The sequence below is a fragment of the Bufo gargarizans genome, chromosome 4 (genome assembly GCF_014858855.1).
Source record: "Bufo gargarizans isolate SCDJY-AF-19 chromosome 4, ASM1485885v1, whole genome shotgun sequence".
Classification (NCBI taxonomy): Eukaryota; Metazoa; Chordata; class Amphibia; order Anura; family Bufonidae; genus Bufo; species Bufo gargarizans.
In genome coordinates, this window is record NC_058083.1 from 15825397 (window position 1) to 15897485 (window position 72089).

Here is a 72089-nt window from a genome sequence, read left to right on the forward strand (position 1 = left end):
AATATTCCAAACATAAGGTAAATTACATCATTCCATCATAAAACAAAAACAAGTGTCTGCCAGAGTAGTATTCCTATGTGCGCTTGAACTCCATACTCAGTACTGTGTAATACTATACCCCCTATCCCAACCTCCCAAATAGGAAAACCTCCCTAGCCTCCCCTACCCAACCCTCCCTCCTCCCTTCCCAGCCCTTGCCATCCCTCGCCTCCCGTCCGTCCCCACCTCTCCTAGGTTGCACCCCCACGTAGCACTCTTTATATTAAATCCTCATATTCTCGAGACTCCTGAAACTGTATCCACCTCTCCCATGTGATTAAGTAGGCTGCCCTATCTATTCCCTGAGATCGGGCACCCTTTGATTGGTGCCTTACACCTACACTTGCTAGCTAACTAAAATGCAGGTGTATGGCTGGATCTGCCCCAGAAGCTTTTCCTTAGCACAGCTTTCTTTCTACCTGCCTACTACCAACTTCAAGTCTGCAGACCATTGCTATTGTTTTTTTTTTTTATCTCACAAGCATGTGCTCTCACTATATCTTGAGGACCTGGATAATTATATCATGAGATTAAAAAGGTCCTGTGCCCCGACAGAATATTATCCAACAGCACTAACACAATAGGCCAATAAGTGGCAGTATAATCTTTGTTTCTCATGGTGAGAAACACATTGTCCTGTTCAGATAAATGGGCAATAGCAGGAATGTCTGCAGAAAAAAAAAAACAGGTCAACAAGTCCTTGCTTTTGTGAGCAAGATCTGATTAGGACAGTATTTCAACCTTTGAATGTAAACACCAATGTTTACATTCATTGACAGCAAGCTAACTACATTAATGCACTACAAACTCAAACTACATTAGGAAGTTGCAGAACTTGTTTTCACCAAGTTATGAAGCTTAATTCACATAGAGATGGAAAATTCTACAAAATAGATCAAAACCATAAACTTTTTGCATTGTCTCCAGCTGGCAGTGCCCCCTGAAATTAAACAGCGACAAGATTCATTAAAGAATATGAAAAATCTACTAAAAGATAATATTCCAGAGGGAAACTGCAGAAATCTCACGAGCATCTGGCGAAAGTTTGGATTTTCTTCCCTTAACCTTTCGTAATTTGACTCATCTTGATGACAGGTATTGTGTATTTGTGAATCAGCCTGTAGTCATCATGCTACACGCCCTCGCTCATCTCCTTCATATCCTGGAAACGCTTCTTCTTCTTATACTTTCCTTTAAACTTCCTTTTCACTTTTTTTTTTTTATTGTTTTAAAATGCCATACATATTTTGCTGGATTACTGCATTTTTATGCAGCTTTTTAACATTTTTTTTACATAGTGTTTTCTCTTCTATAAAGAAGAATATGGAAAAACAGCAGAAAAAAATGCCATATCTAAAGCTGAAAAAACATTCAGATTTACTGTAAAAAATAAACGAAATTTCAGGGACAAAATGCTAGACTTTAAAGTAACATCAGGCCACATGCTAAAATTTTTTTTTGAAAAACGCCGTAAAAATGTGAAAAATGTCCCCCAAAAAACAACGGGGCAGATTTTCGTTTTTTCTTTCAGATGCTGATCACAGACATTTTAACCCTCAGATTTCAAATGTGACCGCAGTATTTGAGAGCACTGAAACTTGAAGCCGTGCGCATTCCCCTGGCTGAGATCGGGGAAGGCGTTCCATAGTAGTAATAGGCCTGTGCCTGTATAAGGCTTCAAGGCCTTCAAATGGCCGCATTGGCAAAAATCCATTACATAATAATCTAATGGTTGCATGTTATAGTTACCGAGGGTAACTTAAATAAAAGTGAAACGTTTTTAAAAATACAAATAAAATAGCACTGAAACTCAAAAAAATAAAAAATAAACAATATAAAAATTAAACATCATAGGCATCACCGTGTCTGTACTGTTAAAATATAAAAGTATTTATCACATAAAAAAAATGAAATGGTTGATTCCAAGTTTTTTCGTTGCTTTACCTCCCCATAAAAATTTAATAAAAAGTGATTCAAAAAGTCATACAACACATTACAGAACGAATCAGAACGTGGATTTGTTGATTGCGCCACAATCCATAACAAATCGGGGTTCGGATTCATACTGTAATACAGTTCAGTATGCATAGCTATTTAAAGTAACAGTGCATGCACGAGACTCCCATAGCCTCCCGTTACTAGCGGCCATGTTCATTTGGCTGCAGCGGGAAAAATACGGTATAACTCATGTCGCTCGGGAACTTATAATATTTACTGTAAACAGAAAAAGAAATCTGAGTCGTCGAGAGCAGGAAGAATCAAAATCTACCATCACTAGTTAACACAATACGTTTTTTGCAGAACACTGTTCGTCTGGCCTGAACTCACAGCATCAGAAATATTTATAATCTGTGTTCCTCTGGGAGTACAGAACTGTTCTCACATAATGCAGTGATTACAGTGCAGAGCTGCCATGGCCGGAGCACACAGCATAAAAAAAGAATTCTGATGCTGTGAGTTCACATCAAAAGAGCAGTCTTCATTCCGCAAGAAACCGCTGTAAAACGAAACGTTTCCCAGACTAAAAACATGAGAAAACAGTGCGAGACTGGCCCACCTTTTTAACCCCTTCTACCACAGAGCTTTTTTTTACTTTGCGTTTTCTTTTTGCGTTCCCTGCCTTCCCAGAGCCATAACCTTTTGGCCTCTTTCACACGAGCGTCATGTTTTTGGCCCGGATAAGATGCAGGTGCGTAGCGGGAAAATGCGCGATTTTTCCGTACCAGTGCAAAACATTGTAATGTGTTTTGCACGCGCGTGAGAAAAATCGGCATGTTTGGTACCCAAAAACGAACTTCTTCACAGAAGTTTGGGTTTGGGTTAGGTGTTGTGTAGACTGTATTATTTTCCCTTATAACATGGTTATAAGGGAAAATAATTAGCATTCTTAATACAGAATGCATAGTACAATAGGGCTGAAGGGGTTAAAAAATAATAATTTAACTCACCTTAATCCACTTCTTTGCACACACCGGCTTCTCTTCTGTCTTCTTCTTTGAGGAATAGGACCTTTGATGACGTCACTGTGCTTATCACATGGTCCATCACATGATCTTTTACCATGGTGATGGATCATGTGACGGACCATGTGATGAGTGTAGTGACGTCACCACAGGTCCTTTTCCTGTGCACAGCAAAGAAGAAGAAAGAAGAGAAGCCGGGCTGCGCGAACAAGTGGATTAAGGTGAGTTATATATATATTTTTTTAACCCCTCCAGCCCTATTGTACAAACCGGATTCCAAAAAAGTTGGGACACTATACAAATCGTGAATAAAAACTGAATGCAATGATGTGGAGGTGCCAACTTCTAATATTTTATTCAGAATAGAACATAAATCACGGAACAAAAGTTTAAACTGAGAAAATGTACCATTTTAAGGGAAAAATATGTTGAATCAGAATTTCATGGTGTCAACAAATCCCCAAAAAGTTGGGACAAGGCCATTTTCACCACTGTGTGGCATCTCCCCTTCTTCTTACAACACTCAACAGACGTCTGGGGACCGAGGAGACCAGTTTCTCAAGTTTAGAAATAGGAATTCTCTCCCATTATTGTCTAATACAGGCCTCTAACTGTTCAATCGTCTTGGGCCTTCTTTGTTGCACCTTCCTCTTCCACCTTATGATGCGCCAAATGTTCTCTGTAGGTGAAAGATCTGGACTGCAGACTGGCCATTTCAGTACCTGGATCCTTCTCCTACGCAGCCATGATGTTGTGATTGATGCAGAATGTGGTCTGGCATTATCTTGTTGAAAAATGCAGGGTCTTCCCTGAAAGAGATGACGTCTGGATGGGAGCATATGTTGTTCTAGAACCTGAATATATTTTTCTGCATTGATGGTGCCTTTCCAGACATGCAAGCTGCCCATGCCACACGCACTCATGCAACCCCATACCATCAGAGATGCAGGCTTCTGAACTGAGCGTTGATAACAACTTGGGTTGTCCTTGTCCTCTTTGGTCCGGATGACATGGCGTCCCAGATTTCCAAAAAGAACTTCGAATCGTGACTCGTCTGACCACAGAACAGTCTTCCATTTTGCCACACTCCATTTTAAATGATCCCTGGCCCAGTGAAAACACCTGAGCTTGTGGATCTTGCTTAGAAATGGCTTCTTCTTTGCACTGTAGAGTTTCAGCTGGCAACGGCGGATGGCACGGTGGATTGTGTTCACTGGCAATGGTTTCTGGAAGTATTCCTGAGCCCATTCTGTGATTTCCTTTACAGTAGCATTCCTGTTTGTGGTGCAGTGTCGTTTAAGGGCCCGGAGATCACGGGCTTCCAGTATGGTTTTACGGCCTTGACCCTTACGCACAGAGATTGTTCCAGATTCTCTGAATCTTCGGATGATGTTATGCACAGTTGATGATGATAGATGCAAAGTCTTTGCATTTTCTCGCTGGGTAACACCTTTCTGATATTGCTCCACTATCTTTCTGCGCAACATTGTGGGAATTGGTGATCCTCTACCCATCTTGGCTTCTGAGAGACATTGCCACTCTGAGAAGCTCTTTTTATACCCAATCATGTTGCCAATTGACCTAATTAGTGTTAATTGGTCTTCCAGCTCTTCGTTATGCTCAAATTTACTTTTTCCAGCCTCTTATTGCTACTTGTCCCAACTTTTTTGGGATTTGTTGACACCGTGAAAATTTAAATCAACGTATTTTTCCTTTAAAATGATACATTTACTCGGATTAAACATTTGATCTGTCATCTACGTTCTATCACAAATAAAATATTGACATTTGCCATCTCCACATCATTGCATTCAGTTTTTATTCACAATTTGTTTAGTGTCCCATCTTTGTTGGAATCCGGTTTGTACTATGCATTTTGTATTCAGAATGCTATTATTTTCCCGTATAACCATGTTATAAGGGAAAATAATAATGATCGGGTCTCCATCCCGATCGTCTCCTAGCAACCATGCGTGAAAATTGCACCGCATCCGCACCTGCTTGCGATTTTCACACAGCCCCATTCACTTCTATGGGGCCTGCGTTGCGTGATAAACGCACAATATAGAGCATGCTGTGATTTTTACGCAACGCACAAGTGATGCGTGAAAATCACCGCTCATGTGCACAGCCCCATAGAAGTGAATGGGTCCGGATTCAGTGCGGGGGCGATGCGTTCACCTCACGCATTGCACCCGGGCGGAAATCTCGCCTGTGTGAACCCAGCCTTTTAGTTTTCCGTTCACATAGCCGTATAAGGGCCTATTTTTTGCGAGACGAGTTGCACTTTCCAACACCACTATTTAATATTGCATAGAATGTAGTGGGAAGTGTTAAAAAAAAATCCATATGTGGTGGAATTGGAAAGAGAAAAGCAATTTTGCCACCGATTTATGGGGTTTTTGTTTTTACGGTGTTCATTATGCGATAAAACTGACTTGTGATCTTAATTCTCCAGAAAAGTACAAACACAGCGATACCACATATGTATAGTTTTCCTTGTATTTTGATATCGGAAAAATAAACTTTTTTGCTGTCATTTTCTGACCCCTATTATTTTTTGGGCCTTCCCAGAGCCATAACTTTTTTATTTTTACATTCACATAGCCGTATGAGGGCTGATTTTTTGCAGGGCGATCTGTACCTTTCATTGATACCATTCTGGGGTGTGTACAACTGTTTGATCAGGTTTTATTGAAAGGGAGTCTGTCACCAGATTTTGACCTTATAGACCGCTTAGGCTACTTTCACATTTGCGTTCGGGGCTCTGCTTGTAAGTTCCGTTTGAAGGCTCTCACAAGTGGCCCTGAACGGATCCGTCCAGCCCTAATGCATTCTCAGTGGATGCGGATCCTCTCAGAATGCATCAGTCTGGCACCGTCTGTCCTCCGCTCCTCTCGCGGACACCCGAACGCTGCTTGCAGCGTTCGGGTATCCGCCTGGCCGTGCGGAGGCAAACTGATCCGTCCAGACTTACAATGGAAGTCAATGGGGACGGGTCAGTTCGAAGGTGACACAATATGGTGCATCTGAATACAAATTGTACTTAGACTTTTTTAGTGAAATATAATGCAGTTCCGTCTGAACTAATACCATCGTTTGCATTATAGGAGCGGATCCGTCTGTACAAATACCAGACGGATCCGCTCCGAACGCAAGTGTAAAAGTAGCCTTACATAGCGCTCTAGCATAGCAGTCTATGATTATAATAGTACCTTTGATGTTTTCTTGTGAAGTTCCCCCAAGGCAAAAACAGACTTTTATTCATATGTAAATTAGGGCTCGCAAGTGCCCAGGGGCAGCGTTTACCTCGTTGGTGCCCAGGCTGTTCTGCCTCTTTTCGTCATATTCCCGCCCCAGCCTCTTCCTCTGCCCGCCCCGCTCTTCCTTTGCGTCCATCCTGTTTTCGCGCCAAACAGGTAGAAAGCCTTCATCCAGACACAAGGCTCCCAGCTTCTGAGCCCAGCTGCCTATTTAAGGACAGCCAGCTGCTGCCAAAACCCAGACCGGCATTTAAAATCTGGTCCGGTATTTGACCTCACCCGGCTGTAAATCAGTCCAGCAGCACATGCTGGGAGGAAAATACCTGTTTTACCAGACCAAACCTCTCACATACCCCCTTCCCCCTTGTTCAATCCTGAGGGGGTGAACACACACCAGACAGGGCATCCGCGTTTCCCTGTAACTGGCCTGCCCTGTGTTTCACCGAAAACGTAAAGTTTTGTAGGCAGAGAAATCATCGGGTGACCCGGGCATTTCTGTTCTTGGCCTGGCTCATCCACTTCAGAGGGGAGTGGTCAGTCACCAGGCAGAATTTTCTCCCCAATAAATGATAGCAGAGAGATTCTAGTGCCCACTTGATAGCCAGGCACTCTCTCTCCACTATACTATACCGGGTCTCGGGTGGGGTGAGCTTACAGCTGAGGAAGACAACTGGATGCTCCTACCCGTTGACTTCCTGAGACAGTACAGTACTACTTCGGAGGCATCGGTCTGTACTATAAACTCCCTTTTGAAGTCGGGTGACCCGTACAGGGCCGACTTCAAAGCGGAGAAAGCCTCTTCCGCCAGATCATCCCAGCGAACCATCATTGACTTGTGTCCCTTCAAGAGTCTTGTCAAAAGGCGCGGATAGAGTAGCAAAGTGGGGAACAAACCTCATGTAATAGCCCACCATTCCCAGGAATGACTTTATTTGCCTAGTGGTGACAGGTCGGGCTAATTCCGTATCACCTCTATTTTGTTCACTTGGGGTTTGATGACTCTGCGCCCAATTACATACCCTAGGTACATAGTCTCTTCTAACCCTATTGCACGTTTTTTGGGGTTAGCGGTTAGGCCAGCTTTCCAAAGGGAGTCCACTACAGCCTGCACTTTGGGTAGGTGACTTTCCCAGTCGGTACGGTGTATGTCGATATCATCCAGGTAAACCGAAGCGTACCGACGATGTGGACGAATCACAATGTCCATTAGTCGCTGAAAAGTGGCGGGGGCGCCATGCAGACCAAAGGGTAAGACCTTATATTGATACAGCCCCTCAGGTGTGACAAAGGCAGTTTTCTCTTTGGCAGCCTACATTAAGGGCACCTGCCAGTACCCTTTCGTGAGGTCCAAAACAGAAAAATACTGGGCTTGTCCTAACCTCTCGATGAGTTCATCTGCCTGGGGCATGGGTATCAGACACTCTCATAGCAGGCCACAGTGCCGGGAAGCCCGGGAAGTCTCTCCCTATTATGAGTTCATAGTGTAGATTTGTGGCGACAGCCACCTCGTGGATCCATCTACCGACCACCGTGGTTAGAGACACCAGCATGGTGGGGTAGTCTTTTAAGTCTCCTTGGATGCACATCACCCCGACTTTCCGGCCAGTATACTCAGTGGACCGCACCAGGGTAGCCCTTACTAGGGTCACAAGACTCCCTGAGTCCAGCAGAGCTTCTGCCGGAGTGTCTCCCACTTCCACCTGGCACAAGTGATCTAGAGACTCTGGGGTACCTGTTGCACACAGCCTCCTGGCATATAGCGACTAACGGTAGCCATAGTTAGTGTCCATAGGCTCAACCCGATGGAGACAGTCAGCCCTTAAATGGCCAGGCTCCTGACACCGCCAGCAGACTATCGGAGCCAGGTCCGCCGTGGGTACATCCCGGGCGGGTTTTATCGGCTCAAATCTCCAGGCCTGGGGTGGAGATTTCCAGGGTTTGGCGACCCCCCTCCAGACAGAACACTCCTTTCGATTCCTGGTGGCGTCATAGCGTTCCACCAGGTCCACCATCTCAAGGGCATTACCAGGAGACACTTGTCCGATCCAGTGCTGGAAAGGTTATGGCAAAGCCCTCCAGAACATATCGGCTAATAGTCTATCCAGCATAGCCGTGGCACTCAGTACATCAGGCTGTAGCTACTTTTGCAAAAGGTGGAGTAAGTCATAATGCTGGGTCCTTGCAGGCTCAGCCAGCTTAAACCCCCCACTAATGTGCCCGCTGGGCCTGGAACAACACATTCCCCCCCAGTCTTGCCAAAATCTCACCCTTTACTTTTTGGTAGTCGGCCGCTTGATCGTCTAGCAAGTCGAAATATACTCGCTGGAAATCGGATGCCAGGAATGGTGCGATGACCTCAGCCCACTGGTCTCGGGGTAGCTTTTCCCTGATGGTCACTTTCTCGTACATCGCAGGTAGGTTTCGATGTCGTCTGTGGGGGTCATCTTAGGAATCGCGGCACGGACTGCTTTCCGGGCATTCTGGACACTCTGGGTTCCTCCTGCTGTCTGCAAAGCCATCACGTGTTGTAGCAGCAACTGGTTAGTCTCCTGCAGCTGCTTATTAGCCTTACGTTGATGCAGGTTTGTCTCTCGCTGCTGCTGATTAGCCTCCATGAGGGCCTTCACAATAGCCACCATTTTGTTGTGGGGGCACTGGTTGTTATACAGTTGGTTTAATGTACAACATACAACCGTGCCTGAAAAATGCAGAAACAAAAAATATTGGCGTTCACACCAGCTTTACTGTTCTTGCCCGCATTCTCTACCAATTCTGGGGACACGCTCTGGTAGACAGGATTAGCGGACGCAGTATAGAGGCAACAACAAGTTCTTTGGATCAAACAGTTCAGTGTTTTATTCACACTTTAGGCAAGTGACAAAACATATTCAAACAAAAAGTGACCTTGCGGTGTTGGTTGTAATTCACACCATGTGGCAATTCTGCCTCAAAGAGTCCTTGCTCATAGCAGCACCAACCTGTTTTTGCGCCAAACAGGTTGCAAGCCTTCATCCAAACACAAGGCTCCCAGATCCCAACACAGAGACATGGCTTCTGAGCCCAGCTGCCTATTTAAGGACAGCCAGGTGCTGCCAAAAACCCAGACCGGCATTTAAAATCCGGTACAGTATTTGACCTCACCTGGCTGTAAATCAGCCCAGCATCACATGCTGCAAGGAAAATACCTGTTTTCCCAGACCAAACCTCTCACTGTGTCACACTAGATAAAGTATAAACTCAAACAAGAAAAGTCAACAATCCAAACGGAGGTCCTGCTGCCATGGAACAGAACCTTTTGGGGTCATGAAGAAGTCCGCGTAAAAATCCTGAAGCTCTAGGCCCGAAGAATGGGGTCTTCCAAGCGGCGTAGTGTCCAAAGGAACAGCTGGGGAAGGGAAACTGTGGCCAAGATCCCCATCTGACTTGGTATCATGGATCAGGGTGAAATTGTGGAGAAGGACTCAAGCCTTGATGACCCAATCCACATTATCCAGGTCCATCTTAATGGCTGAATGGAACACTCTCCACCTAGAGACAAGTATTGAAAGTGTGCTCAATGTATTTGCGAGCTCTGGTGAGCCGGCAATTAAATACGCACCTCCAGGTGTCCAGTCCTCGTCTGGGGAAAGAATGCATAGATGCTGGGACAGTTCAAACCCTTTATCTACCATAATGATGAAGGGGGCCGGTGGTCGAGAAGAGCCAGGCAGGGGTTGGGCTTAAGGTAGGGACTCTTGGTTGTTAAGAAGATGCTCACCCATTCTGGAAGACCTGAAGATGCCAGCATCCGCCGTGCTCCCATAGGCTCCAATATCCACAGTCACAAACAGATAATTGCTATCAGCCGATGCAAACAGCCCCACCGAAAAATACGGCTTGTAATTGCTGAAACGGGAGACGGAGTTGGCAGACTTCTTAACACGGATGTGCTTTCCGTTCAGTGCCCCCATGCAGTTTGGAAACTGTGCAGCGTCCTGAAACCCACCAGTGATCTGCAGCCAGTCTTCTGGTGTGGGTGGAGGCATCACAGTATCCTTGATGGTCGCCCAGATGAGCTGGCAGGTTGACCAGATGATCCCCATGATGGTTGATGTTCCCAGGAGGAACTCAACATGGAGGGAAGCGAAAGAGTTTCCAGTAGCCAGAAATCTGTGCAAAGAAATAAAAATTTAAATGAACAGATCCGCGTGAAGTTTGGTGCAACCTACAATATTTCATATCTTTACAACTAGATTTTCCAGCTTTTGTCACAAGCAGTGGGATGCGGCGGGCCCTATTGTGGTAAAGGTGCTTCCCAACCGTCCTGGATCTGGCCGGACAATCCCGGATTTCGGTGGCTGTCCTACGGTCCCGGGAGGGCCGAGGTATGTCCTGCTCTTTCAGCTGTCTCTGTGTCCTTAGGATGCAATGGTGAAGCAGAGAGCTGTCCACTCACTGCTCCACCATTCAACTGCTGGCGCTCCCCACAGGCACCATGCGGTCACATACACATGACACTGCTGGGAGGAGGAGCGTGCAGACCTGGGAATCAGCCTGTGCCCTCCTATACAGCCCAACAACGCTAGATGTTTGTGACCGCATAGTGCCTGCTGGGGAACGCAGGAAGTGCTCTGATCATTGGGAGAACAGCCCTCGTTGAGTTTTTGTTTTTTTAACCGAGGTGGCACTACAGAAAGGGGGGCACAATGTGGGCATTACTACTGAAAAGGGGTCACAATGTGGGAATTACTACTGTGAGGGAGCACAATATGGGCATTACTACTGAAAAGGGGGCAAAATGCAGGCATTAGTACTGTGAGGGAGCATAATGTGGGCATAACTACTGAAAAGGGGGCACAATGTGGGCATTACTACTGAAAAGGGGGCACAATCAGGGCCGGTGCTACCATAAGGCATACCAAGCGGCCGCCTTAGGGCGCACCCTGGGGGAGGGCGGAAAAATGTGACATGGAGGGGGAGAAATGTGACATGGGGGTCTGATGGCTGACATTGGGGGCTGATGGCTGGGGGATGATGTCTGACATGGGGTTCTGATCTGAGGTCTGATTAACATTGGGGGTCTGATTGCTGGTCTGACCTGAGGTGTAATGGAAAATATTTTTTTCTTACTATCCTCCTCTAAAACCTAGGTGTGTCTTAGAGGGCGAAAAATATGGTCCTTAAACCAGCCATTGTCTGAAGCAGAGAGAAGATACCAGGACCACAGAGAGGAGAAGTGTGTGTGTGTGGGGGGGGGGGGGGGGGCGCCAAAATGTAGCTTCGCTTGTGTTGGCAAAAATCCCTGCACCGGCCCTGGGCACAATGTGGGCATAACTACTGTAATGGGTCACAATTTGAGCATTACTACTGAAAAAGGGGCACAATGTGAGCATTGCTACTGAAATAGGGGCACAATGTGAGCATTACTACTGAAATAGGGGCACAATGTGAGCATTACTGCTAAAATAGGGGCACAATGTGAGCATTACTGCTAAAATAGGGGCACAATGTGAGCATTACTGCTGAAAAGGAGGCACAATGTGGGCATAACTATTGTGAGGGGTCACAATGTGGGCATAACTACTGAAAAGTGGGCACAATAACAAAATAACGTGGTCATAAAAGGCAGAAAGATGCTCAACACTCCATATGCTCTTGGACATTTATAATTGGGGGAGCAGATCCTACACATGTGATCTGTTGCTAACGGCAATCCCCAGCAAAAATGCATACAATGCAGGATGCCGTCAGCGGACCACATGTACCACAGAAACATCCTACACAGGATAGCCAAATGTGTGGATGGAATTGGCTATATAAAGCAGACATTTACAAAGAAAAAATGGTGCACTGTGGCCTGCGTCACATGAGTCAGTGATAGGTGGACTCCCACCCTCCTCCCACTGTATGTGTCATTTCACGCTGGAGGCAACTGGGAGCTGCTGGCTGTGTGTCGGACTTTATGCCCCTATCCATAGTTGCTCATATGGCATAGATAAGTTAGCGCAGGGGCGTACATAGGAATCATTGGGCCCCATAGCAAGAATATGAATTGGGCCCCCTAACTCCGCCCACTAACCACCCCTGGCCCATCCCACTACCTACCCTGGCTCCTCCCCTGCCACCCCCCCCCCCCCCATTGTATTCCTACTGACCCAGAGAATAAAAGGCACAGGTCAGTTTCGCCGCAAAGGGAACGCTGTAGGAACAAAACCCGTAAAATGGTGGAGGAATTTAGTTGTTTTTTTTTTCAATTCCACCCCATTTGGAATTTTTTGCTGCCCGCTTCCCACTACATTGTATGCCATACTAAATGGTGGCATTAGAAAGTACAACTTGTCCCGAAAAAAATAAGCCCTCATATGGATATGTGACCGGATAAATAAAAAAGTTATGGCTCAAGGAAGATAGGGAAGAAAAATGAAAATGAAAAAATGAAAAAAACAAAAAAAAAAAACTCTGGTATCCTGTTAAAGGGGTTATCCAACCCCTATTATGCCCCCCAAAATGCTTGGCCACTGCATACAGGTAATACTTATGCTCGGGGGGGGGGGGGTGCAGCCAATAGCAGGCCATGAAGCAAATGAGCCTTCTTAGCGTCACCCGTGATCGTTCCCATTGTGGCCTGCTATTGACTGCCCCCCACGTCTCTGGATGTTTTCATTCATGTGACAGGGGGTTGCAGTGGTGGCCATGTGGGCATCAGTGACGCGGCTGCCGGGAGCGGGCAAAGTATTACCTGTATGAGGTGCCCTGGCATTTTGGGGGGCATTATAGGGTTTGGATAACCCCTTTAACTCCTTGCTGCTGATGCTTAGTTTACCATGAGAAAAAAAGCCATTTATCATGAATATATTGACTTGAGTATAAGTTGATATCGCTGTCACGCAAGAAATAAAAGCGTGAACATCATACGTTATATCCAAAAAACTATGATCTATTACACGTTACACAGCAATAATGTTGTTAGACCTTGCACACACCAGTAACTCCGCCATATGGTGCCTCTCCCATACACTGTGCACAAATAATAACATAATATGCTATACAGGTAAATAATCCTATTAAGGGTCCATTCAGACGTCCATAGTGTTTTGCGGTCTACAAATTGCGGACTGCAAAACACTGACGCCGCACATCACCGGCTGCGGACAAGAATAGGACATGCTCTATTTTTTTCCGGAGCCGCGGACCTAAAGTTTGGGGCAGTGGACAGGAAATGCGGATGCGGACAGCACACTGTGTGCTGTCCGCATCTTTTCCAGCCCAATTGAAAATGAATGGGTCCGCACAATTGCGAAACGGATCCGGACCCATTCAACAAAAGTCTGAATGGACTCTTATACAATGTGCACAATTAAAGCCGCCATATCCTGCACACAGTGGGACAGGGCAGCTATTAGCAATTTTTTTGTCCCATAATTGCCACAGTCAGTGCCACTAGGCCATGTTAGAGGTGGCAGATGTCAGGGACACTGCAGTGGGTGGGAGATTGGAAGCTGCTCGAGGCTCTATGAGGGGAGTGTGTTCTGTCAGAATACTATACCTTATCAGGTACCACTTAATGCGCATGCGCGAAACCAGCCAGGACACACTGCGCCTGCCCTCGGAGCCACGGCTGGGTAGGAGAGGGTGTGCATGTGCGGCTATATACTCCCGTCGGCCACACACATCAGAATTACACCACGCCTGAGCACTGTGCTCTATTGTGTACAGAATGGGGGGGGGGGGTTTCGGAGGAAGCAAGCAGGGCTGGCCAGGACTGAACGGAGGACAAGTGGGCGTGCTTCCTCAATGCCCGATAAACTGTCTGCAGATGTAGGGGGGGGGGGGCCTTCCATGCGATCCGGGCCCTCCCATGCCATGGGCCCCATAGCAGCTGCGTGGTCTGCCTATATGGTAGGTACGCCACTGGGTTAGCATTAGGTCCCGTGCCACTTTGAGATACCTTGACGGGTGCGTGGATTCCGGTATGTTCTTGATATAAGAATATATTGGCGAAAGTCTCATTTTAATATCAGTGTGAGGGTGTGAGCCGTGTATCGGGGTGGGCTGCCCAGGATACAGTGAAGTCACGAACAAGAAAAACGACTCTGACACCAGCTCTTGTACAAAAACAGAAACTTTACTGAATAGTGGTATTAAACAGGATATCACATGCCGTTCCAAATGTAGTGAACATAAAATCAGATTACATACACTCAGCCTGGAGGCTAAGACCCCTGTGTTGCACAGCACTGCGCCCTGCAATGGTAGCCGGAAAACACTTGTGCAATTTACCTACTGCGAGCAGAGCTAACTCTGCCTCGCCATACATGTTATTACTCTGAGGAACAGGAACAATTGTGTGTGTGTGTGTGAGATACAGGCTAGCCCGCGGTGCAACACAGCAGCTTACAATCTTACCAGCCTATACAGTGATTTCCACCTCCCTTTTCCCCCAAACTGTAATGTGGCACGTGCCTAATATATATATCACTCTGGATAAAAGCGCTGGGGGGTAACTGGAGATTATGGTGAAGTGCTCTCTGTTCTCCGGAGCGAACCAGAACTTTAACTGATAAGTCCTTGTGATAAACAAGCAGCAATTCTTGGTAGCCTGCCACTCAGCAGCACTAACTAACCACCGGAAGGTTTGATCTCAGTCTCTAGTATTTAGGTGCCAATCTTATATTGAGGTGCATGCACGTTCTGTCTTACCGCTCGGGTCTGCTCTGCCTCAGCTGGTGACTGCGAACTGAACAAAGGCTGATCCACGCACGTGCGGTACCGCAGGGTCCGTTGCTTTGCTCTTCAGCGATCCTGGCAGCTGTACTCCTACTCCTGGACCGGATCCGGGTCCGTGACACGATCAGCTTCACTTGGCTGCAGTCCTGGTCGCAAAAGGGTGACTCCACGCTAGGATGTTAATGGATGTCTGCTCTCACACACTTTACCAGTCTGCAACTAAGTGTACTTTCACACTTGCGGCAAAACGTATGCAAACGGATGGCATTTGTCATATGGATCCGGATCCTGATCTGTCTGACAAATGCATTAAAAAATGCCGGATCCGTCTCTCCGGTGTCATCCGGAAAAAACGGATTAGCCATTTATTTATTTTTTTCAAATTTTTTGTGGTCTGAGCATGCGCAGACCGCAAAAACTGATCCGTTTTGCCGGAACATTCGGCATTAATGCATTTCAATGGGAAATTGGTGTGGTGAGAGGGCAGTACGGGTACTGGGCGAGGTTAGGCATTTATAGATGCATTGGGCGGAGTCAGAGGCGTGGCTTAGTGCTATAACATTTGCTACGGTGCGCTATTGTCCCTCCTCGTCATTTTTTTAAAATTTGGTAGGTACGGAAAAGGGATAGAGGAAACATTATTTATATACGTATGCCGGTGACATGGGACACAGCAGGGGACATCCAGTACCTCTAGGGGGGGGGGTGGCAGTTGTACCTCAGGGTGATGAGGAGACGCTTTTTCCCAGACAGGGGGCGTCTCCTGTTGGTGTCCTGAAGTGTTAATCCATACCTCCCAACTTTTGGAAATCACAAAGAGGGACAATATTTGCGGCCATTTTCTTAACACTAGGCCACGCCTCTAACTCCGCCGACAGCAATTACTGACTCCGTCAGAACGGCGGCAGCTGGGGATCGGTGAGTGTAAGCCCCAAGACAATTTTTTTTCTTGCGCTTCAATATCCATTTATATATTCGCACATAAATCATCGGATTATAGATATTTTAAGGTCCAAATAATGAAGTTCTGGTCTAATATACAGGTAGAGACCATACAGGGACTAAAGCAGCCCGTCAAACGTCGGGACGGACATCTGGCAGAGTGCCTGGAATCACTCCGGGCGCCGGTTCTGGTACAGAGTGTGGACGGGTCCCTTCCAGTCCCGCCAAAACACATTCGGATGAAGCCCACATCGCGGACGCTCCCCAGATTGCCTCGAAATCGGCCAGAGCAGGAGTACTCGGCCCACAGGTGGTGAGGACATGCTACACTCCAAAATATGCCTGAAACACAGCAAAAACCCCAGCAAACAGCCACAGGAATCCGACAAAGCTTTCTATGTGTGCAAACCAGAGAAAATGGATCATGTGACAATCCTGGGGAGTGGGTGATTGGGAAAATATAACAAATAACGGCCGTTAAAAACGGATGGCAGACGGCTGTTATAAACGGTTCTCAGTTTGGCCGACTGGGTGCAGCGCGGACTAGGCTCGGCAGGGGGCGCTCCGGGCACACGGTGTCAGCGCAGGGGGCGGTGCCTGGACGCCGGGCGGCTCCTCCTCCTGGAGTATAGGGCAGGCTCCCGGCGTCTCGGGAGGACTAGCAGTTTGGAGCGAGGACGGGCTGAGGATGGACGCGTTACCGCTGCTCTGCCTGCTGGGGGTCTTCTGCTCACTGGCGCTAGCGGTAAGTAGCAGCCGGGGGTGACTTACCTTCTGATACCGGTGTGGGGTGTTGAGGGTGGGGACCCGCCGGCGGACAATGGAGGGAAAGTGACAACAGGTGAGCACGTTGTGCTATAGTGCAGGTGTGACTACTACCCCCAGTATGTACTGTGCGTACTCCTATATATGTGACTACTACTCCTAGTATACCAGTGCATTCCCTATAGGTATCACTACTACCCCCAGTCTATATTGTGCTTATACCGTGTGACTACTACTCCTAGTATACCTGTGCATACCATATATGTGTCACTACTACCCCCAGTCTATATTGTGCTTATACTGTGTGACTACTACTCCTAGTATACCTGTGTGAACCCTATAGGCGTCACTACTACCCCTATTCTATATTGTGCTTACACTATGTGTGTGTGACTGACTACTACTCCCAGTATACCTGTGCAGACCCTGTGGGTGTGCCTACTATTCTAGGATTGTTTGGTTTACTCTATGGGTGTGACTACTACCCCCAGTATGCATTGTGCTTACTCTGTAGTTTCAGTGGAGGGGTAAATCTGATTTCCCCCATAGCGGTGATTACTCTGCAGGTATTAGTGTAGGTTTTCTTGTGCTATAGGTGACCATGGCTCTATAGGTAGGTGCGCTGTGTAGGTAGGTGTGTGTATCTCGCACTTTAATGTGCCTGCGCTGTAGTCAGGGGGTGCACCACCAATGAGGCCAGGTGAGGCGATTGCCTCAGGTAGGGGCCATGGGGGGGGGGGGGGCAGTGGAAGGGCCATGGGTGCTTTCATTGTGACAAAGGGTTTAGGTTAAGAAATTGGGGGGGCGGGCTTGCCATTTTAATTATTGCCTCAGGCACCAGAAAGGCTAGGTGCCCCCTGACTACAGTATACATGTTCCTGCTTCCTCTATAGGCTAGGAGTGTTATTGCAGTGTAGCGGTGTATTGCTAGCTCTGTAGCTGTGTGTACAGATGTGCTTGGCCTGTAGGTGGGAGAAGCATGTGCTTACACTATAGCATGCAATCTCTATGGCTCTGCTTGTGCCTTAGGGGCACATGTTATGTATATGCTTGCACTATAGGTGTGTATGGTATCTCTATACGGCTGTGCTTGCGCCGTGTGGGGCGCATGATGCGGCTGTGCTTGCGCCGTGTGGGGCGCATGATGCGGCTGTGCTTGCGCCGTGTGGGGCGCATGATGCGGCTGTGCTTGCGCCGTGTGGGGCGCATGATGCGGCTGTGCTTGCGCCGTGTGGGGCGCATGATGCGGCTGTGCGTTGTTTCACTAGATCGTGTGTGTGTGTTATATCGCGAATGTACAGTATATCTGACTGACCTGCGCTGACCGCAAGTCCAAATGTTTCCGGAAATGTGGCATGATGTGCCGCCATCTTGTTAAAGAGGCGTGCCTTTAGCATACTCTTGATTGTGTTAAAGCAAAAAAAGGAATCTCCTCTGAGGGAAAGCTTTTACCTCTGGCATCCAGATCAGATGGGATGCCCCCATACACGTCAGAGGACTGACTCCCACCAGAATCGGTGTGTTCGACATGTGGGGACTCTAGGGCAGTAGACGTTAGACTATGCATTTGTGTCTGTGATGGAGTACGTGCTGTGAACTCATCCCTGCGGTTCATGTGGCGCTGTGTAACAGCGGTATCAGTGCTCCATATTTTTATTTTATTTTTTTCTTAACAGGATTTAAAAAAAATATGGCTGCTTACTCCTAGAGACAGCGCCTCACCTGTCCACAGGTTGTATGTGGTATTGCAGCTTGACCCCAGTGAAGTAAATGGGGGTAAGCTGCAATACCTCAAACCACCCGAGGACAGGTTTGGCGCTGTTTTTGAAAGACAGCAGCTGTGATTTTCTAATCGTGGACTTGCCTTAACAGTTGTCGCGTAGCTTACTCATTGAACACATAAGGGTAGGAGGTGGGGCAGTACGTATTATAGACCTGTACCTAGTCCAGAAGGCAGGGATGCCCACTAGTGGTGGTAAGTCTTTGTCTGGCTTGGTGGCCCGGTTTAGCATGTTCAGCAGGAGAGGCGGGGGGATACAGAGGCTAATCACTGCTCGCTCTGTTGATGGACGTTTATGCTTTGGTTACTGAAGGCCCCATTCACATTTGTGTATTTGTCGTCCGAACCCGCTGAGAACGGTGGGCTTGTCCGACCCTCTAATGCAGGCATCAGCAACCTTCGCCGTTCCAGCTGCTGTGAAACTACAACTCCCAGCATGCACACTTGGCTGTTCTTGTAACTCCAATACAAGTGAAGGGAAGATTCTGAGGGTTGTAGTTTTTGAACAGCTGGAGTGCCGGAAGTTGCTGATCCCTGCTGTAGTGTGTATGAGGAGCTCCCTACTTTCTCCAGACAGATGTTGAGGAAGAGAAGGATCAGATCAGGCAAAATGAACATCTTCACCCCGGTCCTTTTGTCCACCTCAGGATAGGTCATTGATATGATTGGTACGGATCTGACACCCAACCCCCTACAATTCAGCCGCCAGCGTCGTAAACTATGCAGTGGACGGAGCCAGAAGCAGAAGGCTTGTCCGGGTTGTAAGATGTTCTGAATTGTTGGCTATAGCATATAAAATGCCTCCTGAGTGTGGTGAACCTATTCAGCTGCTTGGCTTTTACCTAGGGCCATCAGCTTTGCTGGACTCCTAGATAGAACTGGTTAGTTCTACATTGGGGAGGTTCTTAGCTGTGTAGGTGACTATCGTCTCTAACCATATCCACTTGCTCTTGGTGTCTGTCATAACATTAGAGCTCTCCTCTCCTCAAGGGGTTTCCCAATAACAGATTCCTAGAACATCCTCACAGAACTTAAAGGGGGTTCTGTGGGATTTTGATATTGATGGCTTGTCCTCAGGATAGGCCCTCAATATGACATCGGCGGGGGACGGAGCAGATGTTTGTAGAGGCTGTGGCACTCTGGTACCTGTGCTTGGTAAGATGTGCGGAGGCTGTGGCGCTCACCAGAATGCTGAGCCCTCCTCAAACTCCTGATCGGAGGGGTGCAGAGTGTCAGACACCCACTGATCTGATATTGATAACCTATCCTGAGAACAGGCCATCAATTTAAAAATACGAGAGAGCCACTTTTAAGTTTTGAGGATGTTCTAGTAGAGGTTTCTGTAGATCTCTGGCTAAACATCTGATGGGAAAGCTTCTGTAGTCTTTTCCATCTTGCAGCCAGGTGATGACAAGTCTATGGTGGCTAGGGAGACCCATAAGTCTATGTGGCACATTGCCAGCAACTATCCCCACTGATTGCTCAGGGCTGGAGGAATTTGGGGTGGTAAGGAAGCTTGATGGTGGTTAACCCACTCCTCCTTTAAATTCATGAAAGACTGAATTGATTATGGAGATGTTCTAGAAATCTGGTTAATAAAACTCTGATCTCTGCCCTGGGAAGCCTTCATGGAATCGCAGGCAATCGGAGACCGGACGCGTGACAACTATGAGCCATTGGCTGGATACTATATCTGTCACAACCAGTGCAATCCCTCATCTTAATTTGCATTATTAATCAGATTTGGGCCTCTTTTACATGGCAAAGTCTTAACCGCTCTGTGTGCCGCTATATGGTGCCTCCATATAACCCTTTTCTTCCTCTGTAAAACTCCATGCGACGAAACCCGACATGACTTGTACAGAATCTGTAAGAAACACCTCAGTAGAAAATCTTCTGCTCATGGAGATAGAGAATGATCTCCATAGACTCTTATTGATGCCTTGGTAAAGATCTGATGGCCATGTACGTGTGCCCTTAGTTGAAATGATTTAACATATGGAACCATAGGTAAACTACGTACAGTTCTGCCCATGAGGTCAGATCCATATTATTTTCCTTGCTTCTTCTCCTGAGGAGCATTGGTAATAAGGGAGATCAGACCCAGGTTTTCACATCCGTTTTCATGGCTGTGACCTTGCATCCACCAAAATATTCCTCCCATCAAGTCACAGCATTGCAGAAGGTGTACCACCAAAAAAAGGTATAATATAACTGCGAGGAGTTAGGTGAGGGCTTTGGGTGCCCAGCAGACACTAAACGTGAACCTTTCCACCATAACTCTCTAAATTACCTTTTTCTCTTTTCTTCTTACTCTTGTTTGGCCGCAGACTAGAACGGGTGATGGACGCTGAATAATAATTATGTAATCTAGAGATCAGGGTTTGTCCTTCTATGAAAGAAGCAGTGACTGCTCTCTTCAGCCTGTGTCTAATGAGCCAGAAGCCTTTTAGTAGACTGCTTTGTTGGAAGACCTCCACGAACACTGAAGCTCTGCAGATGTATGGATGTCATCGAGGCAAATCGTGGTCCGTTAGGAAATGCCAAGTTTTTATACTTCCTCAGAACACGTCTGAGACGAGAGCAATCTAATAAAACCTTCACATAAAGCTAGATGTGACCAACAGTGATGACAGCTGCAACATGAGTGTTGATAAACTTGGTCAATAGTGACAGGTGAGGAGCACAATAAAGTACCTTTAGAAGTTGATAACATCTGCCCTGATGGCGAGGGGTAACTACTTTTCCCATTTATTGGGGTTATAACGTGTCTGAATTGTCCTTTGAGATGAAGAGCTTGTGGCTTCTCCTGCTGAGTGTTGACATTTCAGCTTCATAAAATCTTGAAGTGATCTACATAGATTAAAGGGCCATATAATTTTTTTTTTTTTTATACCATCTAAGTAGACTGCTCCTTGGGCATGTTTTTCATCTTGCTAATAATCAGGAGCCATAGGATAGAAGAAAGGCTATCGTATGAATGGAGATTTCATCAAACCACTCCTCTTAGGTGGCATCAATGGGACCTAATAGGTAGTGGATTGTCGCCTATTTTGGATTATCAGATGGTCATTATCAGACATCGGGTGAAAGGCATTTTAATGTGGGTGTTCTTCTACAGAATGGTATCCTGTACCCCTAAAGAAAGTTTTTGGTATTTTAGATGCCCTTGGTGTCTGGGTCCTCCAACCATCTTGCAGATGATGCGACTCCGTGTGCACCACTGAAACGAGAGTGAGTTTCAGTATCGTGTATCTTAGATGACATTAATTATCATAGCTAACCACGTGTCTGCTTGGTTGGAAGGACTTGCTGAGCTCTTTTATTTGTCGCCCTGACCTGATGCTCTGTGTACACACATCCTCCTGTGGTGGGATCACTTACAGTATTGTCTGTAGATGGGATAAAGTTTCGTTCTCTCATTCCTGGTGATGACTTAATGCAAGGACTCCAGCCTAGAAAAAGGCAGCACCTGTGGAAGCCTTCTCCATGGGCTATGTGCATTTACCTTGTAGGCGGGACAGCCATTTCTAGCCTTTCTATCATTTTAATGGTTTTGAAGCCACTGGTATATCCATGAATGTGTGGACTATTACACCCATGGGATGGTTGGACGTGCCCGTCTTACGAATATGTGATGTATGGGGCTGATGAGCCTCTTGTGTCCCTCAGTGGACAGGTAGTCCGCTCTCCAGCACCAATGGTTGTCAGACATCTACATTTACCATGGTGACTAACAAGTTCAAAGCCTTGTTTGAGGTCATTAGATATTTCAGGCTGGGGAGAGGCCAATGTCCTTCAAAGGGATTACTGGACGGGAAGTATCACAATTACGTTCTGCCCTCCAATGTGGTCACAATGTTTCCCATATGAAGGTGCCGGTGTTATTGGTTCCTTTATACAAGTTGTCTTGCGTTACAGTTTTAAGTCCCCTTTAATTGCAGAGCCCCTGCTCGCTCTTCCAGTCCCACGTGCTTTTGGCTTCCAGCATGCGGATATGTCTTTCTTCTAAACCCCAGCAGAGCATAAAAGCACAGATTTTCCAGTTTGCTTAGTGCACATAGACCTATAGGACGGTTAAGAAAAAAGAAAAATAACAATACCATTCGGGTTCATAAATTCACAGTTGCTCAATTGCCTCTGAAGAGAACAAGTTCTGCTGTATTGACTGTGCTTTAGCACTTTTTGTTTGTACTCGGGGCACCCCCCACCTAGAGGAAATGTATGGAGAGCAATTCTAACAAAGGCAGCAGTGTTTGTACATCTGTATCTCCAGTACATAATCGGTTTTGCATTGAGCGCAGACATAATGTGGTTTTCTACCCTCAATGTTATCAGCTTCTGGGTAAAATTGCTTTAAGGGATCATGCACGTAACCCGTTAGATGTTTTGCGCTCCTCATTTTGCAGAAGAAAAGGGCTGGCCGTTAGTAGAACCGTAATGCGGACAATAATGGGACATGTTCTATTTCTTTGCAGACACGGAATGCACACAGTCATATCCTTTTTTTTTTTTTTTTTTTTATGAGGCCCCATTGAAGTGAATGGTTCTGCATACAGTCCGCAAAAAAAAAACAGAACTGGCACAGAAAAAAAAATAAGTTTGTGCATGAGCCCTAAAGGGATTGTTCAGGGTTTTACAAGTGATGGACTATTCTCAGGATAAGGGCTCATTCACATGAACGTATGGCTTTTGCGCATGTATTGCGGACCACAAATGGCAGTCCACAATATATGGGCACTGGCCGTGTGCGCTCCATGCTGCGGATGCAGACCCATTGACTTGGCAGTATGTTCTATATTCTGTGTTTTTCACGCAACGCAGGCCCCATAGAAATGAAATGGGGCTGCGTGAAAATCGCAAGCAAGTGCGGATGTGGTGCAATTTTCACGCATGGTTGCTAGGAGATGATAGGGATGAGAAACTCTGGACCCCATTAAAGTCTATTCACTTTATTATTTTCCCTTTATAACATGGTTATAAGGGAAAATAGCATTCTTAATACAGAATGCATAGTACAATAGGGCTGGAGGGGTTAAATTCCCTTCATCCACTTAATCACGCAGCTGACATTGTCTGTCTTCTTCTTTGAGGCTCTGCAAAAGGACCTTTGACGTAATCGACTTCTTCATCAAAGGTCCTTTTGCAGGTCCTCAAAGAAGACTATGCCAGCTGCACGATCAAGTGGATGAGGTTGGTTATTTTTATTTTATTTTTAAACCCTCAATTGACATACTTATCATTCTGTAATAAATAATGCTATTTTCCTTTATAACCATGTTATAATTGAAAATAATAAAATCTACAGAACACCAAAAGTCTGGATTCGGGTACAGTTTTATAAAAAAAAAAATTTCTCATGCACGTGCAAAACACATTGCCTTGCGCTGGAAAAAAAATAACACCAGTGTGCAGGGTGCCTAAGGAAAACTAGTCTGGGGGGAAAAAAAACCCACTTTCACTAAATTTCTGGTTAAAAACTGTTAATCTCATGGATTTGTTTCAGACCATGTCTATGGCAGATCATTGCCTGTTACCATTCTGTCTGGCTCCTGGAGTCCTTTCTCCACCCCGGTCTATAAGAATCTGTGTACGTCCAGTCACTGGAGCCATCTTTGATAGACGTGTTGCTGAGATTCCCAAAATTTATTTGTAGCCCAGATGAGGGTGGAAAGCTCTGGTAACGCCATTTGTCACTTTAATACTATGATTAATGGTTCAATGAAAAAATTCCCACAAGTTCAGCACTTCTTTGGCTATTTCGTCACGGAGCTAGTAGATGCCGGCATGTAGGTTGTGTCATCCGGGATCGTGACTGATGAGGCTGCTTGGAACAGAAGTCCCTGTAGACCAGGAGGAATTGGGAGTTTTCTGAAGTGATTCCACAAATGCCTAGGCTTTTCTTCTTTAACAGAAAAATCAGATTGGCCTATGGAGGGGTAAAGTCCTAAAGTTGAGTTAGGGGTAATGGGGGATGGTTGCTGTACCCCCCAGCATCATTGTATTCTGAGGTCTCTTGTGGCTCTGACTCTTTTTATGATGGACAGTGATAGAAGTTTCTTATAAAACAGTGCCGCAGGTTGGGACGCTACAGACCCACTCTTCAGTGCAACGTTACAAGTATACTGCCAGGTTTTTGTTCACACGGGTATTTGGTTCCCTTCAATAACGTTTCCATTGGTCTTTGAAGGCCCAAGTAAAGCAGTCTCCACTGAGCGACAGATCCATCATAACCATGATGGCTCCAGTGATAATTGTGTTCCTTACCTTGGAATTAGTGTCCTGAATATGGCCGTAGTGAGTTCTCCTAATACATGTGGGTCCCACCGCTGGCAGTGTTGTGGTTTATTGGAAGTTATGGTTGTAATGAGTTAAAGATTTCTTTTTTTTTTTTCCTTTACATAAAGCTGTAAAAAAGATGAATGCCGATGCAATATTGTGGAATTTTCCTAATGAGCTGTGGCTGTGAAGCCGCTTTTGTGGTCTGCATCACTAATAAACCTCCAGGAACCACTTTCCTTCTCTTAACCTATGGACTCCTGGTGGTTTTATTTCTCCCAGACGGAATTGTTTTTACATTTTGTATTTTAATAGGTTTAACTTTTGCATGGGAAGGTGGCGCTGACCTGGTCATACTTCTGTGCAGTTGACTTTATGGTGTCTTTTTGTCTTTTTATTTATATAATTTTTTAAATAATGCTGTAAAATGGCTAAAGACTTATTATAGAGTGCGGGGAAGGTGTGAGAACATTGTAACCATGTCTGCCAGCAGTGTACTGTTACGGGTTCTTCAGAGGTCACGCTTAGTTGTTCCATGCGTTTGGACCTCTCCTTTTAACTTCCATATGGAGAAGGTTTCATATTCATGAATAGCTGCAACTCTGGAGAACACCAAGGACTTCACAAGGTGCCTCACTTGTTACGTGAAGCATGACAAGTGGATAATCCATTGTATGCTGTACCACTCACGTCAAAGCCTGGAAACGACTGGGGGAATATAAAGGAAGGATGTCTACTACTACTACTTCCTGCTGGATTTGCTTCTGGCCTTGGCCCAAAAACTGCCTCCAGCCTGATCGGGATGATCAATCTCGCGCAACCAACGTTTCTATAGATATTTGAAGGCTGTTGTCTTGAGACAAGTCTCAGCTCTTCCTAGTGAGGCAAATTTCTTTACATTTTGGTATCTGATTCCTTGAAGGTTTGTCCAGCAGTCTAAACTTTTTAGAAGCCCTTTTTTAGATGGCTATAAAAAGGCATCCTCTCCTTACCAATTCCTTGCGTCTGCTGTTGCAAAACTTCTCCTGTATAACGGAGACATGTCAACACCAAAGGGGTGGCTATGGCCAGTGATTGATGGCAGTGGTCCCATGTCCACATTGACGAGTCTTCACTTATGCAGGAAGGACAAACCCAGAACCGGAGCAGTGGGATTTGGTAGGGTGAGGGTTTTACTTTTTTTTAGCCACCAAAGTTTAGACCTCCATACAAATCGGAGTATCGTTGGCCAACTGGGTTGTGCGTATACGGGGGAACCTTCTGACTCTGCAATGGCAGATGATGTCGGGAAAAGAACGAAGATTTGGGCAAGTCGAATTCTAATTCCCGATCCTTCTTTCTGGCACAAAAAGTTGCCCCCAGAGGTGTCCTGGAAGCTACTTTCTCCTTTCTTGCCATTGAAAATGCATACACGGTTGGCAGAACTGAACCAGCATTTGGCCAACAGCTGATGTATAGGCACCTTTATGGTAGGTAGTGCCACACGGTGACCTATAGAAATACATTGAGTTACACCCCTTGAGTCACCTTTTGCAGTCAATCTTGATAGTCACTGATTGCTAAAAAGCCATGGCAGATAATTTGCATGCAACTTTTCCCCCATTTCTGTGTAGATGTGATGTCATTAGGTATCCGCTCTGTTCTCTGGAAAGTTTTACTGGACTTTTTTTTTTTTTTATGGTAACCTAACTTCCACGATAACACATTGAATTGACCTGGTCTCGTCTCACGTCCTGGCGGTTACCGTAACCATTACTGAAAAGGAAAAGTAAAGCTCGACGTGATCCAGGTGTGATGCAATCTGGCGGATGACTTATCTGAAGTTGGATATGATTTTCACTTAGTCATCTGTGTACTTTTTTTCAGAAGAGCTGCCAAACCCTGCGCCGATCTCATCTCACCTGACATGTTCTAACATTAACCTGGGCGTGTGTTCATGAACCCGTACCTAGTCATGGAGGGGCCCACACGTAATGGCAGAGGCCATTCATTATTCGCAATTATGGTTTTGTGGGAAAACCAAAACTTTTACTTACCCAAGTTCTGTCCAAAAATCATCATCTTCTCGTGTACTGGCACATCTTCACAATTTCCCCTAATTAACGTCCTTGCGGTGGCTTTGCAAAAACTGCCTTGAAACCATATTGTGTGAATGCAACCCTATACTGGAAGTGACAAAAAACACTCCTTTCTATCAGAGGGCCACGGGATGGCAGAGCATGGAAAGTGCACTCTGTATGCTGCCATATAGTGCACAGTTTTGGTCCTTGTCCCCTTGAAGCAAACCTGATGTAAGGTCCCTTTAAATATTTACTATAAGTAGTAGTGGGGACACATTTGTAGTAGGAGTAGACTTTTCTATAAGGCCTCATGCACATGACTTTTCTCAGTTTTTGTGGTCTGCAGATTGCGGATGCGGTCTGTGTGCCATCTCCGTTTTTTTTTCGCACCCGTTGACTTTTTTGTAAACTGGACATACAGATGCGGAAAGCACATGGACGATCCATGTCCTTTCTGCCTCCGTATGTCTGTTCTGCAAAAAAATGCAGTTGCGACATGAACAGTATCTGTGTATTTTGCGGATCCGCAAAAAATGGTCATGTGCATGTACCCTCTCCCACCCACCAAAACAAAATACTTGAAGGAAATCGTTCTATGACAAGTTCATAGTTTTCGTTTTTAGCTGTCGGCTGGATATGAGCGCTTCCTGACCGCGAGGTAACCGCCACCATAGATGTACGTGCTATCTGTTTTATCCCCGCAAGGATCCGTCGCTTGGCTTTGTGCTTGCCGTAATACGGTAAAGAAATGCAGAAAATTGTAGAAGTAAAATGAAAGGAGTTTGAGGCTTAAGGGTAGTCCTAAATGAGATGTTCACCGACCAAGGTTTTCCAGGAAAAGCTGCACTGTGACAGCTCGGGTTAGAGACAGCGGACCTCATGTTTAAGACCAAAGTGGAGATCTTGGAGATCACAAAGATAATCGAAAGACTATGACAAAGAGGACGCAGTGATGTCTACAAAGTATGGATATGGGCGCTGAAGCACACGCCTTTAAGAAAGGTGTAGGGCCTTCAAAATCATACAAGAGGGTCATGCAGCCTCGTATATAAAGCATGTGTAGGGCTGCAGCTATCAATTACTTTAGAAATCAAGTATTCTACCAATTTAATCCGAAAATTAATATAGTACTTTAATAAGAAACTAATTCAAACGTTTTCGATAAAAACTCATCAGCACCATCAGCCCCCCTCCAATGCCATCAGTGCCCCGTTGCAGCACCAGTGAAATCACATGCTTGCCTTTCTTAGGGGCGCCACTGACACTCCAGAGATCTTCCATGCTCTTCTTCATGCCATGCACCAGGACCTGACATCATACAGGGTCATGTCATAGTGCGCGCTTAGGCTACTTTCACACTAGCGTTTTTGCTGGATCCGGCAGGGTTTGGCTAAATCCCTTCCATTACTGATAATATAACAGTCTGTATCTGTTATGAATGGATCCGGTTGTATTATCTGTAACATAGCCAAGACGGATCCGGGGAGGAGGAGGAGAGAGAATGCAGTATCTTGCAGATCGTAGACCCATTTAAGTTAATGGGTCCGCATGCATAGCACGGAGTGCACACGGTCGGTGCCTGTGCATAGGGGACTATTTGCTGTCTGTAGTACAGGGCCCTTATGTTCGTGTGCATGAGCCCCTTAAAGGGGTTCTCCAGGAATTTAAAATACTTAAAATTATTTTATTATAAAATATTATAATAAATATATTCCCAAATACTTTTCATTAGTTATAATGGCTGGTTTTGTCTAGGGAGCCATGATTAGGAGAAATAAAATGGCCGCCATCCTAGCAGTACACACAACCTGTCCTAACCACACAACAGGACAAGTTACTTCACCACAATGAGCCATAGAGCTGCCTCATCCTCCTCTCTGCTTGTCAGGAATCATGATCCTGAATGGAGATGAGGCATGAGGGGAAGGGGGAGGTGTAGATAGTGACCAGCAGTACTTGTTTAGGGCTCGTCAATGCGTCAGCAAAAAAAACTGAAAACATACATGCTCTGTCTTCCGTATCCATTCTGTTTTTGGGAAACAGTCTATTGAAAATGTTATGCCCAGTCCATTTTGGCATATACAATGTAATTACTGTATATGCCATACGGAATGGTACCGGAAACACTACTGAAACAAAAAATGGGTTCATTAAAAACGGGCCCGCAAAACACTGAAAAAGCCCTTAGTCTCCATTACCGCAGCCTGTCCTGTCCGTCCTCTGTACTTTGTGTCTCCTCATGAACTAAATTCCCCAGAAATTCAGCCAAAGTTCTTATCTGTATCCAGGATTATAATCCCTGACATGTAGAGAGGAGGAGGCGGCTCATTACCTCAGTGTTATAGAGTAACTTGTCCTCCCGTGTGATCAGGACAGGTTTTGTGTGAACTAATGGGACAGCGGCCATTTTGTTTGCCAGACAAAACAAGTCATAATAAATGATGAAAGGTATTTGGGAATATATTTTATAATATATTTTAAGTATTTTCATTTTCTTAAGCTGACCATAATGGAAATGGATGCAGAATAAAGATCCCGTGCGGCGCTGTCATTAAAGGTGGACTTGGAACTGATTTTGTGTTCCAGGGTCCTTTTTATATTGTACGTATTCAGAATGCAATGGGGGTCACTTATCATGGCCTCTTGTGACTTTTATTTTATTTTTTTCCTGCCAGGTGTGCGACATTCAAAATGCTGTAAAGACAAATTTGGGCGGAAGCAGCGGTTTTATGCTGCCCCTGACACTGGAAAGTGGTGGCTGGGCTTCCGGCACTACCAAATTCACCAGTTTCCTGGCATAAATGACAACTGAAATCCGCTCCATTCAGGACCTGGAGTAGATATCCATCTAGGTGCACGGACTGGCAGAGAATGCCCCTAATGCGTTTCCTTATCGGACAGACTCCATTAGGCATAAACACCGTGAAAGGCTACAGACGTGGGAGTATTTATTAATCTGAACATTGGCGGTAAAAGCAGCAGCGGAAGGTCGTGAGGAAGAGGCGATAACCATGATCATGAGATCTGAGAGAGAGAAAATACACACACGTTGGAAACTCGATATTCGTTTGGTTAGATTGCTTATTACATAACGTTATCAGACAACTTGTTGCATAATAGAGATATGCAAATATCGGAAATATATTTTCAAAATGGGTGAAGTCAGTCTTCCTCTTTCAAAAGTATGTGTCAAATAAGAGGAAGGCTGACTACGTGCTTTTGTAAAATATATTTCCGATATCTGCATATCTTATATTATGCAAAAAGCTCTCTAATATGTAATAAGCATAAAATGTTGCATTTATTCATGCTAATGCATTTCATTGATTGTATTTAGTACTTAGAACATGCATATATTTCAGATTGGATCAGATCACATGATCAGGTTTTCCACCTCTTCCTCACGACCTTTGTTGCTTTTACCGCCAACTCCCTTGTCTGTAAGCTTTCACTGTGTTTACACCTGATAGCGTCTGAGAGGTTATGCCACTACGCATTTTAAACCAAGACTGGAGGATGTCCTTGAGGACAAGGCAAGGAAACTTTTCCCAAACAAAACCTTTTGGGGAAGGTCTCCTCGGGATCCAATCCCATTCTTGGTGAGCACCTCAGCAGTGTAAGGGCTCATGCACACAGCCATTTTTGCGGTCTCTAAAACACTCATACCAGCCATGTGTGTTCTGCATTTTGTGGAAAGGAAAGTCCAGCCCATAATAAAACAGTCCTGTCCTTGTCCTTAATAGGACATGTTTTATTTATTTTTGCGGGTGCTGTGGAATGGACATACCACACAATGTTCTGTCTGCATCTTTTGCGGCCCAGTTGAAGTGAAAGGGTCCACATCCGACCCGCAAAAAAAGCTGATTGGATGCGAACAATAAAACAGACACACACTTGAGCCCCAACTCTGATTTGGAGAGGTCTGAGAAACATATCAGATCAGAGGCTGAAAGCTTTAAGGTGGGCACCATGAAGAAACATCTTGATGGCTTGTGCAGAAGCCCAGATGGACTGATCTTGATATTCTAGCTTTGTATTCATGAGCTGGTTTAAGTATGAGGGACCCCCGCAGCTTTCATTCTTGCTAAACGTGCAGACAGATGGACTACTCAGTGTGGCATATCGGATGGTTGTTCCTACATGAATCCATCCCTTTGTCCACCATTGCCCATACTCCCCTTGTTGACCACAAGTAGCAGACTTCGGTGTTCTCGGCAATCCCCCAATATGCCCTTCCTAGAAGGTTACGTCGTAGATAGAGGCTCGCTTCTGTGTGGATTGGGCTCAGTTTAGACTGGCTTTCCACACCATGAGCTTTGTTCGTTACGTCACCTCCTAAAGACTGTTTTTCCCTTGCTCTATTGTCTGTAAAGATAAAAAATGGCTTGCTTGTTCATTTATAATGAAAATGGCTGTAGATGAGTCTCCCTTATTCCCTAATAATAAGGTACATGGGTTTGGACTTGTTGTAATGTGTGATTTGGCTCTCCCTTGTGTACTGTTAACACTGAGTCACAACAAGATTAGCCCAGACAAAGTACATTGGATCCAGCAACATTTTACACCACCTCCACTTTGAAACCACAACTAGAAGTGTTCTCCTGAGGGAATGGGGCCAGATTACTACCTTTTTAGTCATCTAAAGGCCCATTTACATTGGCAGATGACCAGGAACAAACGTGCATACAGACCCTTATTCCCGATAATTGCCCTGTTTGAAGATGACACCAATCACCCGATGATGCAGTTGCCTAAATCGTTTATGACCAGCAGAACATCCTGTGTTAACAGCGATTAAGTGCCCAGAAAAAAGGAAGATGAGCAGTCGCAGTAGTGGACATCAACACAACCATCTAACTAGAAGGAGTTGGGGCAGTTTTGCCTGGAAGAATGGTAACTTGAAATAACCAGAATACCCCTTTAAATTATAAATGTATAGTGGGGTTTTGTTTGATTTTCCAGCAAGAGAACTAAGGGGTGCTAAAAATGGTGTGAGGCTCCTGTTGTAGTAATGGACATTCCAGCTTCCAGCTACAACACAGCTGATTTCTTCTGGGAACAGCACCACGTGTATCCCTGGGTTATGTCTGGTGTTGCAGTTCAGCCTTAGGCCTCATGCACACAACCATATCCGTATTTCAGTCCGCAAACCCTTGATCCTCTCCCGTCAATAGAATATCTGTGTGCTGTTGTGTGGGTGTTTTTAAATGAATTATAGCAGACCCATAGAAGTGAACGGGTCCGTGTATGATCCACCAAAAATTCTGATCTGATGTGGATTTGCACAATACGGTCGTGTGCATGAGGCCTTTATTAAGAATTGGACTGAGCTGCAATGCTACACTCAACCTGTGGAGAAGTGTGGCATTGTTTTTGGAATAAGGCAGTAAAGTTTTGCCAGTCGTGGACCATCACCCTAAGGCCTCATGCACACGGCTGTGCCGTTTTTGCGGTCCGCTGCCCATGTTGCCTTCCGCAATTTACAGAACGCGCGCTGGCATTGTAAAGGCCTATTCTTGTCTGCAAAGCGCGGACAAGAATAGGATATGTTATATTTTAATGGAGCCACAGATGTGGACCGCACACGGCGTACTGTCCGCATGTTTTGCGGCCTCATTGAAGTGAATGGGTCTGCATGCGAGCCGCCAAAACAGCGGCTTGGATGAGAACCCAAACAGCCTTGTGCATGAGGCCTAATTCTGATGATCCACCAGTGATCTCCATAGAAGATAAGTCTTGTGTTTTAGCCTTTATATTGTCTAAGTTGCATGACCTCTTGTATCAAAGATCTTGGTAACGCCAAATGGACTTGAGCCATTTTTTACGAGAGTTGCGCCCCTGGGGAGGATTTAAGATAATTACACAATTTTATTTGAATAATTCCACATAAATATGTAAACTATTGTAGGTGAGCTCTGCAGGCAGTAACTTTCAGGGAAGTATGAGATGATCTGGGTGTGATTGCCCTCTGGAGCTGCCCAGGATCTAGAGTAGAGTCTCAGATATCAGGTCCTCAGTAGAGGTTAATTAAACGTGCCATAGTGAGGGCCAACCATGTCCCAGGTAGTGGATGAGCCTAGAAATTTCCTACAGTTGCCAATTTTTTTTTTTTTTTCATCTTTATTGAGCAGGTGTATTGTAGATTCTCTGGATATCGCAACCCCGAGCTAAAAAGACCCAACACTTGGGTGTTGGCCGGCTCATCACTGAGGGTTTTTTATTTTTATGTCCCCAAAAATTTACTAAAAGTGGGAAAACTCTTTTGAAGTCTGGTGTCAACAGCCAGGAGTGCAGTGTGGATTAGTATAGCAGAAATCAGGGGAGGAACCCTGGTTAATCTCCCCGTTAGTGACGTGATCTGGAAATAAAGGTGGCGTGCCTTTTGAGGGTAGAGTCTGACATTCCAAGAGGATTATCTTAAGGATTTCCTTTTTATTTTAAGACAAATTGGGCAAATGACTCAAGCGGCAATAAAACCACGTCAGCTTTTCCATAACTTTCATTACATGTAGGAGTACACATCCAGGACACACTGAGAGGCAACCGGGATTCATACAATGATTTGACTCCTATCAGAGGTGTAGATGTTTCGACACTTTTACATTTTGGGAACTTTTGTGGTCATTTATTTTGATAAACCTGCGCTAGTGCTCGATGTGGTCAAGTTATGCAGAGGTACCGGTTGTGCGACTTGCTTAAATCTACGGCAGATCCCTAGAAAATGATAAATAAGATGGGCTGTCCGTCCTGCCCACTTCCACGCCATGCCCCCTTTTTCCACTACCTCTGGAATTTTTATTTTTTGGACTGGTCTCTAATATAGTGGTTATTGGCTTCCAACCAAATATTTTAGGTTGATTTCAAGAATTTACATTTTGCAGCCCTTCTCACCCCCCCCCCCCCCCCCCCCACAGACACACACACTAATTGCTGTTTGCTGCTGCGTCAGGAATCCCATACAGATGAAAGAAACGCCACTCTGAGGGGTACGGAGTCCCTCTTCTCGTGGTTCATCGGTAGGACCTCCCCCCCCCCCCCCCCTTCCCCCAATCTAATAATCTCCTATGTGGTGGACAGGGGATAATTTGTAACAACTGGAATACCTGTATTATCAGACTACGTGTTTTAAGACTGGGCAGTGGAGGTCCAGGCGCCTGGATCAATGTCTCTGATGAAAGGGTGCCGTACGTACATGGTCATTTCTCTGCTTCCTGTAGAGGTCCTTTTTATTTGTAGTGTGTTGGGCTGGGGCTTAGTTAGTAGGTTGTTTCCTTGTAAATTCTGCCTTAATCTACTCCAGACCTTACTGACGGGGTACCTCATGCAAATCCCTGGTACGGTCTGATGGCACAGCAAGCTGGGTGTCTTATAATATCATATTACATGAGAAACAAGCTGGCGGGATACCAAAGAGGCGGGCACCACAAAAGTAATCGTAGGGTGCTGCCCTGTGTAAAGCGGTAGTATCCACAAGAAAGACACAGTACTAAAAGCACAGCAAAAATATGTACAAAATCACAATGGCTTCTGAAGGATGCAAAGAAGACATTAAAGACAATTAAAAAGCATCCACAGCAGGACACGCCGATCCTCCCCCCACAAGCCCCGAATAGGGCAATATAAGGAGATGGGTGTCTCCATCCACCCGGCATGTGTTCTGTAAGACTATCGGTTTTTCTATTGGAATGTCACATTATCCTTGTTTATATAATTGACTTTTTCTGAGCACTTTTGGTCTCCTTTATATTGGCCTCGTGCTTTTCACTTTGGGGATCGGTGTGTCCTGCTGTGTTTAAAACCGGTATTGCAGCTGAGTCCCGTTAACGTGCAAGGGACTGAGTGGCAGAAAGGACGTGACCGATGGATGTGATGTCACGGGTCCGAAAAAGAGGCAGCAGAAGCCAAAGTCCGTTATGTCATGTCCATAGGAGTTATGTCCTTCCCTCTGCATGTGGATGATTGGTTTTATGCTGCTGAGATGTGATCTTAAAAATCAGATTGCAAAAGTGGAGCAGAACTGGTGCGTCCTGGTGACTTTATAGCTCAGCGGTAAAATGACGACACCCACATTTTGGGGTCCTGGTGGGTGGCGGTAGGTCCTAGCAATGCTGGTTATGTGCTGTAACTTTTGCTTTCTTGTGGTTATATTTAGAGATGAGCAAAGTATTCAAAAATTCTATTCGGCTGCTTCACAGAATTTTACCCAAAAATTTGCTTCATGTAATTAGTGGGTGCAATGACAGAGCGGCAATTGCGCCGATCCCTGTCATTGTACCCCCTCAGATACCGCTTTCATAGTTGATCGCGCCATCTTACAGTAATGTAATTTAAAATTAAATTATACTTTCCTCATCCATTTGTTTGCAGCTGGCCACCGCCATCTTGATTATAGATCTAGCACAATCTTGCATGGCCGGTGATGACGTCATCACGTCGGCTGGCGTGGTGACATCGTCTGTTACCGCACACAGGATTTAATGCGAGAACTTCAATTAAGATGGCAGAGGCCAGCCCATCGTGAGCAAATGGATGAGGTAAGTATTTTTAATTTTTTTACTGCCATTCAGGGAAAATCTATTCGCTACCAGGATGCATGAGAAAATTTGGCTGCACGGTGATTAGAATTTTCCCTGAAATTCAGATCAAAGTCCACAAAATGGACTTCGATTCGCTCAATGCTGCTTATATTGATGTAATACAATGGGAGGCGGCTTTTTCCACCTGTGAACAGCTGGGGGCGCTCTGTTACAGTAACTATTCCTGTAGTATTCCTGCTAGAAGTAATAGATTACCGTACTAGCAGTTTGCAACAAAGGTTCCGATAGATATTAACTTTTTTGGGGGTGTCTGACACCAGAAGGACTGATTAGTGTCTGACTGCGGGGACACCCCCTTCCTCAACTGGTAACATCAGACTGCTGGCAATTCAGTCGTAACTTCTAGCAGGAATAATAGAGGAACGGCACAACATGGTGTCCTAAGAGTAGAATTATTGCATGGGGAGTTCATGTAGTTACTAAGACATGTCAGGAGAGGTGATGGGTCCTCTTTAACCCCACCGCTCCCATGGTCCTTCAGAAGGTTGTCATTTGTCACCTAGTGCCTGGTAGGACATGAGCTCCAGTGCGTGTGTTTCCAAGAGCCCCCACGGGTTACATTTTTGCTGAAATCCGTGGTGGTAATCCACAGCGTAAATTGCTACGGTTTTAAAATCTACACTGCGCTCAATTTACCCCTGTCTTGTGTGGACACCGGGCATCTGTCAGCAGATTTGTACCTATGACACTGGCTGACCTGTTACATGTGCACTTCGCAGCTGAAGGCATCTGTGTTGGTCCCATGTTCATATGTGCCCGCATTGCTGAGAAAAATGATGTTTTAATATATGCAAATGAGCCGTTGGGAGCAACGGGGGCGTTACCATTACTCCTAGTGGCTCTGCTCTCTCTAACTGCTGCACTCTGCATTTTGACAGGGCCAGGCAGTGTAAACATCACATCTGGACCTGTCAAAGTGGGGGCACAGCAGTTGCAGAGAGAGCAGAGCCTCTAGGTGTAACGCCCCTGTTTCTAGAGCTTAATTTGCATCTATTGAAACATCATTTTTTGCAGCAAAGCCTTCAGCTGCCAAGCGCCCATGTAACAGGTCAGCCAGTTTCCTAGGTACAGAACTGCTGACAGATACCCTTTGTGGGTTAATATGGTGGTAGGTATGGATGTGGTGTCACCGCGCTCTTCCAGGGGCCCCGCGATGGGACTGCGATGGATAATGTGCAGGGTTTGCCGATGCTGTGCTGTGTACGACATGAAGCGCCTCATTGTCTTGCTGGCATCGAGCCGTGCTATCAGGGGGCGGCTGGGTATCAAGGACGCTTCTTGTCCACCCTTAAATTCCTAAAATGCATGACGAAGAATCCGGTCTACAGCGAGGCCTGAACCAGAGGATATTCCTGACTCTGAATGTGGAAGGAAATGATTTAGTCCTGAAAGGAAGGCAGATTGTGGTAATTTGGGGCATGTGATTGCGGTCATAGTCTGGCCTTGTGACTGCCGGTAGTTCAGGGCTCCGCTGGAAATAGCAATGAAAGGCATAGTCACGCCTGTGGTCCCCGGCCGCCCAGCGCCTGTCCTCAGAGTAGGAGCTCGACCTCTATACTGCACGTCCTTGGCGTTATTACCACGGCATGTCCCAAATGCTGTTTATTTGTCTTGTGACTCTCTCATGGATACAAGAGTGCGGTTGGCCATTTTAGACGGTGGCTTTGTTTGGGCACCCAACACCTGCTAAAAACTGTGCCTACCAAAAGTCTACAGATCCATCCCCCCCCCCCCCCCCTTCCTCATGGGGCTGCATCTGTAGCATGTGCATGGGTTTCTGCAAGCTGCCTATAGATGCTTGAGCAAATCTGATCGCTCCTAGGGTATAGGCACGCAGGCGCACGTTACGCACCGCTTATCGTACACAACTAAGAAGGTGAGATTTTAAGTCTCCCCTCTATGGTTTGGAAATTGCCTGCAGTAAGAAATCGGAAAATATGCGGATGAGAGTTTGAAAATCTCGTCTGCACAATGTGGATTTTTACATCTGCAGCATGTCAATTGTTTGTGTGGATTTTCAGTGCAGATTTCACACTTTCCAATGTAGCTCAGGTAGGGTACTGGCTCTCCTTTAAAGGGGTTGTCGTCCCCCATCCCCATTTTTTATTTTTATTTATTTTTGTATATAAAATTGATGACCTATCCTCAGGTTGGTGTGACTCTCGGCACCCCCACCGATGCCGATCAGCTGTTTGAAGAGAACGCAGCGCTCGTAGATCTCTGCAATGACGTGCCCTCTGCACTTTCACAGGTGTGATAATGTTTTCACTACCTAGCCCTGTCGCTCAAAATGCAGGGGGTGCAGCAGTTGCAGAGAGAGCAGAGCCTCTGGGCGTAAAGGGTAACTCCCCCGTTGCTCCTAGATTCTCATGTAGGCGGAGGAGCGATCGCAAAGACCATCACTCTTTCCCAGACACTCATTGTTTGGGGGCAGCAAAGGCTGTTAAGACCACACCATCTGCTGCCGGCAAACTATGACTTGGGTGACCTCACTATGTTCTATAATGCCATGAACGATTGCAACGCAAATCCACAGCCCCTTTAAACAAGCAGATGAAGAGCACTGAGTAACATAAAAAGCAGGTACGGTTGTCTGTCATTCCTGACTGAGCAGCTGGATCCTGAGTTTTTGAGTTGACTGTAGGATTTCTCATTTTCTGGCTCAGCCGTGATCCACCTAAAGTCTGGAGTAACTTCTCCAGATGTTGTTCTGATGTCCTTACTTTGAGGTGCTGAGCCTTGTCCTGGCTTTGCCCACCCAGGTGTGCATTTTTCCCCCTATCTTCTGCCAAAGGCCTTTATATAAAATATGATTTGTCTTGTCTTCCTTGCGTCTTACATTTCTACATAACTTGCTTTGCTCAATCTTGCCTTCAGGGCTTCTCCTGTGCTGCACTGATTCTTCTTGAGCCACCAGACACTCTGTCTCCAGGCCCTCCGAACACTCCCTAGACTCCTCTGGTAACAGCCCATGCTGTCATATCTGTTAGCACCGTCTCCCAGTCATCCCCTCAATGCTTACAGTGCATCCCCAGAACGAGTCAGTCCACAATTCTGTCGGTACAATGTGTGCCTGCATTAAGTTCTATTAAAGGTTTTAGATTAAGCTGTATAAAATACATGAAATAATTACAGTATTTATCCTACAATGTGCTGGGTTTTTTTTTTCCTCTTATGCTTTGTTTCTTGGATATCTTGGGATTGGTGTGAAGGCTTGGTTGAGGTCTTGCACACCTCTTAAGACTCCCGATTCTGCTATTTGACCTTGATGTCTTGTTAGGGGGATACCGGTCATGAACATGGCTGTATTTATGGTCTATTTTCCCCTTCCACATTTCTTCCTTTTCCCACAAGATGATTTCTGAAAGGAACATGGACCTCCAAACTCTTAAGGGTTACTTACTAATAGGTCATGGGCCTACCTGCGTTTCAAGTTGAGGGTCACTTAAGCCTGGACTTATCCTCCCCATGTGTCTCATGGCTTGTAGCTTAGGATTGTAAAACCTGTTGAAGCATCAGGCATAGTCTTCCTCTTCTTGGAACCTCTTGAGGACATGCAGCTAGCGGCTATTCTGGACGCAGGTTTGGGTGCCCAGATGCTCTTCATAATTTGATGTTGTGGCCACTAGGGCTACACGACAAGTGTCGCATAACATTTTTTATAATAGTCTATGGTGTCGCGCTGTGACAGTGACACAATTGCAAAAAATCCATCCACGCAGTGCGACACCATAGACTATCATTATAAAAAAAGTCGCGTGACACGTGTTGCAGTGTAGTTGTGCCCTGTGTCGCAGGACACTTGTCGTCGTGTAGCCCTACCCTAAAGGTGGCTGTAACTTTATACCTGGCCGATGAACTGATTCATGAGCAGCCGTTATTAGGCTTTGGCCAAAGATGCCTCATCAGCTATTAATGGGAAGTTGTCACCAGAAAATGACCTGTTTTAATGAAATTATTTTCAAAGTCACTGTTTACCCTACATGAATAAGAATCCAAAATCTTGCCGTTTTCACACATATCAGTCATCTCATTATGATCACGGCAGGATTATTGTGACAAATATAGATAACACAGGATCCACCACTCGAAGATAAATTTTAAGTGCCAGTAATTCCAGGAATGGTGGTCTCATAAAATCATAGTAGATTGACAGCAGAAGACCACATGGTCCATCCAGTCTGCCCTTTATTACTTAGGAATCAGAATAGACATGTTTTGAGGTAGGTTTAAATTCACTTACGGTCTATTTCCTAACCACATCTGCTGTTTGTTTGTTCCAAGCCTGAACCACTCTTTCAGTATAGAAATATTTTCCGAAAAAATAGTTCTGATCTTGAAACCTTATTTATACTGTTAACATCTACCCCACCTCCCTGCACAATGACCTCTGTACATGTCACAGAGCATGACCACAGCACCCTTCCATTCTATTTAGGCCTCGTTCACACTTCAGTGTTTGGTCAGTGATTTCCATCAGTGATTTGTGAGCCAAAACCAGGTGCAGCTCTAAACATAGAACAGGAGCAGATCTTTCCCTTCTACCTCATGTCTATGGAGGCTCCACTTCGGGTTTTGGCTCACAAATCACTGACCAAACACTGAAGTGTGAACTAGGCCTTAAGGAAACATTTGTAACTTCACTGTCAGGGAATTTCTGCACTTGTTTAGGGCCCAGACTGTAGTCCCAAGGTTTCAGCCGATGACTGTACAGCAGCACGCTGCTGGCGGCGCAGTCACCTGGCTTTCCCCACGCTGTGACTACTAAACGTGGAGTAGAGCATTCATCTGTGTAACCACATGCCTGAGAATCTAGTAAATGTTTCACGATTTTAAGATCTGCTCATGACATTCTACCCTGCAGCCAAAACCTTAAAAGCTCATTAACCACCATGATGGACGAGTCTGTATTTAGATTCTCGTTAGGGAATTTTATGGTCTCCTCCCACTTATGGGAAAGCGGAGGCTGCAGCTCGGTACGAGTCTCTGCTGATCAGCCCCACACCCAGGCCGCCCCCGAGTCGTGGTAAACGTGAATTGTCAGCCGGGTCACAGGACTACTTAATATTGGCATCCAAACATGACCTTTCCCTCTTCTAAATAGCTTGTGGTTTGAGAAACTCCTTAACAAGGTGCACCCTAATGAATTTCTTAATAGTTAACCCCTATCTGCTGGATAGATCATTTTTGAACTGCAACGCCCCTTAACTTATTAGAGTTGTAAAGCTCTGCGGAATATGCTGGCTATAAATATAAAAATTATCATTATTAGACACCACTAGGGGGAGCTTAGGAGCTTGCCATATGCTGTGTATAACAGTGGGGCAGGTTTACTGTGTAATCCTTAGTATGCCTACGTACACTACAGTCTAAGAGGTGCCAGACCTTCCTCGGTAGGTGATGCCGGATGATGAATCTGATTCTCCTTTAGATTGTCTGGTCTACGTTTTGTTGACTTGCTTTGCAGCAAAATTTTGGCGCACATTGTCGCTTCTTTAATTAAAGGGGTTTTCCAGGCTTTTAATATTGATGACCTATCCTCGGGATAGGTCATTAATAGATCGTAGGGCGTCCGACACCAGGCTCCCCTGCCGATCAGCTGTATGATGAGAAGGCACGTGCCGTCTCCCTTCTCTCTTCCTGCTCACCGCTGCCATGTCTACAGCGAGCAGGAAGAGACAGACAGGCACTCATGGCACCTGCCTTCTCTTCATACAGCTGATGAGCACGGGTGCTGGGTGTCAGAACCCCGCCGATCTGATATTGCGCCCCCTAGTGGTTGATGGCTTGGATTTTTTATTTAATTTTTTTCCTTCACTGGATATTCCAGGATTACCTTCTTACCGCTGTTCGATCCCAGAATGTAATCTTCCAGCATGGACTGGATCCTGTTTGCCACTGCAGCCGATGAATGGCCACTGCAGCTGATGCCCCCAAAATGGCATGTGACCACAGTGATGTGCCGCTTGGGGACATGTCATCGCTGCAGCTTGGCATGGGACCCTGTCCATGCTGTAAGTTTAAGTGTGTGGACTAGCGCTGGAACCAAGCAGTGGGGAGCAGGTAAGTGCGCTTCCCTTCAGGGGGGCGGTGGGGATTTGAAATGGAAGGCAATCCTGGAATACCCCTTTAAGGAGAACCTGTCATGTCCTCACACTGCTGAAACGGACTGCATGTCTCCGGTGCATTTTTATTTGCACCCTTGATCACTATGGATCTCCATGGGACAAGTGATATGTTGTGACCGAAAGTTGCTTGCGTCTTCACTTTTGTCCTCCACCATGAAGGGTTAAACCTGTAGATTTTTCCACACGGCTGCATTTCTCCGGGGAGGACATGGAAATTGTTAACGGCGCTGCAGCCGATCCCTCCAGCCTGGCGGAGATCATTGAGAGGTTGTGTTAACCTTGACTTACCAGTGGCTTATTGTTATGACTGGGGGTGATTAATGCGCTTTATTGATGGCCCCCGCCACCCCTCACCCGTCCTTGGTGACACTCTGCATGGAATAGTACAAGGACCCCTGCCCTCCCATCTTCACGTTCTGCGTATAACCCTGTTACACCGACGCTAAACCTACAGGTTTACTGCGCGGATTAATGCAGGCTGCGGTTCTCCGACTGCGGCGACCTTCACCGGGAGGACCTGTCGCCTCTCCTGACAGTTCTACTTCAGTAAATTCCTCGTCATATGACAATTCTGGTGCGTTATTTTTTTCTTTTTTTTTTCTTCGAACTCTGCTTCGTGCCTTTCCTCTGTTATTCCTCCTCTAAATGACCGATTCCGCTTGTCAAATGGGTGTATCCCTATACCCTTATGTTGACCAGACTGTACAGGGGCACGCTCGTTTGACAAGGGGATGTGGTAACACCCAGTTGCCAATTTATTAATATATTGCCAGGAGGAACAACAGAGGAACGGCACAATGCAGAGTTTGACAAAAAGATGCTTCAGAATTGTTATAACTAAACGGGCATGCCAGGAGAGGTAACTATGTCTTATGTCTTATTACTTTCGGCATCTCTGAGCATTTCCACATTTCCCGGCGTGCAGTATGTGTCTCGGGCCCCACGACCCTTCTGTTACTAGGAGGACTACCTGGTCACATTTTTTGGCAGGCGGCACGGGCACACTGAATTGTACCTGGCAAGTGATCAGCACCGCAGGCAGGCACTTGTCCTCTGAGGAGTGTAATTTTGGGAAAACCAGGTTTCTGTTTTGTTTGAAAAGCCCTTATTGTTCCCTGTGCGAGGAGCTCACGTTGCAGGCTTTATAGCCGTCCTTGGCACGATCTTGTTGACCAAACAGGGTCATAAGATTTAGTCATCACCCCTCCCCTGCCTCCATGGTTGTCTGTCTGTGTATAGTCGCTTACTGACGACATGACCGCCACATCTGCACCCCTTCTAATTAATTCATACTGCCCCAATACAGCCCCAGTAAAGTAAAAATTCACATTAAAGGGGTTTCTTAGAGTTTTGAACGGATTATCTATCCTCTTGGATAGTATATATGATCGGTGAGGCAAATGAGACCCCCAGGACCCCCACAAATCGGCTGTTTGAGAAGGCTGTAGTAGCGCCATGGCCACTTCCAGCCTTGCCTAGGCCATATGACATCACGTTCACCACTCACATGGCCGAGACACAGCTCTGCTCCATTGAAGTGAATGGGGCTGAATGCAGTACCAAGTACAGCCACTATACTATGTACAGCGCTGTGCTTGGTGAGCCGAGAAGGCCGCGGCACTCGCAGGAGATCCAGTGCCTTTCCAAGCAGCTGATCGGTGGAGGTCCTGGGTGTCTCATTTGCCATCCAAGGGGCTCTTGGCTAGCCCAGGACACCCCCTGCTTGTCTAGCGCTGCTCTTGGCTAGCCCAGGAGACTTCAAGGACAGCAGGAAGTGTCTTGGACTACCAAATGCACTAGCTAGTCCGAGAAGCAGTGCAACCATGTTTGACAGAAGAAAAGCCTGGGGAAGGGCAGCAGAAAATATGAAAAATTTAGGGTTGAAGGGTTGCTTTTAACAGCATGTCTGCCCAAAAATAAAAACTAAATCATAAGCTGGATTTTATGAACCCAGAAGACCATGCAGAGAAGAACGTCTGTGTGTACTGGGCCCTATGGCTCTGTGTTAACCTTGGGGGGGGGGGGGGGGGGGGGGGGGGCTTTTTACTTTTTTCCTCTCCCCATTTCCACGTCACCTCATCGCTCTGATTATATTCGCACCGAGCGTCAGCGTAATCCTATCCCTGCACATACAGAGGACAGATATTATCCTAATTCAGTAATCTCTTAAAAGGCCACTTATGAACCTTGGATTAAGCCTCTGAGCAATTTTCCATCTTGACTTGCAACGTTGCCCATTTCTTGTCTCTTCCTTTCACTTAATCAGATCCTCCTGTAATTTTAGCTTTACTTAAAGGGGTTTTCCCGGCTTCTGACAATGTGAATCCATTGTTCGCTGCTCGGCAAGGTGTTTTTTTTTTTTTCTTCTTCTTGGCCCTATTCTGTGCTTTTGACATAGAGGAAAAATTTCAGGTGGAGGTGTTTTTTATTGCCATTGTCTTGGATATGAGATATGGTCCAGAATGGCGCTGTATAGTTTCCCTCAGATACGGGAAGGTACCCTACGGCGCTGTCCACCATTGCTACAAAAGCACGCAGAAGGTACAAACTAAAACTATGCAGAAGTAATGAGTTTATAAATGCGCGCAGGGTAAAGTATAGGCTTCATTTTTAAATTAATTTTTTATTTATTTTTTTAATTCTGAATATTAGGCAATTGCTTCGACTCCCTAAACAGTAAAATTCTGTCCTAATCTCAGGTCTTGTGCGCACGAGGTCTTAGTGTAAGGGTCCATTCACACGTCCATTGTTTCTTTCCTGATCTGTTCCGTTTTTTGCGGAACAGATCTGGACCAGTTCTGTACCCATTCATTTTCAATGGGTCCTGAAAAAAAAAAACAGACATTGGGCTGTCCTGTCCGGACGTGTGAATGGACCCTTACATGTATCTGATCATCTGACAAGTCTATGGCAAACCCCTTTAAATACTAAACATGTCATGCAGTTGACTGATGCGCTGCTATCACTTCATACAACAGAATAGAATGTGTGACTTATTTTAAAGGGGTGGTCCCATGATTATGAAAATCGGACGTCATACAGGCCATGACTTTCTATTTCTAACCAAGCTAGAACCAGCCCTGTACCTAATATGGATCCAGAGATCTCCACCTTCACTGCTTCAGTTGTTCTGCTAGACTGATTTGAAGCTGGCAGGTCCGGGGGTGTGCTCCTTCTGCTGCAGCTCTCTGCCTATTGCGGCACAGGTGCATTTCCTGTCTACCGCAAGTCTCTTCCTATCACAGCTCAGGGATTGTGTCCTTTATGCTGCAGCTCTCTCCCTGTAACTGTCACAGTTGATATGGCTGGTGGCAGTTGAAGGATGGAACTGAGCATGTGCGACCATTTCGGCATTGTTCTTGAGGAGGACAGAGGACTGAGGAAGAGCACAAACAGCAGCTGGCGCTATACAGATCCATTTTATTGGATAACTCATTGGCTATACTAAATGTTTTAACTTCATGCAGTTACTAAAGTATTCCGATCCAGGTGCCAGTTTGAAAAAGTCGATTTTTTTTTTTTTTTTTTTTTTTTTTTTTTTTTTTTTTGGTGGGACAAATAATATAGGTAACTCCTTCCCTTTCATTTTTCTGCTGGACCTATATAATTTTATATGGTAATATCCTGTGCAGGAACCCTCATCTATAACTGCAGCTTTCTTCTGAATGTTCATTCACTTGCCTTTCTAGGGGGCTGTGTATGTGCAGGGGGCAGGAAGACATATAGCAGAGTTAGTACAAAGCGTCCATGTTATTTCTGAGGTCAGGCCACAACACTTCTCTCCTTGATATCCAGTAAGTGACGCAGAGCGGTCAGAGGTGATGGGACCAGCGGCCTCTGGGCAGGAGAGTACGGGTTGGGGTCCTGCAGGGCGGGGGCTCTGTTACAGGTCTGACATTTCTAGTGGCCTGGAACAGCGCTTGCTTGCATTTGAGACTCCTAAGGCAGGAGCTATGTATAGAGCTGAACTGTCAGGAATCGAAGGGTAATGCCTACCAGTACCTACCTGTGAGGTCCATCACCTAAAGACTATTACAGGTCGGGGATGAGGTCCTAGGGTCACATAATGAACATCATGAAAGTTATATATTAAAATCTGGCTGTCGGATGGTTTATGTGGTTTGTCTATTTTACCTTTCAATTCCCCAAATTGGCAAAAATCTTTTGGGTTCAACTTCCAAAGGAGGGTGATGGTTACTTTTTGTCATAAGTCAGACACTGCTTGGGTCTTCAAGACCATTCTGTAGTTCAGATTCTTTACCCTAGCATTACTATATATCAGGGATGGCCAAACTACAACTCCCACCATGCCCTGCTGTAGGCTGATGGCTATAGGCAGTCTGGGAATGCTGGGAGTTGTAGTTTTGCAATAGCTGAGAGCCTTGGGTTGGCCAGCCCTGCTATATACACTATATATGTTGTGTTTTATCCATGCACAGAGGTGATCTCATTACAGGCAGGATTAGAATGACAGAGAAGCAGATAACTGCAGTAAAGTGATCTCCACAGACAAAGTGGTGGTGCCTGTTAGGATTAGTGGCCAGTGCAAAAGCTGCAGGATTTTAAGGGGTTTTCTAAATTTTAGTTTGTGTTTACTGATGGATCATCGGTAAAAAAAAATAAAAAAAATCTCGGAAAACCCCTTTAAATGTAGATAGTGACATGGAAAATCGCATAACCACCAAAAATTATTTAAAAATGTAATTTTTCTGATGACTCTTACTGGTTTCCTGTAATTTCCATTCTTTGCCCTGTTTTTCAGATTGATAAAGCTGTTCCTCCTGAAGACCTCGACGCTTCTGGAGATGATGAGGATCTCTCAGGCTCAGGAGATGATGGTGAGTACTTATTGTGTCATGTACAGGATCGGCCAATGTTTAGTGAAGCTGACCATACACGTGAGATACAGGCCGGCCGTCTAATGTGTATGGGGTCGTCATGATGACGCTCTCCTAACAGCAGATGTTGGTGTAGCTAAGGATCGGGCATGTTGGATTTTAGCGGCCAGAGTTTTTAGCAGCTGCTTCATCTCCTCTCCCCGTTTAGGACAGATGCGGACTGACGGAGTCTGCCTGTGTAGAGGAATGCGGGGAAATGGCTATCGCAGACCCCATACACACGACCGTATTCATTTTGCTGTCCACAAATAACTGATCCGATAAAGTAGAGATACAGTCAGTGTTACATCTCCATTTTTTTGCGGACCCAATGACTGGTGTGTGTGTGTGTGTGTGTGTGTGTGTGGTCTGCATTTTACAGCCAAGTATAGGACATGTTTGCAGAACGAACATACGAATGCGGAAAGCGCACAGGTCATCCATGTGCTTTCCGCATCCGTATGTCCGTTTGGCAAAATGTCGACCACAGACCCATGGAAAACAATGGGTCCACAAATAAAATGCGTCCAGGACACGAGCCACATCTGTGTTTTGCAGACCACAAAACGGATCCAGCCGTGTGCATGGGGGCCTAATGTGTATGGCCAGCATTAGACTTTATTTTAGTCAGCCCTTGGTGGGAGGGAGGTATACTGCCGGCCAATCTAAGGGGTCTTCCAGGCGGTGCCTCCTGGGGCACAGTATGCAGATTACCTCTCCTTCAGAAGGAAGAAGATGATCTCTCTGAAGGCACCTGCAGGTAGAATATCGCGGTGTGAACATACTCTTATGACATGGGTGGGGGAGCAGATTATGTTAGTGTTAAACACTGCTGGACCCAAAGCCATTCTTCTTTAAATGATGAGATCAGAATTAAAGTTCATCCATGTAATATGTTAAATTTCTGTTTTAAAAGGTTTATTTGTTGATGTGGATTCTAAGGATGTAGCTGTGTTCTCTACGCCCGTCTCCACTCTGGTACCCACCATGGAAGGCTCTACAAAGGCTCAGGAGCCAGAGATCGTTGATAAGGAAGAAACTAAACTGGAAGATGCCACAGTGTCTACTGAAACCACTAAAACACACAATCCCTTCATTGAAGATCAGGTTGAAGTTGATGCAGGTGACAAAGAAGCAACCGCCTCTCCATTCCAGCAGACCTCTACAGCTGAAATCCTGGGAGAAATTGACACAAGGAAACACAACCACAATCATCATCCTCATCCTCACCATCATACTACCACATCTAGTACAACTCTTCCCTCAGATTCAGATAGACCTGATGATGATACAATACATATTCCTCTTAAAGTGGATAAGCCACATGATTTGCCTGTAAACACAACCACTGGTACACTAGATGAAGCGTCTGAATCACTTCATGTTCCCCAGGAGCTGACCACTCCTGTTGAGGATTTGGCTAAGCATGGCGTTCTGCATGAAGACACCATTTCCGGCTCTACCAGTACTTATGCAGCTACTGAAGAAGCTAATGTAGATCCACTAGATGCTGATAAACAACCAGCTTTGGATAGTTTTGTAACTACAACTGTGGCTGAACATACGCACAAAGATCATCCTCATCCTCATCCTCATCATCCTCATCCTCATCACCATCATCCAACAACTAAAAGTTCACTTGATGAATCAGAATTTCAGGAAGAAGTGACCACAAGGCCCTCTGATACGATTATACTGGGTGAAGGTGATGTAAAAGAACGTACAACTACTGTTGCAGAGGATGAACATCCTCATCACCACCACCACCATCATCATCATCATCCGAAAACTACAAGTTCATTTGATGAATCAGAATTTCAGGAAGAAGTGACCACAAGGCCCTCTGATACAATTATACTGGGTGAAGGTGATGTAAAAGAACGTACAACTACTGTTGCAGAGGATGAACATCCTCATCGCCACCACCATCCCCATCATCCGAAAACTACAAGTTCATTTGATGAATCAGAATTTCAGGAAGAAGTGACCACAAGGCCCTCTGATACGATTATACTGGGTGAAGGTGATGTAAAAGAACAACGTACAACTACTGTAGCAGAGGATGAACATCCTCATGATCCTCACCACCACCACCATACTCGTCACCATAAAACTACACCCAGTACTACAGAACCTGAACAGCCCCATGAGGTCCACACACATGAACCAAAGGGCAGAAGAGTCAATGTTCCAGATGTTAGAAGCACCACTGCTGTTCCAGAAAAGGATGACTTCCTCAGCTCTACAGTTCACTGTAATGACTCTGGGAATCCCTTTGATGAAATTGATGACACTTTAGACTCTAAGGAGGAAGGACCATCAGGGGTAGCAGATCAGGCAAGTCTTGTCTATTTTATGTACCTTTCTGTCCTAGTAAATGTGTGCAGCTGTTTGTTTTTTCTAATTGCTTTGATTATGCTATTTTATTTTAGTTTTCTTCTAATTTTGTACAGCCCCTCTTAAAGGGAGTCTGTCACCACATTTCAGCATATTAGACCGATCAAATAGGGTTATATGATCCACCCAGAACTTAAAAACGGTACCTTTGTTGTAGAAAACTGACTCTTCTTTTAGCCGAAAATGAACTTATAAGATTGTTATGAGCCCTCTCAAGTGCCCAGGGCGGTCTCTCTATACTCGGAGCCCCAGGCAGCACCTCCTAAACGGCTCATAACCCCGCCCTCCGTGCGCCTCTGCCCGCCCCCGTTTACTCCCCTCCCCTGTCCTTTTCCACTGCGGCTGTGCGGTCCAAAGTGGGAAAAGGACAGGGGAGGGGAGTAAACGGGCGGGCAGAGGCGCACGGAGGGTGGGGTTATGAGCCGTTGAGGAGGTGCTGCCTGGGGCTCCGAGGATTGAGAGGCCTCATAACATAATCTTATAAGTTCATTTTCGGCTAAAAGAAAAGTCAGTTTTCTACAACAAAGGTACCGTTTTTAAGTTCTGGGTGGATCATATAACCCTATTTGATCGGTCTAATATGCTGAAATGTGGTGACAGACTCCCTTTAAGGGCTTTTTTGAGAGCAGCTAATCAGTGTGGTTAAAGCAATGTCTTTCAGGGTTAGTGTAGAATTACAGCCAGTGTAATGAATGGCCGTGCATGGGTGGGTCATATACACTAAAGCAGACGTCGGCAACCTTCTGCACTCCAGCTGTTGTGAAACTACCATTCCCAGCATGCTCCATTCATTGCAGAGAGGGTATGCATGCTGGGAGTGGTAGTTTTACAACAGCTAGAGTGTCGGAGGTTTCCTACTGCCTGCACTAAAGCAACTCTTCTGGGTCAGGGTGTGTTTCTGGGCAGGAGACTCCTTGCTACGGTATCGGAAGTTGTCCTCTATTAGATGTAGTTCTACTTAAAAGTCTGAGGTCACTTTGTTCTATATTTTCATGTATTTTGAGCTAAAATAGGCTTGAATGAGAAAAACTTGGCTTGCTTTGCCTTTAGCAGCTTCTGTTTCGTGGTACCGTCGATGGACTAAGCTGATTTATCTCTAGTAGAACTTTTGATTGGGTTATAAGTTGGCTTAGAAAATCGTTCAGGGGAGGAGAGCGACCGGAGAACAAGAGGCCAGAAACTGATGGATTTGTCACAGGACTGCCTTCTGCAGTTGCAGTTCTACATAATGGGGTTTCTCAGTTCAAATGCTTTATAATTTACTTTATATATAAATTATGGTTTAATTTTTTCTTTTTTTTTAGGATATGTTTTTTGAAGCAACTGTTCCAGCCTTAAATAGGGGAATATCTAACGCTCCAGCTTCTGATGAAGGTACCCCTGGCGCCTCACAAGGGATCATGGAAAGGAAAGAACTTCTTGCAGGTAAAAATTCCAGTTTGTCTTTTCTATGGACTGCCCGTTTCTTGACCGCTAAAGTATTGGTGACAATACCCATCTAAAATGCCTAAGCGTATTACTAGGGCCGCATGTGCCTCCAGCCGCTGGCTGTAAAAGTCTATTGACATTACCTACATTTGTAGTCAATTAGCTTCCAAGTCAAATATTTGAGTTCTTGGAAGTGTTGTCATAAGACTTGGCCGTACTTCTTCGTTGGGTCCGATATTTAAGGCTTTCCAGGCTTCTTTGCATTACGACTGTTTTGCGTGGCCTTGTGCCTGATGGTCTACCACCTCTTGTGTTTCAGGAATCATCGCAGGTGGAGTGGCTGGTTTGGTGTTTGCTGCGTGCCTGGTTGCGTTTGTATTGTACAGGATGAAAAAAAAGGATGAAGGAAGCTACTCTCTGGAGGAACCAAAACAGTCCAACGGTGGATATCAGAAACCAAGGGAACAGAGGGAATTCTATGCATAGTCCAGCAAAAGTCTTCACATTCCAGTTGAGATATCTGCCTCTACTTCTTTGTTCTCAACCCACAGCTTTTGCTCTGTGGCTTTTTTTTGTTTCAAAGGACTACTACTGGACATTATTTATGGAGAAAGTATTCACCGTGCCTTTCCGCAGCACAGTGCCTCTAAAGAAGGCCACAAGTTACAGACTCCTTTCAGCACATTGTCACAGAGCATGTCTGACTCTGACCCTCTTCAGGAGGAAAGTTCCTTCAGTGCAAACCTGTCCCCCACCTTCCTCTGCCAAAAAACATGACTTCTCAAATGCCTTTGCTTGGATTGTATGTAGATATTAATGGACTTTATTTTTTATTTGTTTCCCTTGTCCCCGAATCTATAAAACGGTACAAAAATCTAGTTTATTTAGAACTCCACAACAGCACTTAAGATGTGTTACGTTCAAAATGCTGAGCAAAACCTTACATTCTTAACACTAAGCCCTACCATATGTCCAGGTTGGTTCTCTTGGTTCCGCACATCTAAAGCAACCCTGTGGTTTTAAATGTGCTCGGTTTTGTTTTCCTTCATTTAATATTTGTTTTTATTCTTTTACTTTTTGATGCTTTAAACTGCCACATCTATTTATTCACCTGTTTTTGTCAATGATCCAAGAAACGGCAATGATTTGAAATGTGCACCTTTTTCAATTCCTAGTTTTATATCTTCTTGCACTAGCCTGTTAATTTTTCCTTTTTAACAATTTTTGATCGGTTTGCTGTTTTTTGTTAAATTCAATGTTTCCAACAAAATGTTCGTTATTTTTAGGATTTCCTGACTAGTATGCAGTGCCAACCTTAATGTATATGATGTTACGGCTTTTTTTTTTTTATATAGATCTGTATATTTTTGCTGTAAATGTTTGAGCAGGTTTGGAGATTTAAGTGTTTTAGAGGCACTAGTGGTTAAAATATGAAAGTTGCGAGTAGCAAGTGCAACGGTTGTCGTGTGTCTGAAAAGCGTCAAATAAATGGTGGAATATCTTGTAATTCCAAAGATTTGCTTTCAACAAACTTCTTTTAGAAGTGGCTCCTGAAAATGGACCCAAAAGTAAGTTGGAGAGACTAGGGTTAGTTTAGTAGCAGGTCTGCCCATATGGTTCTGAACATCTGGAACGTTTTCGAGTTTGAGAATCTTATTTTATTTTTATTTTTTTTACTTTTTTAGACTGTGGAACATCCATCTGTATTGCAGTGCTGTCACAGTGAAGGGATAGGACCCTGTGACAAGATTGATGTAATGCTGCTTTAAAGAGGGGTATCTTAAGACTTGGGCTTATCCCCCTAACCTAGGTTGGGTGATAAGTTTCTGGTCAGTAGAGGGTCCAAACGTTGGGGCCACCTCATGATCCTGAAAATTGGGGTTCTGCGTCTCCTCTGTATGAGCAAAAGCAGCGCTCATGCTAGCGCTCCATTCATCCCTATGAGACTGCCTAAGAGGAGCAGAGTACAGTGCTCATCCATTTTTCATTCCGTAGAGGTGAATGGAGCGAAGCGTGTCTGCTCAACTGCCACTCCAGTCGTACAAAGGACACAAGACCCAGTTATTGTGATGGGGAAGGGGGGTCCTCGGCCTTGGTCCTACACCAATCAGATAGTTATGACCTATGCTGTGGGTAGGTGATGAGTGTAAATCTTGGGACAACCTCTTAGTAAAATTTGTCTGCTCATTGTGACAGTTTACCTTTTTCTAGGAAACGTTCAAGTTTAAATTTGCGCAGCTTGTTACTTTTTTTTTTTTTTTTTTTTATCATCCAGATTTTCTTTGAGCGGCTCCATACATTTTGACATTCTTTGTGAAACTCATTCTGTAATGGTAATTTACAGAGGATTTCCACCATAATTTACTAAATAAATAAAAAATCTGATTAATAAAACTGGTTAAGAGGCAAAGTATATTTCACAGCCTCTTTTCTCCTTCGCCACAGTCTGAGATGGATATACTGCCACCTTTTATATGGAGCTGCCTGTCTCCGATTGTACAACAGTAATGGCAAGGAAGAGGCAACTGACTTCAAGAATCTTTCAGCCATACTAATCAGATTTTTGTAAAACAAGTAAATCTGCTGTAGATTTAGAAGCTCGTGACCTACGGTTCTTCTGGGTTATACTAACCCTGCACACATGGCCTTTAACCAGTATTTATATGCTGAGCGAATGGTGAAACCCAACCTGGATGTAATGCATTTTTTTTTTTTTTTTTATATCCATCTTTCAAGAGGTGCGCTCTTCCAATTTTTCCAGGAGCCCTTCATCTTTCAGTTTTATGATGCACTAGTTCTGTAATCTAACATACAATTTAACGTTACCTTTGCAATATATTTTTACAGCCACACTTAAAACTTATTTCTACCTAAAAATAAATCCCTTGTCCATAGGAATCCATAAGGGGTTTTCTTTTACCAGATTGCTTATTCTATAAATTTGAACCTTTGCAGATTCCGTTAAAGGTTGACACCCGTTTCACAATTGGATTTGCCATCGGAGGTTACAGGAGGACCTAGACCTGGCATCACTCAGGAGCTTATATTTGGGAGTCTTTTGATTTTTAAGGTTGAAATGTGTAACAATAGGATGTTTATATCTGTAAATAGGTTAAAAAAAAAGTCTTAGTATTTTTCTAATTGTCGTTTATTTGCATTCTCCCTGACCGTATTTGGTGAAACCAGTCTTGGGAAAGCTATGCTATGTACTAAAACTAGAAGTGGGTTCTTCTATCCAACTTCACATTGGACTTGAAGAGACAAAGCGTAGGGTGCTAGGCAGTACTTGAAGACTCTAATAGATGTGTAAATGGCGCCCATGAATGAGAATGTTTGGACACTGGTCGCCTTGTAGTCTTTACCGCTCTGTGTCCTGCATCTTGCACCTGATGTGAGGTTAGATAGGAGAATCCAATTATAGTGACTCTATGCTGGCTATAAACATTAGATGACTGTTGGGTGGGCAGTCTCTTGGCCAGCTGCCTTCACCCCTATAAGCTAAGGTGACACCCTTCTGTTAGCAACATATCTCCAGCAAGAACGAAGGTTCGGATATGTTGGCATCAGACATGCCTGATCCTTTTTCACCTATTATCTTCCAGTGATGGACAATAAGGAGGCCTCATTCCTTCAAGCCTGTCCACCCCATGTACTTTCGGTCACTGGATGATCCTACTGCAGGGATGCTTAACCTGCGGCTTTCCAGCTGTTTCAAAACTACAACTTCCAGCATGCCCTAATAGCATTAGGCTGTCCAGGCATGCCGAGAGTTGTAGTTCTGCAACAGCTGGAGGGCTGCAGGTTGAGCATCCCTGTCCTACTGGGTTCAGTCAACGGTTATCTAATGTGTATGGTCAGCCTTCAAACCTAAAGTAATGCAGTAATGAGCGCTCACATCTCAGGGATAAATGCACAAGAGACGAGCATTAAGCAAAGTTTGCCTTTTTTAATTTTTGTTGTTTTGGAAACCTGCCGAATGTAGACTTTGCCTCTTTTCCCAAAAACAGCGCTGCATTACGTTCCGTACGTGCCTTCACAACGCTAGTCACAATACACAGCTTCTGATTTACTTGTTCTTGTCTGTAGACGCTACGTTCTTCTAATATGGCAATGTTTAAGGAACCAATTGATTTGTACCCATGTGACTTGTTTCTGTAACATGTTGTAAGGGTAAAATGCAATAAAATTTTACTTTGAGAAAATCTTTGGGCGTTTTTGAATGTTTTTGGCAATTGCTGAATGGCAATTTATTCATCAAGACGGCACATTTTCTTTTCCAAAGGTGCACCAGAAATTTGGCACTTTTTTGGTGCACAAGGTCTTTAAGCCATGCCCCTTGCAAATCAGCCACACCCCTTTATCAGATGAGTCATTGGGAGGAAATTTTATCATTCCCCCCCCCCCCCCCCCAAACCACTTTTATGGCATAAGTTGCAAACCCTGGTTGCTGCTTTTTAAACACTTATGACAAATTTTATCACAAGTGGCATTTCTATGCTTCCCCTAAAAGGAGGCATGGCGGGGGTGAGGTTGACTGCCCAAGCACATATTTATCTTTATGTTCGATTTCTCTCGTAAATGAAGACTAGCATAGATGGACTGCATAGACTGCCGAAGGATGCCTGCGCCTCGCCATAAATGAAGAGCATCCCATGGTCGGTGTACAGAATATCATAAATTGGCATAAAACTCCCCTAGGTGTGTAAAACCCTTAATAAATGTGCTAAATCTCCCCTGAAGTATAAAAGGGGTTCCCCCATTTCAATATTGTGTCCCTGCCTACAGGATTGGAGGTCGGGTGGGGGGTACAATTGTTGGGGCCTCTGATCACTTGAACGGGGGCCTATTTCCACCTGTTTGAATGGAATGGCAGACGTGCATTCAACTGTATGGGATTGCCAGACGGGTGATTGTGTGTACTCTCTCCAGTAGTCCCGTAGAGTTGAAGTGGCAGCTGGCATTCATGTCCACCACTGTCACAGATGAGACTTTTATGCCCTTTAAAACTTGACTTTCTATCACCAGAATCCCATACCCCATGGAGCCCCCCTGAAATGGTCATAAAAGCAGAGTCTCCATTTCTTTGAGAGCGCCAAGCGCTGTACTCCATCTGATATAACTAATATGTAAAATCTGAGTATGTAGGTACAGGAGGCCCCTATAGGCTTCTACGGATCCGTATTATGACCCCACACAGGACATGTTCCGTCTCTTTGCGGAATGGACACGCAGAACAGATGTGGAAAGCAAGCGGATCGCCCATATGTCGGGTCTGCAAAAAGCAGACCATGAACCCATTAAAGTCAACAAAAAAGAAATGCAAGTAACACATAGACGGCATCCGTATTTTACAGACCACATCATGGACACCATTGTGTGCTTGAGGACTTGATGGCAAGAAGAGGGATGTTTGATGGTAAGGAGTGACGAGTTAAGCTCCTCCTGTGACACACATTGGAGACTATGGATAGACGAGGGGATTGTACTCCTTTCTGACCACTTTCTGTTATCCTTCTGTAAAGCGGTTCTCATGAATGCATTGCATGGATGTCCCATTCTTCAGCGCTGCAGATAAATAGTTGCCGTCTGCTTAACACATCTGACAAACCATTACATGTCGGCGGGCAGCGTCTCGAGACCTTTACATCCAGTCTGGTACTTGGCCTCCACTGCAGACTGGAAAGTTATGAAAGTTTCTGCTTTGGAATGCTCCCTCTGAGATAAAGTTGGACGAGCTTCCTGACATTGATTCGGTTCTGTAGAATTGGAGGGGGGGGAGAAGAGATGGGTAATATATCCGGGGAGATTCATTTTTAATATTTTTTTTTTTACATTTTTGGATTGGCTAATGAAACAGAACAGCATCAAGCATGAAAAAGATGTAATGCCACATGTTAGTATTCAGGTTTTTTTTCCCCCCTTTATTCTTCGCTGTCACTTTACATGCCACATGGACACATGGCCAAAGAATGTCTTGAAGTGCAGCCATACCTCTGATCGTCAGATATTTCATAAATGGTCCTTTCTGCAGAAATGATCTTCCTGCACACACAGGTTTACAGCTGTGATTATTTTATTTGCCAATAGAAAGTAATTGCAAAGGTGACACAATGACGGTGTTTGCAATCCCTGAGCCAAGTTGACTAGGAAGGCAAAGCCTTCAGTGTCCTTTACCCTGAGAGGTTGGGTTCGCACGTTGCAATGTTTCATGAAACTAAAGGCCCGTTTGCATGTACCGATAACAAACGTTTATACGAATCCGTCTTCAAAATAATTGCCCTGGGTAAATGTGCCCCCGATCACCGAAACGAGCAAGTAAAATGCTCATTTGTTGGGTGAGCCGCCGTTTATGCAGCACATAATCATTTGTCCATGTAAACTGTTATATGCTGCCGACAAACAAAACTGTAGGGGGACGAATGATCGTAACTATCATTCATCCCCATACAGAGAAGATAACTGTTCCTTGTAGATGCAGCTTAAAAAAAACTTGTAACAAGGTTGATAAAATTAAACCGGGCAATTTCCTTAATTGTTGTTGTTCCCTAGTGTTAATTTTCTGTTTCTTCCACCTCCCAATGCATGATATATGCCCCCCACCCCCTCAGTTTTGGCACCCTATATGTAAATAGGGTAGTTGCTTGCCAAAGGGACGTCTAAATTCAGTTTTATGAATCGGAGTCTTGTGCATCGTTCTGATACAGTTCAGTAAGCTTCAGGTAGTGCTAATGCATGCTCATTCCCTAGGGGCCAGGCTTGGGGCAATGTGCCCATGATTTGCTTATTACTGGTTGGGAGGGTCCTCTGTTTTGAACAGGGCTTGTCAAATTCACTAAGGAGACATTTACCCGGCTGCCATGCTGGAACAGATCCTCTTCCTCCTCTGTGGTCCATGTCCAACCTGGATCCTCTTCTGCTTCAGTCTGAGCTTCGCTGGTCTGAAAGTGAAGCCTGGCCAGAACCTACAGAGCAAGTGGTCTCGAAAGATAAGTCGTAACTGGGCACAACCCATGGGCAGGTGTAGCACTATTTTTGAAAGAAATCAACCATGTGATCTAATCTTGGGCAGCTCTTTTAAAGGGGGTTGTGCCAAGTTTACAAGTTCACTAGTTTATCGGTGAAGGTCTGACCACTGGGACCCACCACCAGTCCTGAGAACAGTTGTCCAGTTTCCCCAATCTGATGGAGCTCGTCAAGTATGCACCCTGGAACTCCATTCACTTTCTATGGAACCACCGTAAATTGCTGAGCGCTGTAATCTGCTATCTCCGCCAGCTCCGTAGAAGATGAATGGAGCGGCAGGGCACATGTCTGAACTGCCGCTCCATCACATCAAGGCAATGTGACTTCTGTTCTCAGGATCGGTGGGGCTCACAGTGGTCAGGCCCACAATGATCAGATATATCTTATCCTGTGGATAGGGTATAACTCGTAAATTTGCAACAATCCCTTTAAGTTAAAGGGGCTTTCTGGTATTTAACACTAATGGCCTGCCGTTAGTATAAGCCTTCTACTGTATGTGATAAGTGAAAGTCCGACAAATTGGACCCAAGTAATCAGCAAGGAAGCTGCCACCATTAAACACGGTAACTGGCACCACTGTCTGGGCTAAATGAGGCCAATCAGTAGTACCAGACACCACTGCATAGACCCAGTCAGCACTGTGCATCTGGTACTGCAGAAAAAGGGGGGTGCTGATCGGTGGGGGTCGGATCCATCCTTCACTAGGTCATCACTCTGCTGCACCGGCCCCAAATACAGAGAGAGACTCCGACAATAAAGTAGGATATTGTTTACTAGAGCTCAGGACGTCTAAAATAGATGACCACCTCCATAGCAGACTCGGAGCTGACGCATTTCAAGGATGAGTTAAAAAAATACGTTTTTATATAATATTTTTGTCCTGTAATACAGTAAAGCAATATACTCAAGGGCAGAGCTATTGGTGATCCATTCATATCTCACCTTAGTGATACATTTCATGTTATCAGGCTGAAGGACACTTCTCAGAAGATAAGAACAATCGTTTGTTTATTCCTTCCACAGATTCCACCGGAAGGTCAATGAGCCTGGCTTGTACTCAGATCAATTTATGACCCTCTGACCTGTCTATTTACCCCCAGGGCCTCATCCTACATCTAAGGTTGTGTCACCCTGTCCCTGTTATATTAACCAGGCACCCAGAGCTCACCTTCTGCATACAGCTGTTCCGAAGAAATGTTCATTTTTGTCATTTTTAATGGTAATATGAAGTAAATCAGAAATTGATCATTTTTGATCCCTTTTAGAATTAAAATAAAAATTTTCATTTTTCTAACTGGCGTTAAATGTAACAATTTACTGATTCTGTACTGCATAATTCTGTTTGACACTTTCGGGTCAAAAGGAATATGTACCTTAAATATACTCCTGTGGTCCCGGCCCGGGAGAGGATAGGAGTGATAGAAGCAAGAATGGTGGTAATAGTCAGATATAGACCAGTTCTTTACTGAAGATTCAAGTTTAAAGGGGTTGTCCAGGATTTGAATATTGATGACCTATCCTCAGAACAGATCATCAATATCAGATCAGCGGGGGTCCGACACCAGGCATCCCCGCCAATCAGCTGTATGAGGATACGGCGTGCTCAGTGCGCACATGCCGTCTCCCATCTTTCTTCCTGGTCACCGCTGCTGTTTATGGTCTTTGCCATAGACCGCAGCAGCAAACAGGAAGTGAAAAGGGAGGACGTGCTGTCTCCTCATACAACCCTTTTGCGAACATCAATTACAGTTCTTGGCATGCATGGACTGGCAGTAATTACACAGATCTTACAGGTGGCACAGCTGCAAAGGTAGTTAATAGGCCAAGATGTTTCTTTAGAGCAAAATTTCACACTGCGCTACTCTAGCTTACTTTTGCATAAGCTTCCAGGAATAAGGGTGCACACTTTCTCTGGTATGATGAAACCCCAACAGCAGACAAAGCTCTGCACCTTTTGTACCAGTTGCCTTACTCACAGTTTAGGTTCCACAATGTCCTTGACAGGATGTGGAATATTGGGCATTTTCGGATTTCTGCCCTTTGTAAGCTTGTCCAGGGCTTTACACTACTGAACCATGTGGCTGTAGAGTCTATAAGCTGCTTGTGATCCAGTTTACCTATACAAAACTTCTGTTCTGCACTTCTCTCTTTTTTTTTTTATCTGGCCTGCGTTGTAGATTTTCTGGTCTTTGACTTGGTCTGGCTGGTACCTAAGTCCAGGCTGGCTTGTCTGTCAGCTCCTACACTTTGCTTCTGCTCTCTTCTCTGTCTAGGCTTAGACACCTACTCACAGATTGTAGTCTGTTTTTATCCCTAAGAGATAAGGTAAAACGGCCCCATCTAGTGGTGGATCTGAATACAAAAAATGCATATGTTGCCACAAAGCATAACTCTGCACTGCTTTTTGCAGTGGGAAAAATTATATATTACTTTTTTATGGATTTTTTCATGTTTTTTTGTTTCCTTTTTTTCACATTTACTGCTTATGGTGTATACTTTAATGAATGCTCCATAATAGAATTGTAGACCATGGTCTGTAGTAGCTGGAGGAAGCGAATATGTCTATTCTATGGTTGTATGAAAAGCTCCAGTTTGAAAGCGATATAAATAATTTCTTAAAAAATCAGAAAATTTCTGAATAATATTTGACAGCCTGCACATTCTTATGAGAGGGCTATAATGTTACTATGCCAGGGAATTGTTACTTTTGCAGTTTATTAAAAATGTTTTTTAAGTATGTCCGAAGCTAAAAGTTTTAGGGGAACATTTACACGGGAAGGATGGGCTACAGATTTTCCACTGCAGAATTGCGGTCAAAAAGTCCAGAGGCAGAGTGGATATGGTTTTACAAAATATCATCCACATACTATGGAAAAAAAATCTATGCTAAAACTGACCTGCGGATTTGAAATTTGCAGCATGTCCATGGATGTTGTGGATTTTCACAACGGATTTCACACTTTGCATTGCATGAAACTTTACCACTGATTTTGCTGCAAGTTCCACATCAAACCTGTTAAGGGCATTTATTTTTTGACAATGTACGTTCAAACATGGCTGATTTTTCCACCGAATGTCCTACATGTAGAAATGCAGAGAGTGACATCCATGGCAAATTATTAAATACGGATTTAGCTCAACCTTAAATTAGAAAATTAGCAGTACAGTATGCCCTAAACTGATTGTTTTTCCATTCTCTAGCATTCATATCCTTTTGATGTCCATGTGCAACAGCCCTTATAGTATTATTTTGTCCTTCTTTTATTATTTGTTTCTACTTATTTTTTATTTACTTTTTCATAGTTTTTTTAAACTTTTTTTTTTACTTTGTTTTTGTTACTGATTTTTTTTATTTTTGTACAAAATATATCCTCCATGGGGAACAGTCACACTTTTTTTTTTTGTAAATAATTCTGCAATCATATTATTATTATTATTATTATAATTTTTAATCATGGGAATTTCTTAAATGGCTCTGATTGCTCAAGTCTTTTATGCAAATTAACTCTTCTTCTGAAGGAAGAAAAACACCCCAGACCGCGGATCTTGAATGCAAATTAGCTCTGCTCGGAAATTAAGGAAGCTACCCAGAGCTTACATCTTGCAAAATTCCAGCTTCATGCGGGAAACACATGCCAGATTATCAGACTTTCTAGATCAGGGATCAGCAGCCTTCGGCACTCCAGCTGCTGCGAAACTACAACTCCCAGCATGCACACTTACTCGGCTGTTCTTGTAACTCCCGTAGAAGTGAAAGGAGGATTCTGGGAGTTGTAGTTTCAGAACAGCTGGAGTGTGGAGGTTGCTGATCCCTGTTTTAGATGTTGGATTAGAAGGATATCACGACCTGCATGCATATAGATTGTAAGTAGAGACAAGCGAATCGCTCAAAATTTGATTCAGGTCCAACTCAGACAAGTTGGTCGACCAATTTGATTCAGTCGATTCTACCCAAAATCAGAAGTGCTCCAATTGGCCTGAAAACTTCTTCTGTCTTTTTCCAATTTTTTCTTTTCTCTCTCCCTTTCTCTCTCTCTCTCCAAAATTTGCCTGAATCGAATGAACAAAAATTTGGCTCACACTTGAATTTTTACAAATATTCGGTCTAATCCAATTTGAGTTGAATCGAATCGCTCATTTCTAATTCTAGGTATCAACCTTTCATTTTTCCATGCGGCACCAGGGACTATTCTCCCACAGCTGCGGATAAGCGGAGTTTCAACACAAGTCGTATTTCTCGCTGCTATCTGCTGGTTTCTGTCCTTATCTGCCATAAAGTTGTTATATTTGAAGTGGGTGCCAGGAATTTCGTTCCCTTTTAATTCAGCCTGGTTACTGTATGTCTGGGGTGAGATAGCGCAGTAAACCAGACCTTGCCGCGGTGTGAAGGGTCGATAGGCTTCATAAAGGAATATTTCCTCTCTATCTGACACAACAAACCTATCTAAAACTTCCATAGAAACTTGCCTAACAAACACTGGGTTACTTTCGGTTGCGTTGTTACCAGGCTTCTGTAAGGAGCGGCCGCAGACTCGTACTGTAATGAGTTAACAATCCCATTAGTCACACATTAACCACAGCTGTGCAAATACACAACGGGCAGACCAAACTGTGTCTAAAGAGACAGCGCTCCTTCTATTGTAATGGTCCATAAAGGGCCCCCTGCTGATACCTACAGCGTTAGGATTTCCTGCAGCGCCTCCGCAGGGAAAATGAGGCATTACACAGTATCCACTGAATTAAATGAGTTGTCTGTCCTCCAGAGGGAGATATGATCTATGGAAAAGAGGTGAGGAGCTCTTCTCGATTAAAGAATTCTCTAATGGAGGTGTATGAAATTAGCTCTCGAAAACTGGACAATCCCTTTAATCCGTGATGTCTGTAGGATTTGAACACAGGTGAGAGGCCCCTGACTGCAGGGAAGAAATACACATCACTGAAAAGAGGAAATGCAGGATCGGTAATGTTAGTGAAAGTATAGTAAAAGCTACCATACAATGCAGAAGTTATAGTGTGCAATATAATACCAGTAGAACTGAAATCATAGGTCATATAAAACAGGACTTTTATGATTCTTTTGGGGGAAAAAGGCATCAGTTTTTGTGGTAGTCTTCCGTTCTGTTCAGTTACGTTTTCCCTTATTGAGACCCTATGACGGATCTCAGTACCGGAAAATATTAACGCTAGTGTGAAAGTAGCCCTAGAGGGGTCTTCCAGAAATACCTTATGATGGGTGTGTGCTCATTGGGAGTCTGCACCCCTCCCAGGACATTTGCCGAGGATGAAGAGGCCCACGCCCTTGCTAGAGAACAGCAGTTTTTTCCATAGAGGGGCATCCGCATGTCTTTGTCTGTGTCACCCCATTTAAAGGGGCTATGCTACGATTGTGTAACGGCAGTCGGTAGGCAAGACGCGCCCGCTTTCCCTGCCTACTTCCAGTGCAAGCCCTAGGTGGCAAGTCCGCAGACACACACAGGCAAAAAACACTCAGAGACAAAAACAGCACAAAAGCAGAGTCAGGCAGAAATGGGTCAGAACCAGGCAGGTGATACAGTACCAAAACGAGAGATGGAGGGTAAGCCGAGATCAGAATCAGACGGGAAACATGGTACCAAATCACGAGGCACAGAGTGGTCAAAAGCATGCCGAGGTCAAATATATGAATAATCCAAAAGCACACACAGAACTGGGAGCATAGCTAGGGAGTCAAGTAGTGGCGTCGCTAGAGGGGGGCGAGGGGGGGCAATTGCCCCCCCTATGTTGTCCCTTGCCCCCCCGGGTGCCCCCCCGCTGATTCCCCAGAGTGAATACTAATGAGCGCTTCCATTATGGAAGCGCTCATTAGTACCGAAGGACCAGGAAGTGGTGAACGCTCTGTACTCACCACTTCCTGGTCCTCGGCTGTCGGCTGTGCAGGGCTGCGCACAGCGTGAGGGCGCTCTGTGACCTCACGCTGTGCGCGCCAGTTTAGAGCACAGTCGACTGAGGAGAAAATGGCAGGCGGCGTCCGTCCAGGAACAGGAGAGGTAAGTGTTTTTATTTTTTATTTTATAAAAAATGTGGCTGCTGGGGGCATTATGGGGGCTAATAGGAGGCATATAAGGGCTAATTGGAGCCATATGGGGCATTTGGAGGCATATTTGGGGGCTAATAGGAGGCATATGGGGGCTATTTGGGGGCTAATTGGAGGCATATTTGGGGCTAATTGGAGGCATATTTGGGGCTAATTGGAGGCATATTTGGGGCTAATTGGAGGCATATTTGGGGCTAATAGGAGGCATATGGGGCTGATAGGAGGCATATGGGGGCTAATTGGAGGCATATGGGGGCCTATGGGGCTAATAGGAGGCATATGGGGGCTAATTGGAGGCATATGGGGGCATATGGGGCTAATTGGAGGCATATGGGGCTAATTGGAGGCATATGGGGGCTAATTGGAGGCATATGGGGGCATATGGGGGCTAATAGGAGGCATATGGGGGCTAATAGGAGGCATATGGGGGCTAATTGGAGGCATATGGGGGCTAATTGGAGGCAAATGGGGGCATATGGGGCATATGGGGTAATAGGAGGCATATGGGGGCTGATAGGAGGCATATGGGGGCTAATAGGAGGCATATGGGGGCTAATAGGAGGCATATGGGGGCTAATTGGAGGCATATGGGGGCTAATTGGAGGCAAATGGGGGCATATGGGGCTAATAGGAGGCATATGGGGCTAATAGGAGGCATATGGGGGCTGATAGGAGGCATATGGGGGCTAATAGGAGGCATATGGGGGCTAATAGGAGGCATATGGGGGCTAATTGGAGGCATATGGGGGCTAATTGGAGGCAAATGGGGGCATATGGGGCTAATAGGAGGCATATGGGGCTAATAGGAGGCATATGGGGGCTGATAGGAGGCATATGGGGGCTAATAGGAGGCATATGGGGGCTAATAGGAGGCATATGGGGGCTAATTGGAGGCATATGGGGGCTAATTGGAGGCATATGGGGGCTAATTGGAGGCAAATGGGGGCATATGGGGCTAATAGGAGGCATATGGGGTAATAGGCATATGGGGGCTAATAGGAGGCATATGGGGGCTAATAGGAGGCATATGGGGGCTAATAGGAGGCATATGGGGGCTAATTGGAGGCATATCGGGGCTAATTGGAGGCATATGGGGGCATATGGGGCTAATAGGAGGCATATGGGGGCTAATAGGAGGCATATGGGGGCTAATAGGAGGCATATGGGGGCTAATAGGAGGCATATGGGGGCTAATTGGAGGCATATGGGGGCTAATTGGAGGCATATGGGGGCATATGGGGCTAATAGGAGGCATATGGGGGCTAATAGGAGGCATATGGGGGCTAATAGGAGGCATATGGGGGCTAATAGGAGGCATATGGGGGCTAATAGGAGGCATATGGGGGCTAATTGGAGGCATATGGGGGCTAATTGGAGGCATATGGGGGCATATGGGGGCTAATAGGAGGCATATGGGGGCTAATAGGCATATGGGGGCTAATTGGAGGCATATGGGGGCTAATAGGAGGCATATGGGGGCTAATAGGAGGCATATGGGGGCTAATTGGAGGCATATGGGGGCTAATAAGAGGCATAATGGGGCTAATAAGAGGCATAATGGGGGCTAATGAGGCATAAGGGCTGATATGGGGGCTAATGAGGCATAAGGGCTGATATGGGGGCTAATGAGGCATAAGGGCTGATATGGGAGCTAATGAGGCATAAGGGCTGATATGGGGGCTGATATGAGAGGCATAATGAGGGCTAATGAGAGGCATAATGTGTCATCCACAGATGCCCCCATAACAGTGTGTCTTCCACAGATCCACCATAACAGTGTGCCTGTGCACTGACGAGAGACAGAAAGAAGGGGAAAGAATACGTGGATGCAAGCAGAGGACGGCACAGCAGACGACTGAGTAGCTTCTTTTGTAAGTAAATTGCTTTATTATAACTGTATCCCTGCATATCGCAATTCACTCGTATTTTGTAATCTTATTGATATATACTTATTTTGTTTGTGCCCCCCCATTTTTGACTGTGGTATCTTTGTGCCCCCCCTATATATTGTTCCTAGAGTCGCCACTGGAGTCAAGGACTATCACTGGCAAAGGTGTATGGCCAAAAGGGCCATACACCGAGTCCCTGGATCAGAACCTGAATTGTCCATGGACTCAGCGATCCATAGGACAGTTTAAAAACCACAGAGTAACTGGGAGGCTGGGCTGTCACTCAGCCTGCCACCAATCTCCCCCAGCATACGCACGCTGCAGGGAGAAGCAGAGCATTGTGCTCTGCTGCTGGGGACACGACCGCCAGAAAATCAGACATCATATAATACATGAGAATTTCTGAAAAAGCTAAAACCAGCCCTGTACCTCCCATGGATCCAGAGATCTCCCCATTCATTGCTCCAATTGTTCTGCAAGATTTATTTCATGCTGGCAGCTCAGAGCATGTCCTTTCTGCTGCAGTTCTCTCCCTATAACAGCTCAGCGGTGTGTGTTCCTTCTGCTACAGATCTTTCCTTATCAGAGATCGGGGGAATGTCCTTTCTGCTGATCTGTCTTCCTATCAGGGTGTGTCCTTTCTGCTGCAGCTATCTCCCTATCATAGCTCAGAGGTGTGTCCTTTCTGCTGCAGCTATCTCCCTATCACAGACAAGAGAGTCTGACCTTTCTGCTGCAGCTATCTCCCTATCATAGCTCAGAGGTGTGTCCTTTCTGCTGCAGCTATCTCCCTATCACAGACAAGAGAGTGTGACCTTTCTGCTGCAGCTATCTCCCTATCATTGCTCAGAGGGCATGTCCTCTCTCCCTATTACAACTCAGGTAGTGTCTACTCTCTGCTGCAGCGGTCTCCCTATCACAGCTGAGGGGGTTTGACCTTTCTGCTGCAGCTATCTCCCTTTTACAGCTCAGGTGGGGGAGCCCTTTCAGTTGCAGCTCTCTCCCTGTAACTGTCACAACTTCTAACAGTAGATATGGCTGGTGGCAATTAATAGATGGAACAGATCATGTGCGACCACCTCAGTAGGCGGACATGCACATTACTGTACAGACTAAACACCAGGAGGCGCCATTATAATAAAGTAAAGAGAATATCTCGAAACTGGAGCATTTTTGTAAGAGAAAAAAAAATTACAACAGTAACTAGTTTTTCATGCTGAATTATATTAAAATAACATTTAATGGTGGCACAACCGCTTTTATAGAGGATGGCACCTCTCCTGACACGTCTGTTTTGGTAAGCACTTTTATTCCCCATGAAATAACAATTCTTGATCATCTTTTCTCATAACCTTGTGTTGTGATGTTCCTCTGTTATTCCTCCTGCATATTTATGAATACATTGACACCTGGGCATTACCATTCCACTTGCCAAAGAGGCTTGTCCTTAATGGACAGTGTAAGGGCTCACGCGCACGACCATATGTATTTTGCAATTCGCAAAAAATACGGATGATGTCCGTGTGCATTCCGTATTTTGCGGAACGGAACAGCTGGCCCCTAATAGAACAGTATTATCCTTGTCCGTAATACGGACAATAATAGGAACAAATTTTGCGGAACGGAAATATGGACATACAGAAACGGAATGCACACGGAGTAACTTCAGTTTTTTTTGCGGACCCGTTGAAATGAATGTTTCCGCATGCAGTCCGCAAAAGAACCGGAAAGGACACGGAAAGAAAATATGTTCATGTTCATGAGCCCTAAGACTATGTAGGTAACACCCAGTAGTCAATTTATTCATACACATCTAGGAGGAATAAAAGAGGAATGGCTTAAGTAAACATGCCCCAGAATTTAGAAATCTTTTCTAAAATATAGGGGGCTTGCCCACGAACAACATTTATCACCTATCCACATGATCGCTGGAGGTCTGACCTCTGGGACTTCCACCAATAATGAGAATGGAGGTCCCTGAGTCCTCTCTGTGAATGGAAAGCTAGTGCGCATTTGTGACTACCACTCCAGTCAAAGAAAGTCTATGGGACTGCCAAGCTATCTCTGGCGTCAACTACCTTTCCAGTCACATAGGGGACTGCCCCTATTAAAGTAATGGTGACCTCACATACATGTTGACATCTATACAGTAGAATTTGACAATGTGGTGGAAATGAATCACCTAATATGTCATGTGGACTATGGGCCCAAAAGGTCACTCCACCCCTGTCCACAAGCAGTGCTCTTCATTCAGGTAGGGTGAGATGTATTACTGCAGTGTAATTCCTTCTCTGGCAATCATTATCTATGACCCCCGACCTGTTGCGGTGTTTTGAGCTTAGTTATTATGTGAGCGGTGATAAAGACAGTCAGTCAGATTTACAGTCAGTGTTATGTACTGTACATACAGACACATTGACCGCAGAGTTACCCCTCGCCTTGCTGCTGCCTGAGGTAAAAACTGAAACAGTGCCCCCCTCCCCAGTGCCAATTTCTAAACCTAACCCCTTCCCTTCAGCCCATGGCCCTTCGGCTGCCCCCCTACTACCTGGTGCCTGAGGCGATCGCCTCACCTCGCCTCATTGGTGGTGCACCCCTGAATGACCGGTGTGCCAGACATGGAGGTGGTATCTATCGATGGATAACCCATACTACCATCAGCAGGGCACCAAAAATGAATAGTGATAGTCTGTTACATCGGTGGACTGCAACCTATGGTTTACCAGATGACGGGAAGCCACAACTTCCAGCATGCCCTGAGCGTTATCTACTCAAATAGTGCCATCCTCTGCCTACAGAGTGCTAGGCAGTGCCCAGAGAATACCATAATATTGCCCATACAGTGCTCAGCAAATTACTAGGGTGGGTCTTTAAAGCCTCATTCACACGTCTGTGTCTGTGTTTAAATCCGTGAAAAGGTGGCCAGTGATGCCTCCGATAAAATGTATGTGTTGGGTCCATGTGTCCGTTTTTTGCTGTCCGTGGGTCATCTATGTTTCACTGACGCTGCACAGCTGAAAAATAATTTTTCAAACACCTCTTCCTATTGATCCGTGAAACACAGATGGCATCCGTGTTGCCTCCGTGGTTTTCATAGACCCATAGACTGTAATGGGCGTGACGGATCTGTGAACACGGACAAAATAGAGTGTGCATCCGTGCTAAAAACATGGACTGTGCTAAAACACTGATGTGTGAATACACACATTAAAATGAATGTGGAAAACCTGTACAGCACTCGTCAGTGGAACACTGAGGTGTGAATGAGGCTTAACAGATCTGCTCATGTAGTTCTTACCTCATGTACATCTTCCCCATGCTTTCTTTTTCAGTTTGGACTCTACTGTCCCATTTTTACCATGTAATCCAATCCCTATGGTTGGTTTCCATCCTGTATGCAGCACTTCCTGTTCCTGTATCCAACCAAACCCATGATGCACTTCTCCTTCATCTGTCACAGTTCCAGCACCGCCCCTAACAACACCAACCTAGTTTATAGCTCCTCCCACCCAGCTAGTTACATAGACACTCCCCTATCACTGCCCCTAACACCCAACTAGTTTATAGCTCCTCCTACCAGCTAGTTACATAGACACTCCCCTATCCCTGCACCTAACTACCCCCAGCTAGTTTATAGCCCCTCCCACCCAGCTAGTTACATAGACACGCCCCTATCAATGCTCCGCCCTTGGACATAACATCTCAGGAAATAAAAAAGAGCTGCATGGTCATGTGACCACAGCCCAGAATGGGAGATAGGAGCAATAAAGGCCTGACCTGTTACACGTGCACTTGGCAGCTGTAGACATCTGTGTTGGTCCCATGTTCATATGTGCCCGCATTGCTGAGAGAAATGATAATATGAGTAATATATTCAAATGAGACTCTAGGAGGAATGGGAGGGTCACCATTACACCTAAAGGCTCCACTTTCTCTGCAACTGCTGAGCCCTCTCCACTTTGACAGGGTCTGGTGTGATGATGTTTTTACTGCCTGGCCCTGTCAAAGTGTAAAGGATGCGGCAGTTGCAGAAAAAGTGGAGCCTCTAGGTGTAATGGCAAAGCCCCCATTGCACCTACAGGCTCATTTTCATATAATAAAACTTAATTTTTCTCAGCAATGCGGGCACATATGATTAAGCGCAGATGACAGTTGTAACAAAAAGATACTAAGTGCCGAACGCAAGCGTATAAGGATAACCCGATCCTCCTGACTGATCATACCGTATCTGGATTGGCTCTATTATATGTTCATCAACACGAGAGATAATCCGATTGGACTTCATGGGGTGGAAACCTGCCCTACGGATATATAAGATCTCACAAACGAAACATTTGTGTTGTCAGTAGCTCCTCACCCCCCCTGAAGAAGCCGCATCGCGGTGAAACATGTTGGGGGAGCTGCATCAGTAGTTTTTAAAGAATATGGCAGGGCAAATTAATGATTAATCGAACGGCGATCTGCAGACGCTGCATGTACATACACACTATAGGGGCAGATAATAGGTATAAGTGCGGGCGGTAGGAGCCGCTATGAGTGCCTGATAAGATATCAGACAGGCACTAATACAGCACTGTAGGTAGGGTAATAAATTTGGAAGAGCGACAGTTGCAAGGCGTCTGATGTCGGCTGACATTACAGACACGCACCTTGCACTCTATTGAAAGAGATAAATAACAATCTCGGCCCACCAATAGAAAAACAGTGACTGTTAAACCTATAGTCCTCAAACAGCATTTTGCCCTCCATATGCTGTTTTCCATTTATATCTTTTTGTGGCTATATTGTTTATTAAAATAGAAATAAAAGTTATATTTTAAAAATTAAATAAACGGCCAGAAACAGGAATTATAGTCTCAGACTATCGAACCGTACCACATATGAATATGGAACCAACACAGATGCCTTCAGCTGCCAAGTGCACATGTAACAGGTCAGCCAGTGTCACAGGTACAAATCTGCTGACAGATGCCCTTTAAAAATAAAAAAAATATAAAAATACCAAATCCATATACATCATAAAATAAAATATATAATATGCCATTATAGATCAAATGACAGGAAGGTCTGAACTGATCACCAGCAGTAATGTCATCTTGTTAAAGAGGACCTTTCACCTGGAAAAACATTGTGAACGAAGTATGCTGACATGTAGAGCGGCGCCCGGGGATCTCACTGCACTTACTATTATGCCCGGGCGCCGCTCCGTTCTCCCGTTATATCCTCCAGTATCTTGGCTCAGTAAGTTATAGTAGGCGGAGACTGCCCTTGTTCTGCTGGGCGTCTCCTCCTCCTAGGCTGTAGCGCTGGCCAATCGCAGTGCACAGCTCACAGCCTAGGAGGTTTTTTTCTCCCAGGCTGTGAGCTGTGCGCTGCGATTGGCCAACGCTACAGCCTAGGAGGAGGAGACGCCCAGCAGAATAAGTGCAGACTCCGCCTACTATAACCAAGAGTCCTAAGTCTCCGCCTACTATAACTTACTGAGCGAAGCTACCGGACGACATAACGCTGTATATGTCAGGATACTTAGTTCACAATGTTTTTCCAGGTGAAAGGTCCTCTTTAATGTTTTCAAAACTTTATAGATTTTCTTTTACATCAAAATGTTTTAATATTTCTTAATGGGAAACCAGACCAGGACCCTAAATCATTTAGAACAGCCCCCTAAACTTATCATGACCCCAACTAAACCCCTGAGCGTATTTCATAACCCAAACCAGACTCCTAAAATGAATCAGACCCAGCTTCCAAAATTAATTCAGATCCAAAAACTTCAGAGCAGCCCCTAAACAATGCAAGTCCAGAACAACCCTAAGACTGTATCAGACCCCAGACCAGCCCCTAAATATAATTCAATAATTCACACCCCAAACCAGACTTCTAAACTATATCAGACCCCTAACCACTAAAATCGTAATCAGACCCAAGACAAGCTCCCAAAGTGAATTCAGACCCCCAAAATATGAATCAGACCCCAGACCAGCACCTAAAATCAATATATATTATTGTTATAATACTTTTAGGTCGTTGTTTGCCCTGTCTAGAGTGGTTCCAACAGGTTAATATTACTTACTGTACGTAGCCCAGCAGTAGTGTTAGGTAATTTGGGGCAGGTCCTGCTCTACTAGGCCTCAGGGCAGGATTACCTCAGCTATAATATATTTTTGAGAAAAAAATATTACAAAGCGCTTAAAACAATCAGTGTAAAATCCCGGCCTCAGACTGCCGTGTGTGTCACTAATTGATGTGAGCGGCTGGTCTCCTTAATCTTCACTGCCTTAATTTTATATACTTGTCAACAAGGCATCAAACCTTATTTCAGCCTAAAAACAATAAAAAAATAAAATAAAAAAAAGCAATTAGAGTGGTTCTACGCTTTTTAACAATATTTTCTAAAGGCTCCTAAACTGCATGTTGTGGCACTATCTATTGTACCAAGGTATTTCTCCCACCTCAGTGGCTTGTCAGAAGGCCCCCACTGTCCATCCATGTCCTACCTCAGCGGCTGGTCATTAGGCCCCCACTGTCCATCCATGTCCCACCTCAGTGGCTGGTCAGAAGGCCCCCACTGACCATTCATGACCTGTTTATATAGTACAGATCTGCGGCGGCCACAGTGACCTCATTCTTGGCTGTGCCTACCTGTATCCTCATCCTCTCAGGTATTGGACAGTGACTGAACTGGTCCAGTGGCTGGTCAGAAGACCCCCGGCAGCCATCCATGACCTGTGTTTATAGTAATGAGCTGTGGTGGCCACAGTGACCTCATTCTTGGCTGTGCCCACCTGCATCCTCATTCGTGCAGGTGCTGGACAGTAGCTGAACCGATCCAGTGGGTGGTCAGAAGGACCCCGACTATCCATCCATGACCTGTGTATAT

At 45.2% G+C, this 72089-nt stretch overlaps 1 protein-coding gene across 1 annotated transcript; it reads left to right on the plus strand.

The window, feature by feature from the left end:
* Nucleotides 1-16560: 16560 nt before the first annotated feature.
* Nucleotides 16561-54426, plus strand: SDC1 (syndecan 1). Its single transcript, XM_044290231.1, has 5 exons — nucleotides 16561-16658; nucleotides 46285-46360; nucleotides 47316-48736; nucleotides 50101-50221; nucleotides 50544-54426. Exons 1-5 carry the CDS (start codon nucleotides 16602-16604, stop codon nucleotides 50708-50710), a joined length of 1842 nt encoding a protein of 613 aa, XP_044146166.1. The 5' UTR covers nucleotides 16561-16601; the 3' UTR covers nucleotides 50711-54426.
* Nucleotides 54427-72089: the final 17663 nt, after the last annotated feature.

Excerpts from the sequence above, each read along its gene's own strand:
- SDC1 (XM_044290231.1), top strand. The coding sequence starts at position 16,602 with ATGGACGCGTTACCGCTGCTCTGCCTGCTGGGGGTCTTCTGCTCACTG. Across the intron at positions 46,361-47,315 it reads CTCAGGCTCAGGAGATGATG|GTTTATTTGTTGATGTGGAT; the intron begins GTGAGTACTTAT and ends CTGTTTTAAAAG. Across the intron at positions 50,222-50,543 it reads AAGGAAAGAACTTCTTGCAG|GAATCATCGCAGGTGGAGTG; the intron begins GTAAAAATTCCA and ends CTTGTGTTTCAG.